General features: G+C 38.1%; 1 protein-coding gene across 1 annotated transcript; it reads left to right on the top strand.

The window, feature by feature from the left end:
- The first annotated feature begins 30,210 nt into the window (after positions 1-30,210).
- Positions 30,211-70,186, top strand: SGPP1 (sphingosine-1-phosphate phosphatase 1). The gene is made up of 3 exons (XM_058567081.1): positions 30,211-31,055; positions 59,698-59,787; positions 67,746-70,186. Exons 1-3 carry the CDS (start codon positions 30,357-30,359, stop codon positions 68,295-68,297), a joined length of 1,341 nt encoding a protein of 446 aa, XP_058423064.1. The 5' UTR covers positions 30,211-30,356; the 3' UTR covers positions 68,298-70,186.
- Positions 70,187-72,089: the final 1,903 nt, after the last annotated feature.

The raw sequence follows: 72,089 nt of genomic DNA, 5'->3' as shown, positions 1-72,089 counted from the left end.
TTTCCTTTGCTGTGCAGAAGCTTTTTAGTTTGATGTAGTCCCATTTGTTTATTTTTTCTATTGTTTCTCTTGCCCGGTCAGATGTGGTGTTTGAAAAGATGTTGCTAAGACCGATGTCGAAGAGTGTACTGCCTATGTTTTCTTCTAGAAGTTTCATAGTTTCAGGTCTTACATTCAAGTCTTTAATCCATTTGGAGTTAATTTTTGTGTATGGTGTAAGGTAAGGGTCTACTTTCATTTTTTTGCATGTGGCTATCCAGTTTTCCCAACACCATTTGTTGAAGAGACTTTCTTTTCCCCATTGTATGTTCTTGGCTCTTTTGTCAAAGATTAGCTGTCCATAGATGTGTGGGTTTATTTCTGGGCTTTCGATTCTATTCCATTGATCTGTGTGTCTGTTTTTGTGCCAGTACCATGCTGTTTTGGTTACTATAGCTTTGTAGTATATTTTGAAATCAGGGAGTGTGATACCTCCAGCTTTGTTCTTTTTTCTCAGGATTCCTTTAGCTATTCGGGTCTTTTGTTGTTCTATATAAATTTTAGGATTCTTTGTTCTATTTCTGTGAAAAATGTTGTTGGAACTTTGATAGGGATTGCATTGAATCTATAGATGGCTTTAGGAAGTATGGACATCTTAACTCTGTTAATTCTTCCAATCCAAGAGCATGGAATATCTTTCCATTTCTTTGTGTCTTCTTCAATTTCTTTCAGAAATGTTTTATAGTTTTCGGTGTATAGCTCTTTCACCTCTTTGGTTAAGTTTATTCCTAGGTATTTTATTCTTTTTGTTGCAACTGTAAATGGGATGGTATTCTTAATTTCTCTTTCTTCTACTTCGTTGTTAGTGTACAGAAATGCAACTGATTTTTGTATGTTGATTTTGTATCCTGCAACTTTACCATATTCGTTTATTACTTCTAAAAGTTTTCTGGTGGATTCTTTAGGGTTTTCTATATATAAAATCATGTCATCTGCAAATAGTGACAGTTTCACTTCTTCCTTTCCAATTTGGATCCCTTTTATTTCTTTCTCTTGCCTGATTGCTCTGGCTAGGACTTCCAATACTATGTTAAATAGGAGTGGTGACAGTGGGCATCCTTGTCTGGTTCCTGTTCTTAGAGGGATAGCTTTCAGTTTTTCACCATTGAGGATGATATTAGCTGTGGGTTTCTCATATATGGTCTTTATTATGTTGAGGTACTTTCCTTCTATACCCATTTTATTCAGAGTTTTTATCATAAATGGATGCGGTATCTTGTCAAATGCTTTCTCTGCATCTACTGAGATGATCATGTGATTTTTGTTCTTCATTTTATTAATGTGGTGTATTACGTTGATTGATTTGCGAATGTTAAACCATCCTTGCATACCTGGAATAAATCCCACTTGATCATGGTGTATAATCTTTTTAACGTATTGTTATACGCGATTTGCTAGTATTTTGTTGAGGATTTTCGCATCGATGTTCATCAGTGATATTGGCCTGTAATTTTCTTTTTTTTCTGTTGTCCTTGTATGGTTTTGGTATCAGGGTAATGTTAGCTTCGTAGAATGAGTTAGGGAGCTTCCCCCCCTCCTCAATTTTTTGGAAGAGTTTGAGAAGGATAGGTATTAAGTCTTCTTTGAATGTTTGGTAGAATTCACCAGGGAAGCCGTCTGGTCCTGGACTTTTATTTTTGGGGAGGTTTTTGATTACTGTTTCGATCTCCTTACTGGTGATTAGTCTATTCAAATTCTCTACTTCTTCTTGATCCAGTTTTGGAAGGTTGTATGATTCTAAGAATTTATCCATTTCTTCCAGATTGTCGAATTGGTTGGCATATAGCTTTTCATAGTATTCTCTTATAATCTTTTGTATTTCTGAGGTGTCTGTTGTAACCTCTCCTCTTTCATTTCTGATTTTACTTATTTGTGCCTTCTCTCTTTTTTTCTTGGTGAGTCTAGCTAAAGGTTTGTCAATTTTGTTGATCTTTTCAAAGAACCAGCTCTTGGTTTTATTAATTTTTTCTATTGTTTTTTTGGTCTCTATTTCATTAATTTCTGCTCTGATTTTTATTATTTCCCTTCTTCTACTGATTTTGGGCTTTGTTTGTTCTTCTTTTTCCAGTTCCTTTAGGTGCATTGTTAGATTGTTTATTTGAGATTTTTCTTGTTTGTTGAGATAGGCCTGTATCGCTATAAACTTCCCTCTTAGAACCGCTTTTGCTGTATCCCATAAATTCTGGCATGTCGTATTTTCATTTTCATTTGTCTCCAGGTATTTTTTGATTTCTTCTTTGATTTCTTCGTTAACCTAGTCGTTGTTCAGTAGCATTTTGTTTAATCTCCATGTATTTGTGGCTTTTCTGATTTTCTTCCTATAGTTGATTTCTAGTTTCATACTGTTGTGGTCAGAAAAGATGCTTGGTATTATTTCAATCTTCTTTAATTTATGGAGACTTGTTCTGTGGCCTAATATGTGATCAATCCTGGAGAATGTTCCATGTGCATTTGAAAAGAACGTGTATTCTTCCGTTTTTGGATGGAATGCTCTGTATATATCTACTAGGTCCATCTGTTCTAGTGTGTCATTTAAGGCCAATATTTCCTTATTGATCTTCTGTTTGGATGATCTATCCGTTGGTGTAAGCGGAGTGTTAAAGTCCCCTACTATTATTGTGTTACTGTCTATTTCTGTTTTTATGTCTGTTAATAATTGCTTTATATATTTAGGTGCACCTACATTGGGTGCGTAGATATTTACAAGTGTTATATCCTCTTGTTGGATTGTTCCCTTGATCATTATGTAATGCCCTTCTTTGTCTCTTTTTACAGTTTTTGTTTTAAAGTCTATTTTGTCTGATATGAGTACTGCTACCCCAGCTTTCTTTTCATTGCCATTTGCGTGGAGTATCTTTTTCCATCCCTTCACTTTCAGTTTGTGAGTGTCTTTAGGTCTGAAGTGTGTCTCTTGTATGCAGCATATATATGTGTCTTGTTTTTTTATCCAGTCAGCCACCCTATGCCTTTTAATTGGAGCATTTAGTCCATTGACGTTTAAAGTAGCTATTGATAGGTATGTACTTACTGCTATTTTTTAACTTTTTTTTTTTTTTCCTCAGTGTTGTAGTAGTCCTTCTCTGTTCCTTACTTCTTCTATACAGAATTGATGGTCACTTTAGTTTGACCTCTGTCTGAAAGCTGTACTCTTTAACTCCCCTCCTCCCTCCTTTTATGTTTTTGATATCATATCTAACCTCTTTTTTGTGCATTTGTATCCATTACGTTCTAATCATGGAAATAGATAATTTTTCCTATTTGTGGTCTTCTCTTTTCCCCTTAAATCAGTCCCTTTAACATTTCTTGTAGCACTGGTTTCTTGGTGACAAACTCCTTTAATTTTTGCTTATCTGGGAAAATTTTGATCTCTCCTTCCATTTTGAATGATAACCTTGCTGGGTAGAGTATTCTTGGCTGTAAGTTTTTTTCTTTTAGCACTTTAAATATATGGTGCCATTCTCTTCTAGCCTGTAAGGTTTCTGCTGAGAAGTCAGCTGATAGCCTTATGGGGCTTCCTTTGTATGTAACTTGACATTCTCTTGCGGCTTTTAGGATTCTCTCTTTATCTTTAATTCTGGACATTTTGATTATGATGTGTCTTGGTGTGGGCCTCTTTGGGTTTATCTTGTTTGGGGCTCTCTGTGCTTCCTGTACCTGGATGTCTGTTTCCTTCCTTAGGTTAGGGAAGTTTTCATCTATTATTTCTTGAAATAGATTCTCTGCCCCCTTGTCTCGCTCTTCTCCTTCCGGGACACCTATAACACGGATGTTAGTGCGCTTGATGTTGTCCCAGAGGTCCCTTAGACTGTCCTCACTCTTTTTAATTCTTATCTCTTTTACCTGTTCAGCTTGGGTAATTTCTTCTAGTCTTTCTTCCAGCTCACAGATCCGTTCTTCTGTATCCTCTACTCTGCTTTTGAGTCCCTCTAATGAATTTTTCATTTCCAGTATTGTATTCTTCATTTCTGATTGGTTCTTTTTTATATCTTCCATTTCTTTGTTGACATTCTCACTGAGTTCATCTATTCTTCTCCCCAGATCAGTGAGCATCCTTAACACTCTTAGTTTGAACTCTCTGTTGGGTAGGTTGCTCATTTCTGTTTCACTTAGTTCCTTTTCTGGGGTTTTGTCCTGTTCCCTTACTTGGAATGTATTCTTTTGCCTCCTCATTTTGCCTCTTTCCCTGTGCTTGTGTCTACGTATTAGGTAGGTCAGCTACGTCTCCTGCTCTTGGATAGGTGACCTTATGTAAGTGATGCCTTAGGAGGTTTCCAGTGTGCTTCCCTCAGTTCTCAATGTTCCAGGGGTGACCCCTATGTGGGCTACGTGTGTCCTTCTATTGTGGCCTGTTAGCTCTCCCTATAGGCGCCCAGGGAGGCTGAGTTATGCTCCTGGCCAGCTGTTGTAATGCTCAGCTGTTTGTAGTTGTTGTGGGCCCTTCAGTCTCTTTATCAGGTGTGGGGAGCCCCAGCACAGTTGGCTGTAAGTTCTAATACCACATTTGTGTTGCAGTATTTCTTTTAACTGAGTAGGCCCCCAGCGTGGCAGGTTGTTAGGCTCAGGGCCTTACAATTGCTGTAAGCCTCTAGCCTATTAGGTCTCTTGTCAGCTCTCTGAGGATTGCAGCTGGGTGGGGCTGGCCTCAGGCACAGGAGCACCCAATTGTTTCAGGCTTTGGAAGGTGGGGCAAACCTCCTATGTGGGTCTTTGAGAAGCACAAGTCTTCTGCAGCTGACAAGCCCTGTTGCCCACAGGTCCACACACACAGTCAACACAGTCCTGCCCCGTGTGAGCACCCCGACCTACCCAAGCGGACCCAGTCTCACCACGGCGGGAGCCCCACACACTCCGCCACCACCCCACACTCTCCCCCAGCTCCTTGTGCACACCCTGCCCCACTCAAGTCGGCTCAGTTGCCAGGCTGCAGAGAATCCAGTCACCAATCTATGTAGGCCCACACGTTGCCTGAGGGCTTGTTGTTGGGTGGGGCCAGTCTCTAGGGTGGGCTACCTGCCCTGGCTGAGCTGGATTAAATCGGTGCTCTATCGGGTGGAGCAGACCCTGGGCTAGCAGGCCTCAGGGAGAACTCCAATGGCGTCTGTGTCAGCACGCTCACACCAGGCCACAACAATGGCCGCCGCCAATGTCCCAGTCCCTGGAGAGGTCTCACCCCTCACCGAGATGCACTCAGGGCCTATTAGGTGAGTCTCTTGTCACCCCAGCACTGTGCACCTTTCTTTCTGGTGATTTTAGGATGCTTTCTGGAACGGGTGAGTTTGTGCGCGGGCCCTTTAAGAGCCAGTTTTAGTTTCTTTGTGAACCGGGTTTTCTGGGGGTGCTCCCCAATGCTTTAGTAGCAGGCACAGTCAGATATTATGCCGCTGGTCTCGATTGTGCTGGGTCCACAAAATGCCCACAGCGGGGGCGCTCCCGGCTCAGGGCCCCGCGCCTCCAGGGAGGCTGCGTACCTGTGAGCTGCTCCCGGCGGCCGTGAAGCTGGCGGCCTGTGAAGGCGGCGTTTTTCCTCTCCAGAAGGGAGTCTCTGCCTCTTCTACCCTAGTTAGGATTGTCCGTTGTTGCAGGAGTTCCTCTTATCCAGTTTTCAGTTCTGTCTCAGGGGTAATTTTTCCACGAGTAGTTGTAAATTGGCTGTGTCCACGGGAGGAGGTGAGTTCAGAGTCTGCCTACGCCGCCATGTTGACGCCACACCTGATATTTTCTAATGAAATGGTACAAGATAATACTAAATTGTTATCCAAAGTCATTATCAAATTTACCAACCCATCAGGAGTGTATGAGGGTTTCTGTGGCTCCATTTCCCAACTAACATCAAAAATTGACCAATTTTTAAGTTTTTGCCAATCTGATAGGTATGAAATGGTATCTCACTGGTTTTAGCTTGTATTTCTCTGATCACTAATGTGGTTAAAAATCTTTCCATATGTTTATTGGCTATACATGCTCCTCCTTCTGTGAAATACTTAATTATAATATTTGCCCACTTTCCAGTTGGTTTGTTTTTCTTTATTGACCTGCCAGGCCACCTCTGTCTTATATCAGGTTTCCATTTATCCATGGGTCTGTTTCTAGCATCTGTTTTCTGGTGAATTTATTTTTCAGCTAAAAAAACTACATATTTTCGATGAACTCTTCTGTGAAGAAATTTATGAGTTTTTTTTTTTTCGAAATTTGCAAGAGATTCTTGAAAATACTCAGTAATTACTGAGGATTAGTGTGCCACCAGGGGGAGCCCATGACTGTACAGCACAGCATTCAAGCATACACAGAGGAGGGGAGTCTAGTTTTACTGAGTACATCATGAGTATTTTTCACTATTACTTACATCAAAATCTTGGGGTTTTAAAGCATTTTTGTGGTATGTCTCATCTTCCTTCTACTATTTTATTACTTTTTTTTTTAATTTTCCCATATCACTATGGCACAGTAAGACACATCATGAGTCAAAGTAACTAGTTCAGTATTACCCCTAGGATTATTAATGGCCCATCTGATTCTCTATTCTTAGAGTGTTCTCCGGCCTCTGCAGTCTTGACCCTTCCCTAGACTCTGGGCCAGTCCTGAAAGTGGGAAGTTTAGTTTATTAGCTCTGGTCATTTCCTACAAGTTATACTTGTCCTGTTCTAATCTTGTCGGCCAAGCCTAGTAATGGGATTCTGCCACCTCTTAAATCCTCATTGCAAGTAACAAGATTTGTGGTTTTTTGTTCTTTATCAACTAGGTTCCAATCTGAAAACCAGTTCCTCTATGACTGTGTTCCCCCAAGAGACCGAAGTCCTGTCCTGAAACCCAGGCCAATGGTATGGACCCTGTACTTGGCTCCTCAAGGCACTAACACTTAGGAATCCAGAGTGACTTTCTTAGCCAGAGTGTTTGTTTGTTTGTTTGCTTTTTCCACACTGCTTTCTGGGACAGACACTAATTCTAGAATGTGGACAGGCCACAAGCCAAGTCCCTTGGCTGCTTCTCTCTTTGTCCTGGTTGCTAGGAATCTGAAAAATAATTTTATGTTTGATTACTGTAGCTCTGCTTTAGCAGCAATTGAGCAAAACAATTCTTGATATGTTTTCATCTATTTATTAAACTAGTGAACCTCTTTGCTACCCACTTTAGAAGATGGCAATATAAAAGATTGGCAGAATCCTTGCCATCAGGAGCTTATAGTCTGGCAGGAGTGCAAGGCATCAAACAAGTGGTAACTGGGTAAGTGCCACAAAACGAAAAGACTCAAAGTCAGTTTACAACATGAGGACTTAACTTTAGTCAGCTATCGTTTATTACTGGATATTTGCCTTTTTTTTTTTTTGTGGGGAAGATCAGCCCTGAGCTAACATCCATGCTAATCCTCCTGTTTTTTTTGCTGAGGAAGACCGGCTCTGAGCTAACATCTATTGCCAATCCTTTTTTTTTTCCCCCAAAGCCCCAGTAGATAGTTGTATGTCATAGTTGCACATCCTTCTAGTTGCTGTATGTGGGACGTGGCCTCAGCATTGCTGGAGAAGTGATGCGTCGGTGCACGCCCGGGATCCGAACCCGGGCCGCCAGCAGCGGAGCGGTGCACTTAGCCGCTAAGCCACAGGGCCGGCCCCTGGATAGTTGCCTTTTATTCTAGTTTTTTATTATTATTTTAGTATTACAGCCTAATTTTATTTCAAGTCAATGCAAGTTCTTTTAGTTGCAGGCAAAGATGTGTTTGTGCACGTCATCGCACAATCACTTTCATCTGTCCCTCCTTTCATAAAGAATTTGAAATGGTGTGTCATAGGAGTATTTACTAGAATTTCTAGGCCAAAGTTTCACTAATTAAACCACTGACTTAACAGGTAGACTCTGTTATAGAAGCTGATCCAATACAAAAGCATAGAATGTGAGGGTGATAGCTAGTGCAAATCCTTAGCCCATCTAGAATGAAGAGAAGGAAGAAGAGAGGATTACTTGTCTACAGAGGCCAGGCAAGTGACATGTATGACTGAACCGGGTACAGCTGGGATGTAGAGAACTGCAAAGGGCCTTCTCCAGCAAATGTTTGCCATGCAGGAATGAGGGCCCAGTGTGGCCAGACCATCCCAATTTATAAAAGAAGATAGAATTTAGATTTTTTATGAAATTCTCCATTTTTAATGTCAAATAACTTAAAATTTTTTTAAAATTGTACAAGCTGAATAAAACGTCTCTGCCAAGGGGCCAGCCCCGTGGCGTAGCAGTTAAGTGCGCGCGCTCCACTGCTGGCAGCCCGGTTTTGATCCCGGGCGCACACTGACGCACCGCTTGTCAGGCCACATGTGGCAGCGTCCCATATAAAGTAGAGGAAGATGGGCACGGATGTTAGCCCAGGGCCTGCCTTCCTCAGCAAAAAGAGGAGGGTTGGCATAGATGTTAGCTCAGGGCTGATCTTCCTCACAAAAAAAAAAAAAGAAAGAAAGAAAAAGAAAACATCTCTGCCTTTTTGTGATCTTTAATCTAGGCTCTGCATTTCATGATGTCTTTCTAAGCATGGACGCATCACCTAGAGCCAACTAGATCTGGTTGTCTCTCCCATTTTCTCATCTCTCCCTCCATTCTACCACCAACATTCAATCGCATCCCCATTCACTTGCTTCTAGTATTATAAAGTGATCTAGCTGAGAAAGAAATAGGTCAAAGGGCATTTTTGTCCCTCTCTCCCCAGAGTTTTCTTTACAGAGCGAAGTGGAAACAGGTAGGATAGGTGAAATGCAGAGTTTTTTGTCTCCTCTTTCCTCCCCTGAAGTGGTCTACAGACTGAAAAGTTTAAAGAACGTTGTCCTAGAATTTCTTCCCTATCTAGAGGATGGTCCACCTAGAAGAGAGTAATTAATGGAGCTTTTCGCCACTGCTAAATCCACGCTTCTGTAATATTGTACAACTCCCTGCCAGTGGATGGCTGAATATAGTGTGCTACTTAACCATACAATAACAAAGAAACTGCTCCCAGTTTACGCTAGCTGTCCCAACAGTTGTTTCAATATCACAGGGTGATGCTCTACCTTCAGGAAACTAAGTATTCAAAATTTAAGATTGTAAATTCTTCTGGAAAACTAATTCCACTCTTCAGAGATTTTTGTTCACATGTTAGTTAATGGCAGATATAATTATAAAAAATATTTGGCTATTTACTGAAGATGCAAAGTGGATTTGATATTTTGTAACAATCCGGTATAAGTCCAGATATAGTTAGAACATATTGTTTTTCAAATCCTGTTTTCTCGGTAGTGTTAAATCAACTGAAAAAATACTATTAGTCGAATTTCATATCTCCTGTTGTTTCTAAAAAGCCCATCACAGGTGACCATGAATTTGAGAAATTTTAGCAAAAGAGCAAAAGGACGTAGGTAGTATGTGTGCCTCTTCTCTAGCTGCTTGCTCTCAGATCCATTCCTTGCCGTTTCCCTACTCTGCTCTTGATTACAGGAAATTACTTTTCCCCAACTGCCTTGCCCCAGGACTTGCCGGAGGCTTGGTCTTTGAGAAGCGCTGGTGAAAGGTTAGAGGAGGGGAGGAAGGGGATAGGCAGGGACTTCCCCCGCCCTCTGGCAGTGGCTGCCTTCTCTTAGCTCCAAGCTCCCGTGGACCCGTCCCTTCCTCCAGGGTCCCGCTCCTGACGGACAGACTGCACGCTGGCTGAGCTCCCACGGACAGCTCCAGCTTCCCGGCTCCGATGACACCACCTCCTCCCACTGTTCTAGCGGCTTTTTGCTGTGCCAACTCCGAGTTGCTTCACTGCCCCTTTGGCTTCTCAGCCTAAGCTGTTCAGTCAACTGTGTAACCAATTCCCTGCATTAAATTCTCTCTTTCAAATAGTGGTTTCTGTTTTTCTGACTAGACCCTCCCTGATACAAACACAGAGGAGCTCTTTGTAAAATACTTGTCTAAGCTTTCAGGTTTGTGTCATTAATCCCATCTGTAGAGTAACATGTCAGTTTTATCTGTGACCAGACATGCCCAGATTTAGTCATATTTTCTGCCTACAACAGCCGTCCCCTCAATTTTTATTATCTTGGTCTGATGCCAGAGAATCCCACTTTGCAAATGCATTTTGAGTTACTGATATTGCCTTTCTTTTAAAATTTTTTGGGAAGACAAAAGTTTATCATTTGGTCATAAATCTGTATTTCAGCCAAATTAGAATATGATTCAGGAGTTAAAATAGGTTTTATTTAGCTTGTAAAAGCCATGAGTATTGCTACTTTACAAAGGCTTCAAGGGGAAAAACTCTTTTGTAGGCTTCAAAAACCTTTTTGTTTACATCATTTTCCTCCAACTTTTGGTTTAAAATCTACAGAGAAAGAGAAATAATAGTATAATAAATCTACATATAATCTTTACCTGGATTCACCAGTTGTTAATGTTTTACCAATTTGCTCTTTTCTCTGTCTCTTTCTGAATCATTTGAAAGTTAAGTTGCAGGCATCATGACTTTCACTACTAAACAGTTCAACATGTATTCTCCTACATAACCACAATACCATATTTATGTCCAAGAATTTAACAATATAGTCCATTCTAGTTTCCTGAATTGTCCAAAAAATGTCGATAGCTTCCCCCCCCAATAAACCTTTAAAAAGAGAAGTATTATAATAATATAGCCAACTAGATGACATAAAAGAATGATGAAAAAATGTGGGTATTAGTCAGGTCTTGCTTATTTCATTATTTGTATATCCAGTGAGCAGAAAGATAAACGTTAAACAGCTAATTTTGCTTCTCTTAAATAATTTTGACCAAAAGTCTAAAAGTGAAGGTGTAGTTTATTATTCATTTGACTTAGATTTGGAGATTATCTACTCATTTGTTCACACTACAAATCTGGACTAAACACTTTCAAAATAAAAACAAAAAGAAAGTGATTGTGTTTTTCTTTCAGTTTATTACCTCCTTGATCCTTTCTATTTGGGGTATTGACCTAACATTGAGTGGTTTATTAAATACAAATTTACTAGTTGATAAACTTTACTCCTTAATATTTTCTTGTAACAGTGAACAAGGTTCCTTTTCTTCAGGGACATTAGATTTTTTTCCCCCCTGTACATGGCTCAATATTAATTTCCCATCCCCTTATTTGTATGCCTGCCAAAAAATGGACACTACAGAGATTGGAAATATCTTCTGAGCTCCCGCTTGAATTCCTTGAACTATGTGCTTATTCATGAGGAAGTGTGTCCTAGAAGGCTAAAAGCAGTAGTCAAAAATTCTTCTAATTCAAACCGGTAGTGCTTTGACAGCTCTCTAGATTATGTGTTACAGTCTTAGACATGGCCTATCCTTGCTCTGCCCACATCTTCTAGTTTGTGGGCTATGCTTGACAGTTTCATTTATACTTCCAGCCTTTCCTATAAAATTCTATGAAACATAATTTTAAGCAGTGAATGTCAGATTTTGAACCTGAGTAGTAAACACAATCCTCAAAAAAAAGAATGCAAAATCCAGCACCAAAGGCATGCAAAATTTAGTTTTCATTTTGTTTCTCCTATTTACTCTCAAATCTTTTTTTAAAAAAAAAGTAATGGAAAGGAACACAGCATATAAATAAATGTAAAACCCTAAGTTATTCGACTTTTTAATTTTCTAAGGCAACGGTCTCCAAAGTCTGGTATGTGTCCTTCAGGGCTACACAAGACAATCCACTGGGATATGGGAAGAAACTATTAAATAAACGTCTATTTATTTTTTATTTCATGCTTAAAAATGTCTATGTACTGCATAATGTACATTATATATTAGCACAGTAATATACAAACATAATGTAGAGATAAATAACTAATATGCAAAAAAGTTTGGAGACCACTCTTAAAGTTGGTACACTTTGATTTAGTACATTTTGTTCATATTTTGAGAAAGCTGTGGGATAAACTTTCTTTTTCAAAAGGAATAAACTAAAATGCACAACTAGATATAAAATGTTAAATTATTGCATTTGGACTGCTAACCTTTACAGCAGTCATTATATACTAAAAATCACCATACAGTTCTATGAATATGCTAAAATAATGTCATTTAATTTTTGCAGGTTGTAAGGATCATTACAGAGAATTTGAAAATGACATGAAAATAAAGTGAAGGAAAAATACCACAAGAGGCAACCATTTTTATCATTTTATGTAGTTTCTTCTAATCTATTCTATCCTCTTTTTTGCGTAGATGAAATTATATGTATAGATAAATCCCCTGCAATTTTTAACTTGTAAAATATATAAAAACATTTGAATATGTAAGATTCATAAATTCTTAGATATAAATTTTAATGATTACATAAGAGCCCATTTTGACATTTGACATGTATTTACAATCATAAACATTGAAATGAAACTGATGGCAGGAAGAATTGTGGTGCTGATGACATTTCTAGTAAATTCATCCCAGATGGTTTTATGAGACAAGCCTTTCTTTAACACGCTATTTAGATAGTCAGAGAGATTCTTTGGGGTCTCTTAGTCCAGAGGCATTTACCAAAGTAAACTCTTTCCAGGAGGTCTGAAGACACAATGAATGTAACCATAGAATCATTGCAACTATATTTCTTCCACCAGTGCCCTCAACCTGTTGGCTAGACTTTTGTACTGAAAAAAAAAAAAAAAAAAATAGCCATCTTATGTGAGCAAATGAAAGAAGGATACATCAAAAGCCAGGTGGGGTGGGGTGCGTCGGGGCTGACCCGGTGGCGCTTGCGCGCGGCTGCAGCAGCCTGGGGTTCACGGGTTTGGATCCCGGGTGCGGACGGACGCACTGCTTGTCAAGCCATACTGTGGCAGCGTCCCATGTATAGTGGAGGAAGATGGGCACGATGTTAGCCCAGGGCCAATCTTCCTCAGCAAAAAAAATAAATAAATAAATAAAGAGAGGGATTGGCATTGGATGTTAGCTCAGGGCTAATCTTTCTCACACACACACACAAAAAAGCCAGGTAGGGGTGCAGGGTGAGGAAAGGCTGAAATTATAAAAGAGATTAAGCCAACAAAGCCAGTGAAAGAAAATAAAAGCAGATAGCCAAAATAAAGAGATGCTATCAGCAGCAGTCACTGAAAAAATATGTCAAACAAAGTAAGCAGCTTAAGTGATAAAGAATAAAAGACGTTGAAAGTACTCTTTGAAACAGGAAACAACTATTTCCACCACTCTAATCCTTCTTTAAGCCATGTATTCCTTTCTTTGGTCATTTGCCCTAAATTACTGAAAACAAGTACTTGACTAGAGACAGGTGAAGTGAATTAATCTATCAGCTTTTAGCTAAACTGAGATGAGGCTAGCAAGTTTATCAGCATTTAATGGATAAATCTTTGAATAGGTGTGAGATTCAGTTAATATCTCAGCCCAATTATTTTTATTATGCACGGTGACATTGTCTTACTCTAATAAACATTAGGTTTTGAACAAGCATGACTTTAAAAAAGTGTTTCTTCGACAAACACTGTACAATTTCACTTGTATGTGGAAGATAAACAAACATATGGACAAGGAGAACAGATTAGTGGGTCACCAGAAGGGAAGTGGGTGGGGGGAGGGCAAAAGGGGTGAAGGGGCACATATGTATGGTGATAGGTAAAAACTAGACTACTGGTGATGAACATGATGCAGTCTATACAGAAACTGATATATAATAATGTTCACCTGAAATTTACACAATGCTATAAGCTAATATGACCTCAACAAAATAATTTAAAAAATAAAAATTGGGGCTTGCCTGCTGGTGTAGTGGTCAAATTCAGTGCGCTCTGCTCAGCCGCCCAGGGTTCACAGGTTCAGATCCTGGGTGCTGACCTATACCACTCATCAAACCATGCTGTGGTGGCGACCCACATACAAAATAGAGGAAGATTGGCACAGATGTTAGCTCAGGGCCACTCTTCCTCAAGCAAAAAGAAAAAGATTGGCAACAGATGTCAGCTGAGGGCCAATCTTCCTCACCAAAAAAAATAAATAAATAAAAATAATTAAAAAATGAACAGATGGTGCAGACCTAGCTAGATACTGCACACCCGTGGCCCCAGGAATTGGACATGAGGAGGGACCATGCAGGGTAATTACAGTCCTCTTTGGGACATTTGCCAACAATGTTGAAGGAAAGGCACTCTTCTGTTGCTGGGATCTTCAGCTGCAGGGAAAATATAAGCCTAGAGCTGCAGATGGCCATCTTTGCCACCATTTGGAGAAAGCCTGTAAGAGAATAAAGCCAAAAACAGCGAGAAGAAAATGCTGCGAGTGGGTGTGTGACAGCATTCCAGTGGCATCGTTTGAGACTCTGAATCCAGCTGCAGTTGAAGCTGGAAGAAATCTTGCATTTCCCAGTTACATAGCCAATAGAAGCCCTTTTGTGCTTAAACTAGTTCAAGCTGGGTTTCTCCCACTTGCAAATAAAAGAGAACTTTGACCACAGGTACACTGTAAATATATGCTGTAAATACAATAAACCCAGGTATTCCTATAATCCCAGGTGCCTGCAGATCAGAAGTCCAAAAGCTCTGGCAAATGTACCAGAGCCTTTGCTTAGGTATAATGAAGCACAACTCCATCATGATGGCCCTAATTTTTAAAATTTTGTTTTAATCTCTTTTATTTTGAAATATATCATGCATATAAAAGACTACAAAATGTATCTGCACAATTTAGAAAGTGCTGATAAAAGGAACATCTATATACCCATCTCCAGATTAAGAAATAGAAAAGCTCTGGTACCTTAGAAGCCTACTTTTTGCCCTTCCCCCATTGCCTGAGAGGTAACCACTTATATTATTTGGGTTTGCAATTTCTTTGATCTCTATACAAATGAAATCATACTGTGTTTTTCTTCTGTGACTTGAATTTTTCTCTCAACATTTTGCTTTTAAGAATCATCTATATCAATATGTAGAATAAAAGCTAATTCATTTTCAATGCTGTATAGAATATTCCATTGTGGGAACATACAACAATTTGTCTATTCTACTGTTGAAGAACATTTGGGTTTCCCATTTTTTGCTATAACAAACAATGCTTCTGTGAACATTCTTTTACGTGCTCCTAGGGCACATGTGCAAGAGATTCCCTAAGGTGTACCTAGGAGTGGAAAGAGTGGGTTGTTGGGTATGCTTGTATTCTTTTTTTCTAGAAAATGACAACTTATTTTCAAAAGTGGTTGTACCAATTTAGGCTCCTACCAGCAATGTATCAAAGTTCTGATTGCTCCACATATCCTCGCCGATACCTGGTATTAACCAACTTTAAATTTTTGCCAGTCTAGTTGTTGTGAAATTGTATCTCTGTTAAATTTTCATTTCCAGGGGCTGGCCCCGTGGCATAGCGGTTAAGTGCTTGCACTCCACTGTTGGCAGCCCGGGTTCGGATCCCGGGCGCGCACCGAGGCACCACTTGTCAGGCCATGCTGTGGCGGCATCCCATATAAAAAGTGGATGGAAGATAGGCACAGATGTTAGCTCAGGGCCAGTCTTTCCTCAGCAAAAAGAGGAGGATTGGCATGGATGTTAGCTCAGGGCTGATCTTCCTCACACACACACAAAAAATTTTCATTTCCAGGATTACTAAAGAGGTTGAGCATATTTTTATATGGTTATGAGCCATTTGGTTTCTTCTTTGGTGAAATGCCTGTTTGTGTCTTGTATCTATTTTTTGTATCAGTTTGTCTTATTCTTATTAATTTACAGTCTGATGCTCATTCTGGATACTAATCTTTTGTGGGTTTTATGCGTCACAAATATCTTCTTGGTTTATTATTCTTTTTGGTATCTTTTGATAAACAGAAGTTCTTAATTTAAGTCTGTTGAATGCATCCATATTTTCTTCTATGGTTTGTGTTTTTGTGCTCAATTTAAGAAATCTTTTTTTACCCCTAATATTATAAAGATATTTTCCTACATATCATTTAAGAAGTTTGATAGTTTTGCCTTTCACATTTAGGTCCCAATCTACCTGGAATTTTCTTTTGTATATGGTACAAGGTAATGATCCATTGCTTTCCCATAGAGATTCATAATGGCCTCAACATTATGTATTGAATGCCCATTCTTTCCTCCATGATCTGCAGTGGCCATTATGCTTGAGGGTTGTTCTGTTTGTTTGTTTGGTCTTTGTTCTGCTCCATCGGTCTTTGTATACAAGTCCAAGTCCATGTCAATTGTACTTGGCCTTACTTAGTATAGTTCTATAATAAGACTTGTTATCTGGTAGGTCAAGTTGTCTCACCCTGTTCTCCTTCTTCAGGAATGTCTTGGCTATTCTTAGTCCTTTTTCTTGCATATAAATTGATAATTAGCTGTCAGTTTCCACCAGAAAAAAAATCTGTCTAGTTTTAAATTCTAATTGAATTGAATCTGTACATAAATTTAGGGAGAACTAAAACTTTCGTATAGAGAGTCTTGTCTAATAACATGACACATTTATTTATTTAGGACTTTAATGTCTTTCATAACATTTCATAATTTTCTTCACAAAGAGATTGTACATATTTTATTAAATTTATTCCTGGGTACTTTTGTATTTTTTCTGTTGTCATTGAAAATAGCATCTTTTATTTTATTTATTTATTTTTAAAGATTTTATTTATTTTTTTCTACCCAAAGCCCCAGTAGATAGTTGTATGTCATAGCTGCACATCCTTTTAGTTGCTGCATGTGGGACTCGGCCTCAGGATGGACGGAGAAGTGGTGCCTCGGTGCGCGCCCGGGATCCGAACCCCGGGCCACCAGCATCGGAGCGCACGCACTTAACCACCAAGCCACAGGGCCGGCCCAAAATAGCATCTTTTAAAAAATTACATATTATGATATTTGCTGTCGATATTTTACTATTGAATAGCAATTGACTTTTGTATACTTATTTTTATACAACCGTGTCAATTTCTATTATTAATTTTAATAATTTATTTCTATATTTTTAAAATGTACACAATTTTATCATCTACAAATAATGACAGTTTTGTTTCTTCCATCCCTGTCTTTTTCTTACTGAAGCAACTAAGATTTCCAATACAATGTTGAAGAGAAGTGTCTGTCTCTTGACTTGATGGTTAAAATATCATCTTTTTCTAGCCTCACATTGAAAAAAATCTAAGGTTGCTTCAGGCCAGCTCTCCGTGTTATTCTGACCCAGCGATACCGGCTCAATACAGAGTTGACACAAGGGAAGCCATATTGTAGAGGGGAAACCATATTGTGACTTGGAATGACCTCTGACTAACTCTAGACTTTATAGCCCCTCCCAGCTGCTATAAGTTGATAACTTTGTTCTTTTGAGTTCCTTAGGAACGTGATGACCCCTGGGCAGAGAGTCTATGCTGATAGCCATCATCAATGACAAGATCAGGGTAGAGGGCGTTTCTTCAGTCTCTGATGCATATCAAGTAAAACAAAAGACTATCAGGAACTAAGACCAGATGGATGCCCCCACCCTGAGACCAGATGCCTCCACCCAGTAATCAGATGGATGCCCCCACCCTGGGACCAGATGCCTCCCTTACTCGGAGACCAGCCCTCTATATAACTGGCCTGTAGTCTTTGCTCTGTAAGATGGTTCTTTGAGACATTAGTCAGCCATCTTCCTGCTTGCTAGCAAACTGTAATAAATTGCCCTTTCTTTTCTGCCGTCTTGTCTCTTGATGATTGGCTTTTGTCTTGTGGCAAGCAGATCGTGCCCTTTGTGTGGTAACACTAGCAACACTAAAACTACAGTGTTCCAACTACGGTTTTGAAGCCTAAGATCTTCCGTTTGCAGTTAACCTTTCAGAAATAATTTTAATATCTAGAAACCACTTCTATTCCTAGTGAGTAGCCTGGGGCATTAAACTGTAATAAGAATGGCTTGGAAAACAATGGAATGGCTATGCTCCAAATAAATTTTAAAATACTGAGTCTTTGTTCTGTCACTGGATGTGGGTGTGTCAGAGTGGATGATTATGCCTAGGTGTTGGAATGAAACTACAGGTTTTGAGCTTGACATCCAAAGAATACTAATACTTTTACTCTTCAGTAGGAATCTGAGTATAAAGTAATGCCTCCTTATTTATTTGACAATGTCGAACTTTATCTGAAGGTTAAGAAATCCCTTCACCCTTTTGTGAAAATAGCTTATTTTTGTAAAAATAACCAGCCTTCCCCATGACAAGAGATTTTCACATATTGAGGTATATGTGGTAACTATTCAGGTTCAAAACTGATTTGGCTTGAACTAAAGAAGGGCCTATCAAACATACATTGTATATCTGCTTTAACCACTGGAGTAAAAAATGTACTCTCTTAGTATAAGAATGCATATTTCCCCTCCTATGCCCTATTGGTATCGCCCTATTGGTAAAGTCCTATTGGCAGCGGTAACATCTGTATTAATCCCTTTCCTGACGTCAGGGTCATGTTGATCTGCTAATTTGCAACTAAATACCTCTTTGAAACTTTGAAAATGTATCCTGGGCATGTTTAATGTATGTTCTTTGTTCTAAAAAGATATAAGACTGTACTGAAAACCATGCTTCTCGCTTGGAACACTTTCTTCCTTTCTGGAAAAGACCTTCCCAGGTTATAATCCTCACTCTGGCTCAAGTAAAACTCACCTTATTTCTCTTATCTATGGAATGGTCATTGGTTACTTTGTGTTGACACCTATATGATTTAGGTGAGATGTTTGCCTTGTTTACCTATGACAGTGCCAGACGTGGACCCTCCCAATTCCCATTTCTTGCCACATAAGTGACTAGCTGAACTGTTTTGTCCCTACTGAGTAACAGGAACAAAATATTAACCAAACTTAGGTTAAGCTTCTTTCCTTCCCCCAGGACCCTGAACTTTGGCCCACCCTGAGCCTGAGCCAGCATACAGCCCTCCCAAAGGCAGCTCCCTGAGAAGAGGCTGGCCTCAGGGTAAAACATTTCTGATTTACTCTCCCATCACACCACCCTTTCATCCCACGTTGCCACACCTGGTTCTTTCTAGCCTTGTTCACTCCTCTCTATAAAAAATCCTTTTGTCCAACTCTTAAGATCCTTGCAGGTCGTATGGTCACAGGGGGCTCCCTATTGCAAAAGTACCCCCCTTCCCTTGAAGAGTTCTTTTGGATTTGCTTATTTAGCATAGCCTATCTTTGAATATGACATTTATTAAACTGATTTCACATCATTTCATCCTAGAGATACTTTCTGAGTATCTTACATCGGCCCCTGTCTTTCTCTCCGTTGCCACTGCTCTTGTTCAGGCCCTTATTAACCTCATCCTTGCCGTCCCTAACTGATCTCTTCAGCCTCCAATTTTATTTAATTTTTCATGTTGCTAGCAAATTAATCTCCCTAAAGATTACTACTCCAATCTCAGCATTCTTTTGCACTCTTTTTGGTCTCTGTTGCCAAAAAGTAAAGTCCAAATTCTTTAGCATTAGCGTTTAAGTCTCTCCACAATGAGGTCTAACCTCATCTCTCTTCCTTCCTTGAACCCTTTCAGCTGTTTCTAACACCTGCCTTGGCTTTTCCAGTCTCATCTTGTTTGCCCATTTTCTTTTTCTGTGCCTTGAATGTCCCCCCCCCCCCAAATTTCCCCCTCTGAACTTCTGTCCAACACATATGCTATTCCTTCCCTGTTTGGGAATTAACCTCTTCCATTATTATTCCCCTGACACTGTGTCTGTACCTCCACTTTTTTTTTTTTAATTTTTTAAAAAAATTTTATTTATTTATTTTTCCCCCAAAGCCCCAATAGATAGTTGTACGTCATAGCTGCACATTCTTCTAGTTGTATGTGGGACGTGGCCTCAGCATGGCTGGAGAAGCGGTGAGTCGGTGTGCGCCCGGGATCGGACCCAGGTCGCCAGCAGCGGAGCTCGCGCACTTAACCGCTAAGCCATGGCGCTGGCCCTATACCTCCATTAAAGCATTTAACACAGTTGTCTTGGGGCCGGCCAGGTGGCGCAGGTGGTTAAGTGCATGGGCTCCGCTGCGGCGGCCTGGGGTTTGTCGGTTTGGATCCCGTCGCGCACCGACACACTGCTTGGCAAGCCATGCTGTGGCGGCATCCCATATAAAGTGGAGGAAGATGGGCATGGATGTTTGCCCAGGGCCAGTCTTCCTCAGAAAAAAAGAGGAGGATTAGCAGATGTTAGCACAGGGCTGATCTTCCTCACACAAAAAAAACCACACACAGTTTTCTTGTATTACAGTTACTTGTATACATTTTTTAATCTCTCCTTCCAGATTATACACTTCTTGAAGGCAAGACTGTGTCTGTTCATCTGTGTATCTTCTCTAGCCCTTAGCCTAATGCCTTGCATTTGGTAAGCACTCAATATTTGTTCTTTTAATTAAAATGAGTGGAAACTATTCTATTTCCTTTGTGGCTCCCTGTAACGTTTTATGGAATGTGTGTTTATTATATCTTAACGACCAACTAAATATAATGTGAGGGTTCAGGACTCAGAAGTCAATTGAATGTTGTTTACCATAAGGCAGAAGGAATTTCCTAAATAATGATGATAATAAGAGAAGAGCAAAGATTGAACTGGTAGTTTCAGGTGTCTGAAACCAGGCTCTGCTGCTTGCTAGCTCCGTGACCTTGAGCATAGTCTTTAATGTTTCTATGCCTCAATTTTTCATATGTAAGATGAGGATAGAAAGAAGATCTACCTTACAGGGGTTTTGTGAGGATTAAATTAGTTACCATCTGTAAAGCACGTCAAATAGTAAACATTGCATATCAAATAGTACACATTGCATATGTCGAGGCAAAATAACCAATAGCCGTTCTATAGATAAGAGAAATAAGGTGAGTTTACTTGAGCCAGAGTGAGGTTTATAACCCGGGAAGGCCTTAGAAAGCGTTCCGGAGAAGCATGGTTTTCAGTACAGTCTTATATCTTTTTAGAACAAAGAACATACATTAAACACACCCAGGGTACATTTTTATCAAAATTTCAAAGAGGTATTCAGTTGCAAATTAGCAGCTCACCACGACCGTGATGTCAGGAAGAAAGGGACTAATCCAGCTGTTACCAATAAGGCATAGGAGGGGAAGGATGCGTTCTTTTTTTTTTTTTTAAGATTTATTTATTTATTTTCTCCCCAAAGCCCCAGTAGATAGTTGTATGTCATAGCTGCACATCCTTCCAGTTGCTGTATGTGGGACGCGGCCATGTGGCCGGAGAAGTGGTGCGTCGGTGCGCGCCCAGGATCCGAACCTGGGCCACCAGCATCAGAGAGCGTGCACTTAACCGCTAAGCCATGGGGCCGGCCCAAGGATGCATTCTTATCTTAAGAGAGTGTATTCTTTACTTTAATGGTTGAGCAGATGTACGATGTATGTTTGATAGGCCAGAAGTCAGGCCTTTTAGTTCAAGCAGAATCAGTTTTGAACCCAAATAGTTATTACCCCCTATATCTCAATATGTGAAAATCTCTTGTTACATGTAAGATCCAACAGATGTTACCTTTATTATCAAAAAAAGGAAAAGATTCATTTTCTTCTTGCCTCTTAGTGATCATTTAAGTCAAATAATTCCAAAGAATTCACTACCAAATGGCTACTGGACACACTGGTTTGACCAGAACTTGTGACATCTCTAAGGATCATCAGATCTCCTCAAAGATTTGTATAAGGACTAGACAAGGGAATGACCTCTTATAACCCACAGCTGTGCTGGGAACAAGCCAAAGCCAAATCATTAAGTTCATATACGTTTTTTGAGGGGGTTTTTTGGTGAGGAAGATTGGCCCTGAGCTAAAATCTGTTGCCAATCTTCCTCTTTTTGCTTGAGAAAGATTGTCCCTGAGCTAACATCCGTGCCCGTCTTCCTCTATTTTGTATGTGGGACGCCACCACATCTTGGCTTGATGAGCAGTGTGTAGGTCCACACCCAGGATCCGAACCCGTGAACCCTGGGCTGCTGAAGCACAGTGTGTGAACTTAACCACTAGGCCATTGGGCCAGGGCCATGTATACATTTTAACAATCTTTAGGCTTCAGTATCTTTCCAGGGGGGTTCTGTAGGAATGGATTTCTCTTTTTTTGCTGAGGAAGATTTGCCCTGAGCTAACATCTGTTGCCAATCTTCCTCTTTTTTTGCTTGAGGAAGATTGTCCCTGAGCAAACGTCAGTGCCGATCTTCCTGTATTTTGTATGTGGAATGCTGCCACAGCATGGCTGATGAGTGGTACAGGTCCACGCCCAGGATCCACACCTTCAAACCCGGGCCGCTGAAGTGGAGTGTGCCAAACTTAACTGCTATACCATGGGGCTGGCCCCTGTAGGAATGGATTTCTAAAGCTCATTCATTCATGTTTATTCGGTTATTCAGTAAATACCCAGGCGCTAGGGATATAGAAATCAAGGATACTGTTCCTTTCTTCAACTAACTCATGGTCTAGTGTAGGAGACAGTCTTGAAGGACTCAGCCAGGTGAGAAATGGAAGCGAGTGAGTTCAAGACAAGAGAAATAATATGAACTGACATGGTACAGAGGTACAAGGGAGCAGAAAATATTCAGGGAACGTCGTTTCAGAATAATTGAACACAGAGTGAGGGTATCAGGGCAGTGGTAAGAGTGAGAGGCAGGGACAGGATGATGAAGACCTTGTATTTGAGGCCTGAATAGCACCTGGCTTCCCTCACTGCCTGTTAAAGTCCCCTCAGCTTGCACGCCTCACTGGGGAGGGAAGAAGAAAACAAAAAGCCACATAGTAGCCAAACAGCCTCTGTGAAACCACAGTTCTGACTAAACTAAACCTCAGCCACCTGTTTTTCTTCATTTATCCTGAGAGACCTAAATTCAGTTCTTCATGAAGGCCAAAGTAAAATTTTATGTGGAAGGCGATGGGGAAACACTGAAGGGCTGTAGGAAGGGTGGAACTGTGATCAAGCTTGCCTTTCAGAAAGCAGTGTGGAGAAGAGATTCGAGGGGTTGGCGAATGAAGGCAGAGGCTTGAAGAAGACAATACATTCTACTGAAGATGTTGAGTTTGAGATGATGGATATTTCAATAGTGACGTTAAGATGGTAGTAAGATATCAGATTCAGTTCTTGAAATAAAATTTCCAGGGTATATTTTGTCCTCAGCATACTCTCAGTCCAATTTCATATAACTACTGCAATTATATGTTTGTGATTGTTAATTTACTTTATAGTTTAAAATTTTCTTACCTATATCATGTGATTTTAGCCTTCCCATAATCCTGTAAGGTAGATAGGACTCTTACTTTGCCCATTTTGCAGTGAGGATTTATACCTCTGAGACTGTAAGTGATTTATTTGCCTAAGATCATAGAGGGATGGGGCTGGCTCCGTGGAGTGGTGGTTAAGATCGCGTGCTCAGCATCGGCGGCCCAGGGTTTGCAGGTTCGAATCCCAGGCGTGGACTGACACACCACTCATCAAGCCACGCTTTGGTGGCGTCCCATATACAAAATAGAGGAAGATGGGTACAGATGTTAGCTCAGGGCCAATCTTCCTCACCAAAAAAAAATCATAGAGGAAGTCAGTGGCAGATCCATGCCCCAAATCTAGCTCTTCTGAATCAAGATAGTGTTCTCTCCAGAACAGTGAACTGCGTACATTTATAGTAACCTATTGACTCTTTATTCAGTGTCTATTTTGCTCCCAGCACTATGTTAGTGGAAATAAAGAATTAGAAGATCAGTACACCTTCTTGCCTCTGAGAGGCAAAGCTGTAGATCAGCAACCAGATCTGGCTTCTGGTTCTAACTCTGCCTCTAACCACCTGGGTGATTATATCTTATTTGACAATAACAGAAACGCACCTCAAACAAACTTAAATAGAAAGAGGAATTTGTTAGCTCATGAAATCCAAGGAAGGACTGAAGTCAAGCACGAATAAAGGCAGGGCTGCAGAGGCGGCCCTTAGGAACAACCAGAACGAGGGGCTCAAACCTTGTTAGCGAGTCTTCAAAATCTTGTGTTTCTGTTGCTGTCTGCACGGCAGTTTCACTTTCTCTCGCTGCTAACTGGCTTTCTCTAAAGGAAGAAATACGTCTACTATATTCCGAGTTTAGAAGTTACAGCTTCAGCCATTGGAGAGAGATCACCCCAATCTCTCCCTGGCCCAGAGTACAAACATCTCAGGGAACCTACTCCCTTCGCCTAGCAGAAGGTGGGTGCTCAACACTTGGTCACCTAATAAATCAATTCCACAACGTGCTAGCAAGATTATCTCAGGTGGTCATTTTCTTGGGTACTTTATGAAAGCCGTGAACCTTGAATACGGGACATGATATGATGAGGTAGAAGGAAAGAGAGCCAGTGTTCAGGTAGAGGAAGGAGGCTTTGAGTTAGCGAAATAGGTGGTCATGAATGAAGAAAAGCCTGATTGGGGTAGGGGCTGCATCCTTGTTCCCATTGGAAATCACGCTGGACTGCTAAGGTAGAAACTGATTATGATGGACCTAAAAGGTAAACATAGAATTTGTCTTAGTTGAAGCAGCCTTTATAGGTTTCTTGTATAGATTCAACTGTGATTCGAAAATCCCACTTTATAACATAAGCAAATACTTAACCACTTCCGACAATGCTCCTTCCTTGTCAACTGAACTTGGCTTAGGGTTGTGGCAGTGGGAAGAAGAATGGGTGAGAGAATTCAGAGAAGGAAAACTCAGAAGACACTATCCAGTCTTCTGATCTCGGAGCCCATAAGAAGGATGATAGCCCTTGATTGCACTCTCAGTGACTATCTGAACATAATCATCTTGAGCAGATGTGTCTTAATAACATTGCATCTGCAGGAATCTAGCACAATTGGTGCTTAATTTACCAGATTAATAAACTGAATGACTCTCATAAAATGAGGAAATGAATAAGATGGCTTCTAAACCCCTTCCAGGTCTACAGTTCTATGAGTCCATTTCTAATCCTGATCTTAAAAGTCTTCCAAGTCCTCAAATACCCACATATAAGAAAAGATGGGTTTTTAAAAAGTTTAAGATGGTAAATTTTATGTTATGTATTTTTGACTGCAATTTTAAAAATGCAAAAAAAAGGGGCCGGCCCCTTGGCTTAGTGGTTAGGTGCAGGTGCTCCGCTACTGGTGACCCGGGTTCGTATCCCGGGCGCGCACCGAGGCACCACTTCCCTGGCCATGCTGAGGCTGCGTCCCATACAGCAACTAGAAGGATGTGCAGCTATGACACACAACTATCTACTGGGGCTTTGGGGGAAAAATAAATAAATAAAATTATTAAAAAAAAAAAAAGAGAGAGAGATAGGTTGTTTATTCTACAGTACTTTTGAAAACATACATTTAAAAATATACCAAACACATTTTATACATATTTTTACCAAGGGCTAAAGTTTATAAAAAGTTAATGTTCTTCAGAAAATCAAATTAAGCATTCTGATTAATGGAGAATTTACATTAGCTTATTACAAACATCAAAATATTGGGGGCAAATCAACACCTACCAAAATGTTTGGAATGGCGGGGGGAATGGGCAGATGTGGTTGGAGATTTCAAGTCCTGAACCTAAAAAAAAAAATCTTCTGAGTTGGACATACACCGGTATTTCCAACCATTTCTGGAGGAAAAAAAAGTCATGAATCAGATTGTAAGAATAAGAAAAGTGGAGCTGGAAAAAGAAACATTGACAAAGGGGAAAACTTTTAGGAAGAAAAATTGGTTAAAAAGAAAAGGACTACAGAGTTGGGGTAAAATAAAACTGCGTGTGAATGGTCTGTGTGGGAAGGAAAGAATTCCCTGGTCATCTCAGCCTGTGTGGGCTAGAAATAAAGTGGGCGAGAGGCCGTGTAGTTTGTTGCCATTTTTCTGTCAGGTTTTTTTCCTTAGACTCTTACTTTGGGAGAAGGTGATTGAAAGGTTGGGGCATAGAAAATGTAGAGGATAGAACACTCATCTGTCAATTATAAAATTTTATCTATAATTATCATACATTTTATTTACATTTGTTCTATGATAGGTATCTTTTTGAGAATTCAGAGTAAATCCTATTTTGGAGAAATACAATAAACGTAATCAAAGATGCAGGATAAAATCATTAGGTGTATATGTAAAGAATTTAATAAACATAGGTTTAAAAATCTTTCAAAAATAACATTCATATTGACCATTTATTGATGCCCATCATGTGCTATGTACTGACACCTACCTGTCAAAAATATTCTAGTTCTAGTAATAATTTATGGTAAATGGTTTGCAATATATAAATTGTGCAGTTTAACAAACAAGAAATTAAGTTGGGTTCCAGGTAGGCAAAAGAAACTAAATTGATGATAATGAATATTCAGTTTAAAATGAATTTTTTATTTTTTATTTTTTATTAAGTAAAATAGTGCCTCCCTCATTTTATTGAGATATAATTGACATAGAACAATGTATTAGTTTAAGGTGTACCACATAAAGATTTGCTATATGTATATATTGCAAAATGATTGCCAAAATTTTAGTTAATATTCATCTCCACATATAGTTACAAGTTTTTTTCTTGTGATGAGAACTTTTAAGATCTACTCTCTTAGCAACATTCAAATATACAATACAGTATAACATAGTTTTGAACATAAATTACTTGGAAGGTGTATTTCTAAAGATAAAGTTCTTTGACCTCATTGTAAAAGTAGCTGAATCAATGATTTACTCAACCCAACATGATAAAGTATACACTTAATTTAAATTACTTGTCAAAGGTAAAATGACCAAGGCTAAGAGTCTGTGTTGTGTTTCTCTACTACTTTTATTAAAGTCCCATTAGAAATGATGGCAGTATTTTGCCTTTGTAGAACATTTATCGCAAAAAGGTTTTAATACTACATAAAGTTAAACTGAAGTACAGAGAAGGATATAACAAAATTTATTTAACATGTTAATTATGGAACATAGATGAAGACATTTGACTTTGCAGGCAAGACACTGAATGACACCCAGATAGTCATATCCTTACCTGGCAGCAATATTTTTTCTTTTAAAAAAATGTTTATGCTTTGTTATAAAAATGCTTGCCACAAAATGTTTGTACGTGAATCTTTTGATATAGTTAAATTTTTATTAAGTTTTAAGATATTCTATTATGAAAAGTTCAGAGTGCATGTAAATAGAATCCACCATAAGTACTATTCTATTCCTCATGGTGCTTTGATTTACAGCTAACACCTTGTCCTTACCATTAACAGATTTATTGCACCAGCAGGACAGTGTCAGCCCCTTCAAGTTTTGTCAACTTGCATTCTTTTTCCCCTTAGTGCAGTCACAGACCAAATTCCCATCTCCCCATCATCTTTGTCTCCATTGCCTTTAAAGAGAATCTTGCATTCTAACAAAATATGCCAGTGACGAAGGAGTCATAATTTGGCTGTGGGACATAAAGATCACTTTCTACTTTTTTTTGTGTTGTGTGAAGAAGATCAGCCCTGAGCTAACATCCACGCTAATCTTCCTCTTTTTGGTGAGAAAGACTGGCTCTGAGCTAACATCTATTGCCAATCCTCCTCCTTTTTGTTTCTCCCCAAAGCCCCAGTAAATAGTTGTACGTCATAGTTGCACATCCTTCTAGTTGCTGTATGTGGGACGCGGCCTCAGCATGGCTGGAGAAGCAGTGCGTCAGTGCGCGCCCGGATCCAAACCCGGGCCGCCAGTAGCGGAGCGCGAGCACTTAACTGCTAAGCCATGGGGCCAGCCCTCTACTTTTATATATTTTCCTCTGTCTCTGCTATCCTTAGGCTAAACAGTCTCCGGAATCTGAAATTCCTTGGATGAATCTGAATAATTGCCTTATAAACAAATTATTTTGACAGAAAAGCATGTGTAATGGCCTCACTGAGGCTGTTCCCACCTTCCTCTCTATAAACCAAGTTGCTCCTTGTTTTCCAATGCCAGCTAATCATCTCTTTCGCAGAACCATTAATAGATAATCCAGTGCCACCTCTCTGCTTACTCCACATGGTGATTGCTCCTGTCTCACTACCTAGAGCTGTTTAGTATGCCTGGCTTTACATCTTTGAATATACTTGCATGTTTTCTCATGATTTGTCTCCCTCACTAGATCATAAATGCCTCAGTATTAGACACAATGTGTTCCAATCAGAGCTGGACTATTATTTGCCTGCAGACCTATGAATTCAAATGAAATGCTTTAACTTTTTCCTAGTTCCAAAATCCTGTTCAAATCTATCCCCTTCCTTCCAGTTCCCAGAAATGCAGTCCTAGTTCAGGCCCTCATTCTGTCTCACCTGGTTACTGCAATCATCGTCTAGTTATTTGTCTGGTCTTTGGTCTCTGACCTCTGGACATTCATCTTTGATTCTGTCAACTTAAAATGCAAATCTGCCTGTTATTTTACTCTCAGAATGAGTTTATTTGGGAATAGCCAAAAGAATTGCAATTCAGGATGTGCATGCTATGGCAAACCATAGGCAAAAGGCAAGAACAAAAGAGGAGAACTTGCTTCTACAGAGATAAAGGGGGAGTAGGGAGGGTCTATTCTAAACAAAAGTCGGCTGGGGGAAAGTAACACTTCAGGGCAGCAACAGCTTCTCATTGGCTGAGCTGTTGCCAGGTGGGGGAGAAATCTTCCTTCAGTAGTAAAGTAGTTGTACTTCCTGTGGGAGATGCAAGGGTTAGTCTCTTCCTATTTGGAGTAATTGATCATGTATGATGGTGTGTGAGAGCCCTCCCTACAGGTCTTCCCCACTCCAATTTAGTTGAGGATTCTCTCATTCATTTCACAAATTCCTTCCTAGCTATCTCTAAAGCATAGTTTTGATGGTGTCACTTTCTAGCTTATAAAAGCCTTCCATGTCTTCCCATTGCCTACAAAATACAGTTGGCAGCTTGGCATTCTAGACCTTTACAATCTGGTCCTATCTTCCCTTTCTAACCTCATTCCAATCACTTACCCTTTCTACTCTGTATTGTATGAGCTATTGTTTACCAAATACATCTTTGCACATTCCCATCTCCTGTCTTTATTAATTTTCTCTCTTCCTAAGAAAAGCTTCTCCACCTATTCAGATCTTGCTCTTTAATTACAATCCAGCTCAACAGGATCACTTAACACCTTTCTTGCTGTCCCTAGTCATCTTGTTTCTTCTCCTTTCCAGAGCAACTTATGTCTCTGTTGTAGCACTTACCATCTGCTCTGTAATCTAGGTGTACCTGGAGGTGGACCCAGATCTGTTTACCAGTTATATTGTGAGCAACTTGAGGGCAAGGATGGTGGTTTATTCATCTTTCTATGCCCACAGCCTAGTAAGTGGAGTGGGAGGAGGAGAATAACTCTCCCTGGGAAACGAAGAAAGTATTTCTAATGACATAAGGGAGGGGAGTTTTCCAGCCTGTTTCTTGGAAGAAGTTCAAATTCTTTAATTATAGACATTCACCTTACTTGAAATAACTTCCTGGAATTGGAGTTTAGAGACTTTCTAATAAAAACTATTCTTTCTAGCAGTCAAGTTTGTAACTTGTGAGACACGAAGTTAAGTCTCTATAATACCAGCCTTATCCAACTCAAAAATCTACATACTGCATTCAGCTACCAATTACATTTCTTCTATGCCTGTTAGCTATTAGCATTTTTAAAAGGAAATTCTAGATGTAAGTCAAGAATAACTGTGATCTCTTAACTCATACCAAAATATTTTGTCAATGACACAATATTGTCCTAGGATCTACATCTGGTCTTGCCACCATTGGTCAATTGGCACCTGCCTCTCAGGGCATCAACCGTCAGAGATAGCTTTATGATTACATGTAATTATTTGAGTCGAACAATTCCGGGCGCATGGTGGTGACTTCGCCTTCATTCACCGTTCACCATTTGATTCTCGGCCAGCAAGACGTCCGGGTGGTTGGCCACGGGCACCGCCGAAGCCGGCACCAGGATCGTGGCCTCTCTGAGTCAACGGTCGGCAGAGGGAAGCCGGCCACGCCAGCCTGCAGGGAAGGAGGGCTGAAGTTGGAGAACCGTGGCGCGCAGCGGCCCGCGCGCGAGGGCTGCGACGCCTGGTGGGTACTAAAGCGAACCTCCAGGCGGCCGCGCCGCGGAGCCCGGGCGCCCAGAGGCCGCCGGATGCGCGGGGGCGGCCCCGGGGCCCCTCCCGGAGCGGCCGTGGGGGCGGGGCGCGGCGCGCGCCGGCGCGTGGAGGCTGCGGGCGGTGGCGGAGCGCGCGCGCCGAGGGAGGGGCGCGCGGGGCGGGGGCTCGCGGCGGCCTGTGGCGCCGTCTCCCCGCAGAGCCGAGCGGGTCGAGCGAGGTTCCGCTGCTGCCGCCGGCGGCCGGGCGCGTGGGGACGGTTCGGGGCCGCGCCGGGGGCCGGCCCGCCCTCCCGCCGCCGTCCTCCCGTCAGCGGGCCGCGCGGGTCCCCTTATCATGTCGCTGAGGCAGCGCCTGGCCCAGCTGGCCGGCCGTCTGCAGGAGCCCCAGAAGGTGGCCCGTTTCCAGCGGCTGTGCGGGGTGGAAGCGCTGCCGAGCTGCTCCGCCGCGGCCGCCGCCGCCCCGGGGGAGGATGAGGAGAAGGCGGAGGCGCCCTTGCCCGGAGACGCCCGGCGTCGAGAGCGGCAGCCGGGGGCGTCCGGAGGCCCTCGGCCGCCCGGGGGCGACCGCAATCAGTGCCCCGCCAAGCCGGGCGGCGGCGGCGCCCCCAACGGCGTGCGGCACGGGCTGGCGGCCGAGCTGGGCCCGGCCCCGCCGCGGCGCGCGGGCGCCCTGCGCCGAAACTCGCTGACGGGCGAGGAGGGCGAGCTGGCCCACGTGAGCAACTGGCCGCTCTACTACCTGTTCTGCTTCGGCACGGAGCTGGGCAACGAACTCTTTTACATCCTCTTCTTCCCCTTCTGGATCTGGAACCTGGACCCCCTGGTGGGCCGGAGGCTCGTGGTCATCTGGGTGCTGGTCATGTACCTGGGCCAGTGCACCAAGGACATCATCCGCTGGCCGCGGCCCGCCTCGCCGCCCGTGGTCAAGTTGGAGGTCTTCTACAACTCCGAGTACAGCATGCCCTCCACCCATGCCATGTCCGGCACCGCCATCCCCATCGCCATGGTCCTCCTCACCTATGGGCGCTGGCAGGTGAGTGCCCTCTCCTCGCCCCGCTCGGCCGGCGGAGTGAGAGAACTCGGACTTCTCTTTGCTCTCCACAGTGGTTGTAGTTTGGCCGTTGCCCTCCCGAGCCCCTCTTTCCACAGGTTTTCACAGTACCCGCAAACGGGCCCGTTCTGGGTTTTAGAAAATTAAATGATGCGGGGGGCTGAGGGGGGAGGGACCCAGAGGCAGCCGTCAAACTGTATTTTGATAGTTATGCCTTTCTTAGAACCCAAAGGAAACACTATTGGTGCAGTAATACTTGATCATTGGGCTTTGGGTGAGTGTTTAAACGGTTTTACTTCTTGCGATGCACAGAATATAATTGCGATTAATTATAATGTGCTTATAATCAATTGTTCGGTAACTAAGACCCATTTTCACCTTAAAATATGGTGCTTTCCCCCACACCGAGTCTGTTTCAGGAGTAGGTGAAGTCATTAGCTTTACTCTGAGACAGTGTTTATAAAACTGTAGTGTGATTGCAGAACAAACATGATCGTTCCGGGCAATGAAGTAATGAATTTTAAAGGAAAGCCACCCTTGGTGGAAGTTAATGGAGCACAGCCTGAGTTCTGTTTTTAAGGGATGTGGTTGCTAATTTGCTGATAGACACAGTTTAATTATTTTATGGATCACTGATCTGTAGTATCAGTTGTGGAGCTACTGCAGTATTATTGTTGCATTAGCTTTAAAAATGTGTGGTTTTAAAATTATTCTTAAAATTAGGGTTCTTGGTCAGACTGGTGGGTTTGTAAAAATGGCAAGTATGACAGCAGGGTGAGCCTGACAATCATGAATGAGTTTTTAATGGTAAACATGTCATATTTTGCCTACTTCTTTGGGCCTCCCATTTTTCAGTGTTTTGTGGTCCATAAATGTTACTAGGTGTAAAAACGAATTCTCTTTCATATAGAAGCAAAAGATGTTCTTAGACTGCTGTCTTGTTTTATCTGTCTTTTAAATTGTAGGGAGATTTGTTCATCCTGCAGACCAGTCCCTTAATTTAAGAATAAACCTAATAATTCTGGAGACTCTAAGAAATCAGATTTCCTCAGGTTTTTTTTCTGGTACAGCACAAAATCATCTTACGTTGAGAAATGCACATTCTGTGTAAAACTCCATTATAATAAGCTTACTGCAGATTTAATTTCAGTATAGATAAAAATCTTGTCCCCATGGACACTTCTGTGCAGTGCGTGTCTTTTATAGTAACATGGAAAATATGTAATGTGCACACTAAGAATGGCAGGATTATGAGGGAAGAGTACCACGGACAGTTTTTTTTTTTTTTTCCCTATTTAACCAAAGGAATATATAGTGATATTCAGGTCGTAAAGTAGTGCTGCCTGTTTTGCATAATAGATAAATATCTCAAATTTTATTTAATCTGAATAGTTCAGAATTTAAGATTGTCATTGAGTTATGTTCGGCATGATGTTTACTGGTTAGCTGATGTTTCTCTCATTTTCATGAGACCTTCAGGATTCTGTAACTATAGGGCCTTTTATAACTCCTCCTCAGTGAGTAGCTATGTTGCATGCTATTAATATTAGCAGTCCAAGTAGGAGAAAATAGTTCTTTTTTGCTCATCATTCATCCAAAACACATGCTAACAGGAAGTCTGAGAAGAGTACTGCTGGATTGTTTTGGGGATGCAGCTATCAATATTATAACATTTCGAGTTATTTGAATTATCAGAATAAGCTTATGTTATAGTTTTTGAACAACCTAGTATATTTAATTCAAAGTTTGTGGAATTTGTATATCATACAATTTTAGAATTTGAGCCAGACAGGTCTTTAGAAATCCCCCAGTCTCAGACTGTCATTATACAGATGTGAAAACTGACCATTTATCTTAGAGTTAATGTTGTAAAATTAGATTAAATTTATTTTACCCTTTTTCACTCTAAATTTGAATAAACTTCTAAATTTGAATAATTATTTATCTTTTGGTTAGCTGTTTTCAAAGAAAGGCTCCCTTATATGAAATTTCTATGTTTGTAAATGTTTGACTGTAATAACCCAGTACAGAAAACAAAATGACTTTTTTACCTTTTTACTTTTTTTTAATCTTTGTTGTGAGTGGAAAACAACAGGACTTTCTTTTGCTCAAGTTGTTTTGGTCCTCTTCTCTGTCAATTACTATTGTAGTACTTTGGAGGCTTATATTTCCAGAGTGGTTAATGAAAAAAAATATATTGGAAACTGGGGTAAGAATTAAACAATGAAAGCCTGGTGTTTTTCGGATTACTAGCAGTTTTGGTTGACAGTCGTGTCCATCTGCTGTGCCCCTACTGCTTAATCAGGACAGGTGTGGTTACTTCTACGTGCCTAAGGTGCTGAAACATCTCTGGAAACTTAGTTATCTCATAGACCATCCCTTTAGTTTGTAATGGCTACTTCACCCCTCTGCTACTTAATGTACCTACTTGAAATCTGCTCAAGATGCATCTCCTACATGGGGAAACAGAAATTAGCCCTTTCTGTTTCATTATTCCTCGTTTGTTCTTAAAATGACAATAGAAAAAAAAATTACTTAGGGGCTTGTTTAAAGTGCAGATTTCTGCACCTTACTCCCAGAGGTTGTGATTTATTAGATAAGTGAGGGGCATTGCATTTTACTGAAGTTCCCCGAAGACTTTTGTGTGTGTGTGTGTGAGGAAGACCAGCCCTGAGCTAACATCCGATGCCAATCTTCCTCTTTTTTGCTGAGGAAGACTGGCCCTGGGCTAACATCCGTGCCCATCTTCCTCTATGTTATAAGGGACGCCACCACAGCATGACTTGAGAAGCGGTGCGTCGGTGCGCGGCTGGGATCCGAACCCATGAACTGCGGGCCCCCTAAGCCGAGCACGCACACTTAACTGCTATGCCACCCGGCCGGGTCCCCGTCCCCCAAAGATTTTTGATGAAAAAAGGTACTTTTTTCAACCTCTTCCAGTAAAATTAACTCTTGATCCTTACACTATATTTTATATTTTTCCGACATTGCTGTTTCAGCTCTGCAATTCCAATCTTTGAATCTTTTTAAGGTAGGTTATAATACAAAAAGGGAGATCAAAACAGTATGGCTCCAAGCAATTATTTGATACTGGGAGAATTTTCTTATTTTATTTTACAGTTATGTAAGAAAGAAAGTGTTATAGCATTTCTCTAGGTATTGAATAACTTGAGAATCCATCGGACAGGATAATGATTATTCCTCTCGTATTATTCGTTGGAATTTTTGTAGCCTGAATTGGGAAGAAATAAAGAGCATCAGGTATTAAGAACATAGTCCTTTGAAGAATAATCTAAAATAAAAAAGAAAGCGTTCCTTTTGTGTTTATGTTTGCATGTTCTTTCCAGAAATAAAAATTCTGTTTTTTTTCTTTTTATGAGGAAGATCAGCCCTTGGCTAACATCTGCCAATCTGCGTCCTTTTTTTTTTTTTTTTGCTGAGGAAGACTGGCCCTGAGCTAACATCCGTGCCCATCTTCCTCCACTTTATATGGGACGCCGCCACAGCATGGCTTGACATGCAGTACGTCTGTGCGCGCCCAGGATCCGAACCCCGGCCGCCAGCAGTGGAGCGCACGCACTTAACCACTACGACACCCGGCCGGCCCCCAGAAATAAAAATTCTTAATTTTTAAATATGTGGTATATAATGAGTTCTAATTATATACTTGATTTAATAACATTAGGAAGGTTTTAGATGAATTTCGTTTTTAAAAAATTAGTGTTGGGGCTGGCTCTCAGTGGCTCAGTGGTTAAGTTTGTGCATTCTGCTTCGGCCGCCCTGAGTTCACAGGTTTGGATCCTGGGTGCAGAGCTACTCACCTCTCATCAAGCCAGGCTGAGGTGGTGTCCCATATAGAAGAGCTACAACTCTACAACTATGATACACAGCTGTTATTGGGGTTTTTGGGAGAAAAAAAAAAAAAAAGGAAGATTGGCAACAGATGTTAGCTCAGAGCCAATCTTCCTCAAAAAAAATTAATTATTTAATTAATTAATTAAAGAAAAAAATTAGTGTCATCACACACTTTATTGCCAAACCCATTCTCAACTAGTCCATATGTTTTCATCACTTTTAATGATAATAATATAGTTGTATAATACTATTAACATTATTAACAGTTATTAAGATCTTATCATGGGTCAGACATTGTTTGAAATGTCTATTACCTCATTTAGTCTACACTTATAATATCTCAATGTTTGGTCCTACTATTAATACAAGTTTACAGATTAGGAAACTGAGATAGAGGGTTAAGTAACTTACTCAAGGTGACACAGCTAGTAAGTGGCAGAGCTGAATTTAAACAGACAGACTCTGGAGCTGACACAGAAAAGTCTTTTCAGATCACACTTTGTGATTTTTAAAGGATCTTTGCAGTAATTTTTTTTTGGCTGTGGAATATTTGCCCTGAGCTAATATCCACTGCAAATCTTCCTGTTTTTGTATGTGGGTCGCTGTCACAGTATGGCCACTGACAGACAAGTGGTGTAGGTCTGCACCTGGGAACTGAACCCAGGCTGCCAAAGTGGAGTACGCCAAACTTAACCACTAGGCCACTGGGGCTGGCCCACAATAATAAATATTTTTGAAATAGATATGATTGTGTTCTTAAAATACAAAAATAGCTTTCATATGCCTTGAGAAGATAATGTGTGTATATGTACATACATATGCAATATCCACAAATATTTGTGTTTTAGATATATATGAAGTTGTTGACTGAAATCAAATGCTAATTTGATCACCCTTCCTTTTCCTCTGTCTTCGTAATATGAATAAAAAACTCAATAAACATAATAAGAGCTTTGGAAAAGAAAAGCACATAAGATATTATATGAAAATATAGTTTATTGTGGATAATATAGGAAGATATCTGTGAGATCATGAAAAGATAAAAGGAAGAAAGGCAAGAAGTAAGAGTTACAAAAGTAGGTCACAGATGACAAAGACTAGAAAAGGCTTCAGGAGTTAAGGGAAACTGATCACTGTGGTAATTCTGGGAAGAAACACAGTTTATTAAAAAGCAAATTGATTTGCTACTTAATCTCTTTTTACCTAGCGTGATACTTGTGTTTGAAATGCACATTTTCTTGATTTTATAAGTGCTTATTATTCTTTGATTTAAAGTTAATTTTATTTATTTATTTGAATAGTTAATACATTGTAGAAAACTCAATATTTTCATAAAACTATGAAGAGGACAGTACATTTCTCTTCTTTTTCTGTTCCACAGCTACCAGGATCTCTTTTCCAGAAGGTTTGATTGTTATAAGTTTCTTCTTTAGCCTTCTAGAGATAGTCTTTACTTTTGCAGACATATATTTATATAGTTTACTTTTCAAACAAATGGTAACATGCTATATTGCTCTGAACCTTGCTTTTTTCACTTAGAAATACATTGTGAAGATTTTCCTTTTCTTTTACCCAACAATTAATGAATACTAATTTTGTGCTTGCAATTGTTTTAAATGTCTTACATGACATAACACTTTTTTGTTTTACTAGATAATACATCCACATGGTTCAAAATTCAAAGGTATAAAAAGGAGTATAGTAAAGTTTCCCTCCCATCCCTGTCCACCTGTTACCCCGGGGACATTAACCATTTTGCATGTGTGTGTCCAGATCTTCATTTCAAAGTGCAGTCTGGATCAGAAGCATCACCATGCCCTGGGAGTTAGAAATGCAGAATAATCGGGCTGGCTTCAAGAACTGTAGTCTAACACATTCTCAGGGGATCGGCATACACATTAAAGTCTAACAAGCTCTGCTTCCAGAGACATTTTATGCAAATACAAACCTCAGCAAGTACCTGACTTCTACATGGTCTCTTTTTATCTTAAAAAAAACAAAAGAAATATCTTTTCCCAATTGTTAGGTTGTCTTTTCGTTTTGTTGCTGGTTTCCTTTTCTTGTGCAGAAGCGTTTTAGTTTGATGTAGCCCCATTTGTTTATTTTTTCCTTTTATTTCCTTGCCTGGGGAAATATGATATTCAGAAAAGATACTGCTAAGACCTATGTGGATAAGCTTACTGCCTATGTTTTCTTCTAGGAGTTTTATGGTTTCAGATGCAAATCATATATCTGATAAGGGTTGTTTTTTTTTTTTTAATTTTTTAATTTATTTATTTTTTCCCCCAAAGCCCCAGTAGATAGTTGTATGTCATAGCTGCACATCCTTCTAGTTGCTGTATGTGGGACGCAGCCTCAGCATGGCCGGAGAAGCGGTGCGTCGGTGCGCGCCTGGGATCCGAACCCGGGCCGCCAGCAGCGGAGCGCGTGCACTTAGCCGCTAAGCCACGGGGCCGGCCCTGATAAGGGGTTAATATCAAAAATATGTTTAAAAAAACTCATACAACTCAACAACAAAAAAACAAACGACCCAATTAAAAAATGGGCAAAGGGTCTGAGCAGACATTTTTCCAAAGAAGATACACAGATGGCTAACAGGCACATGAAAAGATGTTCAATATCACTAATTATTAGGGAAATACAAATCAAGACGATGATGAGATATCACCTCATGCCTGTTGGAATGGCTGTTATTAAAAAGACAAGAAATAACAAGTGTTGGAGAGAATGTAGAGAAAAGGGAACCCCTCATACACTGCTGGTCTGGTGGGAATGCAAACTGGTGCAGCCACTATGGAAAACAGTATGGAGACTCCTCAAAAAGTTAAGAATCGAACTACCATATGTTCCAGCTATTTCACCTCTGGGTGTTTATCCAAAGAACGCAAAAACACGCTAATCTGAAAAGATTTGCTCTCCTGTGTTCATTGCAGCATTATTCTTAATAGCCAAGACTGGGAAGCAACCCAAGTGCCCATCAACGGATGAATAGATACAGAAGAAGAGATATATATGTACAATGGAATACTACTCAGCCATAAAAAATGAAATCTTGCCATTTGTGACATTGATGGATCTTGAGGGCATTATGCTAAGCAAAATAAGTGAGATGGAGAAAGCCAAGCCAAATACCGTATGATTTCACTCATCTGTGGAAGATAAAAAACAACAACAAACAAACATGTGGATACAGAGATTAGATTGGTAGTTACTAGAGAGAAGAGAGGAGGGAGGAGGACGAAAGGGCTGATAGGGCACATATGCATGGTGATAGATGGTGATTAGTCTTTGGGTGGTGAACATGGTGTAGTCTATACAGAACCTGAAATACAATGATATACATCTGAAATTTATATGATGTTATAAATCAATGTTACCTCAATTAAAACAAAACAAAATAGGTGGCAGCATGTTTTGCACACAGTTCTGCACCTTGCTTTTTTCACCTAACAATACATTCTAGAGATCTTTCTATATCTGTGCCTTAAAGAGCCTCCCCATTCTTTTCACCATTGTGTAAATGTACCACAATTTAACCAGTGTCTTTTTTTGTTGTTGAGCTAACATTGGTTTATAACATTATATAAATATCATGTATACAACATTATAATTTGACTATTGTATACACTACAGTGTGCTCACCACCAAGATCTAGTTTCCATCCATCACCATACAATTGACCCCCTTTACCCATTTCACCCTCACAACCTTCCCCTCTGGTAACCACCAATCTGTTCTCTGTATCTATGTGCTTGTTTTTGTTTTGTTTTATTTGTTCATTTTTTTTGTTTTTTTTATATTCCACATATGAGTGAAATCATACAGTATTTGTCTTTCTCCATCTGATTGCACTTAGCATAATACCCTCAAGGTCCATCTGTGTTGTTGCAAATAGCAGGATTTCATCTTTTTTTATGGCTGCGTAGTAGTCCATTGTATATATGTACCACGTCTTCTTCATCCATTCATCCGTCAATGGCACTTGGGTTTCCATATCTTGGCTATTGTGAATAATGCTGCAATAAACATAGGGGTGCACATATCTTTTCAAATTAGTGTTTTCATATTCTTTGGGTAAATAGTCAAAAGTGGAATAGCTGGATCATATGGTCGTTCTATTCTTAATTTTTTGAGGAATCTTCATACTATTTTCCTTATTTTCATTCCCACCAACAGGGTATGAGTATTCCCTTTTCTCTATATGCTCTCCAACACTTGTTATTTCTTGTCTTTTTGATAATAGCCATTCTAACAGGCATGGGGTGCTTTCTCGTGGTTTTGATTTGTATTTCCCTAATAATTAGTGATGTCGAAGATCTTTTCATGTGCCTATTGGCCATCTGTATTTCTTCTTTGGAAAAATGTCTAGTCAGATCCTCTGCTCATTTTTTAATTGGGTTGTTTGGGTTTTTTTCTTGTTGAGTTGTCTGAGTACTTTATGTATTTTGGATATTAACCCCTTATCAGATATACGATTTGCAAATATCTTCTCATTTGGTAGATTGCCCTTCATTTTGTTGATGGTTTCCTTTGCTGTGCAGAAGCTTTTTAGTTTGGTGTAGTCCCATTTGTTTATTTTTGCTTTTGTTTCCCTTGCCTGAGGAGACGTATCCAAAAAGTTGTTGCTAAGACCGATGTCAAAGAGCATACTGCCTATGTTTTCTTCTAAGAGTTTTCTGGTTTAAGATCTTACATTCAAGTCTTTAATCTATTTTGAGTTAATTTTTGTGTAAGATAGTGGTCTAGTTTCATTCCTTTACATGTGGCTGTCCAGTTTTCCCAACACCATTTATTCAAGAGACTTTCCTTTCTCCGTTGTATGTTATTGGCTCCTTTGCATGACTTAACTCTTTTAATCCCCGTAAAATCCTGTAAGTATTAACACTGGTTTGCAGAAGAAGAAACCGAGGCAGAAGGAAGTTAAGTAACTTGCCCAAGATGACTCAGCAAGTACATAACAGAGCCTAGATTCAAACCCAGGCGGTTGGGCTGCAAAATGACACTACTGTATGCGCTGTATTATATTGCCTTTCCATATTAGCACTTCCATATTATATGTAGAGAGAGCTATCCAATTTTTTTATATTTGCATGATGTTCCAATATATTAATATAGCATAATTTATTTAGCAAGTTGATTATTCCAGTACTGCCTATTCAAAGCCTTTCTCTATTTTTTTGTATTAGATTTTTGGTATTTTACGTACTAAGTGTTTTTTAACTATACTTCTTTGTTTTTGTTTTGTTTTGTCTTCTAGTCATTGCTCTACCTTCAAATGTTATACCACTTCAGGTATAACGTAGGAACCTTGGAATAGTATACTTCCATTTTTCCCTCTCCCCTCCTGTGTATTATTGTTGTCATACATTTTAGATGTAGATATGTTATAGAACTAGCAATAGGTTAGTATTTTTGTATAATGTTCCAGCATTATTTCTAGAAATATTTTTTGGTCCCCTCTTCTCCCACATCCTCTCCTTCTGGAACTTCAATCTCACGTATGTTAGACTGTTTAACACTGGTGACTCACAGATGACTGATGCTCTGATTGTGATAATGGTGATGATGATTGCAGTGTTTTTGCCCCCTGTGCTTCAATTTGGATAGTTTCTGTTGCTGTGACTTCAAGTTTACTGATCTTTTCTTCTGCAACGTCAAATTTTTGAGTAAACTCATCAAGTAGGATGGGATATAATTTCAGATAACTGTATATTTTATATCTAGACGTTCCCACTGGGTCTTTTTTAAATCTTCCATTTCTCCACTCATCATGTTTCTGTTTTCCTTTACATCCTTGAGTATGTTTATAAGATTTTTAATAGCTATTTCAGGGTCCTTATTTACTGATCCTATCATCTCTGTCATCTCTGTGTGATTCTAGTATTTCTCCTGGTAATGGATCATGTTCTCCTGCTTCTTTGGTAATTTTTATAGAGTTTTAGATTTTGTTGTATTTCTTCAAGTAGTGTTGGACTTTGTTGTGGTGTACAGTTAAATTACTTGTCCATTTAATCTTTTTAGGCTTGCTAGAGTGGGTGCAGAATAGCTATAGTGTAGAGCTAATTGAGCCTCACTACTAAGGTGGTAACCTTCTAAAGACTCGACCCAGTTCCCTCAGCACTTGGCTTGTGGGAAAGCAATTCAGGCCTGTGTGAGCTCAGAGAGTTGTTTGGCCTACTACTTTTTGGTTGTTTTTTCCCCAGCCTGGTGGACTTTCACCCCATGCATGCACAGATTTGGACTTAGCCAAAAATTTGCAGAGACCCCTCTACAGATCTCAGGGGCTCATTCTCGTTGCAGATTCCTCTCTCCAGTACTCTGTCCTGCAAATGATAGCTCCTTTGGCCTCTGGGAACTTGATTCTCTCTCCCCTTAACTCAGTGAGGCTGCTGGACTTTGTTTTGGTTCCTCCTCCCACGCAACAGCCTGGAAACTGCCTCCAGCAGCAAGCTAGGGCCAATCATAGGGCTTATCTCATTTGTTTCCCTTTTCGTATGAATCACAGTCCTGTGCTGCTTGTTTTCCAGTGTCTGAATACAGTTGTTTCATGTAATTTGTCTAGTTTTCTGGTTGTTTACAGTGAAATGGCTATTCTTACAACAGTTAATCCTTTATGAGCAGAAACGGAAATCCTATCACCTCCACTTATGTTTTTTATTTTTTATTTTATTTTTATTTTATTTTATTTTATTTTTTTCCCTTTTTCTCCCCAAAGCCCCAGTAGATAGTTGTATGTCATAGTTGCACATCCTTCTAGTTGCTGTATGTGGGACGACGCCTCAGCATGGTTGGACAAGCGGTGCGTCGGTGCACGCCTGGGATCCAAACCCAGACCGCCAGCAGCGGAGCACACGCACTTAACCGCTAAGCCATGGGGCCGGCCCCTATGTTTTTTAATATATGACAGCTTATTGAGATGTAATTCATATACCATACAATTCATCCATTTAAAATATACCATTCAGTGGCTTTCAGTATATTCATAGAATTGTGCAACCATCCCCACAGTCAACTCTAGAACATTTTCATTACCCCCATAAGAAACCCCATACCCATAGTTGTCACTCCCCGTTTCCCCCAAATCCCTACGCAACTAATCCAGTTTATATCTCTATAGATTTGCCTACTCTGGACTTTTCATATAAATGGAAGCATACAACATGTAGTCTGTTGTGACTGGCTTGTTTCACTTAACCTAATGTTTTAAGGTTCGTCCATGTTACAGCATGTGTCAGTACTTCATTCTTTTTTATTGCTGACTAATGTTCCATTGGATGGATACACCGCATTTTCTTTATCCTTTCATCTGCTAATGGATATTTGGGTTCACTTTTTCGTTATTTTGAATAACGTTACTATGGATATTTTCATATAAGTTTTTGTATGGACATATGTTTTTGTTTCTCTTGAGTGATTTATTGGTTTTTGAAGCCCTTTATATTGTGATATAATTAGCCTTTTGTCTGTGGTGTGATTTGGAAATATGTTTTCCTAAGTTGTTACTTCTCTTCTGACTTTGTTTTTTTCCCAAGCAGAAGTTTTTCCTTTTTGTGTATCAGTCTCTTATTTCATGGTTTCTGGGTTTTCTGTAATATTTAGAATGACCTGCTACCACGGTTTCTTATAGTACTCTATGGTTTCTTTTTTTATGCTTAAATCTTTGAACCATCTCTTGCTTTGAGGAAGGAATACAACTTGATATTTCCCAATAGCATCTTTATTGAATAATTCTTTTTTCCCTACTGACTTGAACTGTCATTTTTATCATATATTAAGTATAGGTATACACTTGGGTATATATCCATATTTTTTATTCAGAATTGATATATCTGATATTTATGTGCAAGTTTATACTATTATATTTAATGTAGCTTTATAAATATTTTTTCAGAATTATTCTTGCTGTTTTTACTTGTTTATTTTTCTGTATATACTTTAGATTTTGTCTAGTTCTAAAAGAAAAATCCTTTTGCTATTTTTTTTATTGGAAAGATAAAGTTGTACTTTCAGATTTAAGTGTTTAATCCATCTTCACTTGGTTTTCTATATGTCGTGAGGTATGGATCTGAGTAACTTTTTTTATATAGATAATTAATTGACCTAGTACCATTTTTGAATAATTTATCCTTTCTCCACTTATCTGTAATGCCACTTCTGTTACATATCAAGTTCCCATATATTTATGGATCTGATTTTGGGTTCTCTGTTCTGTTTTGCTGGTCTATTTGTCTATCTTTTTATCAATATCATTGTCTTAATTGCTTTAGAGAAAGTCTTTTTTTTTTTTTTTTTGTGAGGAAGATCAGCCCTGAGCTAACATCCATGCCAATCCCCCTCTCTTTGCTGAGGAAGACTGGCCCTGAGCTAACATCTATTGCCAATCCTCCTCCTTTTTTTCCCCAAAGCCCCAGTAGATAGTTGTATGTCATAGTTGCACATCCTGCTAGTTGCTGTATGTGGGACGCCGCCTCAGCATGGCTGGATAAGTAGTGCATCGGTGCGTGCCCGGATCCGAACCCAGGCGGACAGTAGCAGAGCGGGCGCACTTAACCGCTAAGCCATGGGGCCGGCCCCTAGAGTAAGTCTTGATATCTGTTTGTGAAAGTTCTCTACAATGTTCTTCAAGATTATCTTGGCTATTTTTGAATATTTGCTTTCAATATACATTTTAGAATCAGCTCTTTAATTTCCGTGAAAAACCCTGTCTGAACTTTTATTGAAATTGCAGTGAATTTATAAATTAATGTGGAGGGAACTGAGAGCCATAAATATTGAATTATTTTATCTGTGGATATGGTAAATCTCATTTACTTAGGTTTTCTTAAATATATTTTGATGAAGTTTTATAATTTTCTCCATATGGGTCAACCATATCTTTTGTTAGATTGATTTCTTCTAGATTTACTTTATAGTTTTTGTTAGTGTTGTAAATGATATCTTGTTAAAATTCAAATATCCTTTTTGTTGCTAGAATATAGGAATGTACTTGATTGTTATACATTGATTGCGTATACAACAACCTTGTTCAACTCTCATTAATTTAATAATTTGGATGTATATTCTTATCTGTTCTCTATGGAGAAAATCATATCAACTAAGAATAATAAGTGTATTTCTTTTGTTGCAATTATACATTTTTTTCTTCTCTTGTTGGCTAAAAAGCTTTAATCAAGGTAATGACATTCAATTCCACAAATATAATCTTCTCATTTCTAATAAGTACTAGGCAATAACATAAGCCCTACAGATATCAGGGTGAATAAAACAAAATGGTCTGTTTCCTTGAGCAGATTAGATTGGTGTTTTAGGAAGACTCTTGTGTCTGTAGTATGGCAAATGGACTAGAGAGAAGAAAGATTGGAGGCAGGGAGAGAGTCTCCCAGATCAGGAGACTGCAGACAATGACCTGCCGCCTGATTTTATTTGACCTGTGAACTACAAATGGTTGTTACATTTTTAAATAGTTGAAAAATGTCAAAAGAAGAATTATATATATGTATATATATATATACACACACACACACACATATATATTTTTTTTTAGTGAGGAAGATTGGTCCTGAGCTAACATCTGTTGCCAATCTTCCTCTTTTTTTTGCTTGAGGAACATTGTCTCTGAGCTGACATCTTTGCCAGTCTTCCTCTGTTTTGTATACGGGACACCGCAACAGCATGGCTTGATGAGCAATCTGTAGGTCTGTGCCCAGGATCCGAACCCGCGAACTGCAGGACACCAAAGTGGAGCATGCCAACTTAACCACTACACCACCAGGCTGGCCCCAAGAATGATATTTTATGATATGTGTAAATTATATGAAATTCAAAATTTTAGTGGCTGTACGTAAAGTTTTGTTGGAATCCAGCCATGTTCATTCATTTATATATCATCTGTGGTGCTTTTGTGCTACACCAGGAGAGTTGAGTAATTGTGAGTTTGACTGTCTAGTCCACGTAGCCCAAGATGGTTACTCTTTGGCTCTTTACAGAAAAACTTTGCTGGCCCTTGACCTAGATAGTGTCAGTGGCAGGAGAGAGAAATGGATGAATTTGAGAAATATTAAGAGGTAGAATTGACAAGACATGGTGATTAATTAGATATGGCAGTAAGGAGGAAAAACAGGAGAAAAGATTATTCCCAGATTTTGTATTTGGAAAGCTGAGAAATAGTAGTTTAATTTGTAGAGAGAGAAAGTATTGAAAGCAGGTCAGATTTGGGGAAAGCAGCAGGAACATTGAGGAGATGAGTTCCATCGTAGATATGCTGAGTTTGAGGTGTCTGTAAGACAGCCATCTGGAACTATCTGGAAGGCAGTTCTATACATAAAAGAGACCTGGACAGGTTTGGTGACATGAGCATATACGTGCAGAATGCAGTGATGAGAGTGGATGATATTGCCTTGGGAGAGTACATACGGTGAGAAGAGCAGAGCTAGGAAAAAACCTTGAAAGACATCAATATTTAAGGAATGGATAGAGTAAAAAGAACCTGAAACAGAATCTGACAAGTAGCAGTTTGAGAGGTAAGAGGATATCTCAGGGATTGTCTAACTAAGGCTGTGTATGTATGTGTAGGGGGAGGGTTGGGGTGAGGGGAGGGCTCTACTAACCTATTTGAACTAGCTTAAGCCAAAAAAAAAAAAAAAGGAAATTTACTTGAAGACTAGAGCGGGTATCTCATGAAAGTCAAGGACAAGAGAGTGCTGTGAGGGATTGGAGCCGTCTCTGGAATGCTGTTAGAACTAAAGGCACGGTGTCCATCTTTCCTTTGTTTCTTTGAGGTTGTGTGGTCTCTCATTTCTGCTGCTTCTTTCTCTGCTTTGGCATGTGTGTGTCTGCCTTACCCCTAGTTCTATATCATTTCCAGATTCACACATACAGCAGACACTGACTGACTTTCTTTCAAATTACTGTTAGAAAAAAGAATCTAATTGGCTCAGCCCAGCCAATGGATTTGCTTCCCTACGGCCAAGTGTGCATGCCTGATCCAATAGGTGTGGTCAAGAGAGCAGGATCACGCAGTGTGAGCATGTCTCCAGGGCCACACTGCTGGGTCTAAGTAGGGATATTTGCAGAAGAGAGGGGTGTAGATTGGAGAATATAATAAAAAGAATATACTATAAAGAGAAACTAGAAATGAAAGAGTGTTTCTAGAAAAAGAAAATAGTTAATATTGTTAAATGCTGCTAAGAGGACAAGCAAGACTTATGGAAGACTTAGAAATTAAAAAGAATAAGAAAAGCTAGTGTTAACTTTTTTTGTGTGTTTCCTTACAATTTGAAAATAATTGGGACCATATTATGTATGGAGTTTATTCTTTTTTTATTTAATATTATGTGGTATTTTAAATTTATGTTTAATTATGTTAAATTCATATTTAAAATTATGGTTAATTTTATGTGTCAATTTGACTAGGCCACAGTACCCAGGTTTTTGGTCAAACAGTATTCTAGATGTTTCTGTAAAGGTATTTTTTAGATGACATTAATATTTAAATCAGTAGACTTTGAGTAAAGTAGATTACTTTCCATGATCTGGGTGGGGCTTTATCCATCAGTTGAAGGCCTTATGAGAAAAAAGATAGTCCTCTGCCAAGGAAGAGGGCATTCTGCCAGCAGACTGCCTTTGTATTGAGCTACAACATCAACTCTTCCTTTGGTCTCCAGCATTCTGGCCTACGGTGCAGATTTTGGACTTGTCAGCCTCCACAATCCTTAAAATAAATCCAATAATAAAGTCAATTCCTTACAATAAATCTCTCTTTATATATGTATATATACACATACCTGTTGTGTTTCTCTGGAGAACTCGAGTACATTGTCATAAATTTTCCTATCAGTAAAAATTCCTAGAAAACGTTCTTAATGAATGAAATAGTTTCATATTCATGCAAAATAGTTTTTATACTATAGAGTTGTCCTTACTGTAGATATTATTAGCTCCACTTATAGATGAGGAAACTTCGATGCAAAGAGATTATGAAACTAGCCCATGGTCCCACACCCGAGGAAGTAGGCACCTTATGTGAAGTCTGCCTAGCTCACAATCCTCTAAAAGCTCCCTCGCCTGTAGGCAGCCACATTTTCTCTACGTGATCTTGTCCATTAGGAATTGAGAATAGGTACTGAGTTTGGGCAGGTTTCCTCGATGAAGAAGAAGTAAATTCAGAAACCTTCTTCTATAGACCACATGGACTGAAGCGTAGAGAAGCTGGTCTGCAAAAAAGAATGAAGCAGATATGTAAAAAGAAGAGATGTTCCTCTGACTGTTGAGTTTATAGTTCTGGTTTCTTCTTGAAGCTCAGCCTCATTCTGCCTTAGGGTTCTGTGAGATATCTATATCCTTATAATACGTCTCTTTTTTTTCTCAAGATAATTTAAGTTGATTTCTGTTATCTATGTTTTGAGAGTCCCAGTAAATGTATGTAGTGTAAATGGCTAGAGCCAGGTCTATGTAGCTCCAAAAACCCACATATTAAACTACTACATTATAATCAATAAATATTGATTTATTCATTGTTTTGCGGTATATATAATTATGATAAACATTTTTATATATGAATCCTTGCCCACGTTTCTATGTCGTTAGTATAGAATTCTAGGAGAGAGATTATTAGGTCAGTGTATATGACATTTAGAGCTCTTTTATTTATTGAAAAAATGCTTTCCAGAAAGGTTGCATCAATTTTCATTCCACTAGCAGTGTGTGAGAACAAGGCAGATATATCATTAATGTGTTATCCTTGTCATTTGTTGTTTACCCTATCCATTCCTTGAATTCAAAATACAGTTTTTTTTCTGGTGCTTGCTTTTGTCCCATATTTAAGTTACTCTGAAAATTTTAGATTCTATAAAGACAGTTTATGTAGTTGCTTTAATTGCAAGTCATTTTATTGACTTCTTTTACTAACCTCAATGAATGTGAATGGAAAATGCCATAATATAAAAAGTAATTCTGATTATGTGTGATAAAAAGTTAAGGAAAGCATATCAGTAAGAAAAAAAACGTTTGGTAGAATAACTGAAGGAAATGTTTAGATAAGTGTTCCTGTAATAGGATGTGCAATGAAAAGATTAGATAGTGGTATAAAATTAAAAGCATCTGGGAGGTCATGTGATCTGTTTTGAGTTTGGTAAATTTTTATTAATTTGAAAATAATGTGAAGGACTCGTAAATTTTTCTTTCATCTTTTCGAAGATCTAAAGATTTAAGTAAAAACCTTATTAGAGCAAATACATAAATTCAGATAAAGCTCAGCATTCTCTTAAGAAAAAGACGTAGAAACTAGGAACCCCTACCAAACTTAAAATTATTACCTATTTGTGTAGTTATAACAGTGTAAAGTAACAAGCATGGTAAATTGGAAAAGGCATCAGAATAGGCTACTAGAACGTACTAGTAAATGTTATTTAGCATCTGTTTCTTTATTTGTAAACAGAGGGGAGTGGAATTAGCATCTTTAAGATCCCTTTTACCTCTAATTAAGTGAAATTTAAGAAAAACCTAGGGCCGGCCCCGTGGCTTAGTGGTTAAGTGCGCGCGCTCTGCTGCTGGCTGCCGGGGTTTGGATCCCGGGTGCGCACCGATGCACCGCTTCTCCGGCCGTGCTGAGGCCGCGTCCCACATACAGCAGCTAGAAGGATGTGCAGCTATGACATACAACTATCTACTGGGGCTTTGGGGGGGGGGAACCTAAATAAAACCTCCATTTCTAAGAAAAACTTAAACAAATATCTGAGTGATAATCTGCTTGATCCTAGGGATAGGATTAAATTTAACCTTACACTTGATACATGGAGGACAGCTTAGTATAGTAGTAAAGAGCTCAGACTCAGACTTCCAATGTTTGAATCTCAGCCCTGAAACTTAATACCTGTTTGATCTTGGGCCTCTCTGTGCCTCAGTTTCATTTAAATTAGAATACCTACCGCAGCGGGTGGTTCTGATGATTAAATGAGCTAATATTTGTAAAGCTCTTAGAGTAGTACCTGGTACGTAGTAAACTGTATGTTAAATAAAATTATTTAATCTATTAACGGTTCAGTAAAGAACAGATCCGTGTTCATTTCTTCTAACATCTGCCTAGAATTGAATTTTGGCTTTAAAAAATCCAGCCAGTTTGGGGCCTTGCCCCGTCGCTGAGTGGTTAAAGTTCCGTGCACTCTGCTTCAGTGGCGTAGGTTCACAGGTTCGGATCCTGGGTGCGGACCTACTCCGCTCACCAGCCATGCTATGGTGGTGTCCCACATACAAACTAGAGGAAGAGTGGCACAGATGTTAGCTCAGGGTGAATCTTCCTCAGCAAAAAAAAAGAAATAAAAAAAAATCCAGCCACTTTGTCAGAAATAAAGGAGTGGATTAGCTAGGAATAGAGGTAGAGAGTGAAGTGGAGGGCAGTACATACGACAAATATATACGACAAATATATATCAGAAGTAAGAGAAGGGTTGGTTAGCTTGCTAGGGGAGAGGAAAGAGGGAAGAGGTAGTCCTCCCTAGTCCTCCTAGTTCTGACTTTTTTGAAAATAGAAACTAGGGCTCTTATAAAATTGCTAAATTTGCCAATGTGGAAAAGACAGAAATGGAATTTTCTATTATAATGCCTTTTACATTTTGAAAATTTCTGGACTTAATTGACCCTTCTCCACTTATTCTCCCAAGTGCTGAGGCAGCTCCAGAAGAGCTGTTGTCACCCCAGACTGGATTTGCTCCAAACTTTGGAGATTTGAATAGGGATTTTTAAAAAACAAATCTCCACAGAATCCACAATAGACACTGGAGAAGTATTCTGGGGCCTTGTAGCAAATAGGGCTAGATTATCCAAGAGACAATTAGATAAAAAGTTCTTTGATAGGTTGGATTTGGAATGAATTAATGAATTGGAAACTGCCTGGAAGACAGGATTTACTAAGTTTCTTTTGTTTCTACTGTGGTTTCTGCAGAGGGAATCAGGAATTTCTTGTTCATCTTAACTATCTGCAGAGCTGTGGTCTGTCTGCAGCTCTAAAATGATACAAGCCCTTCTCTTTCTTTCCTCACAAATCCCTTCCCTATAATAGGAATTGGAAAGTGGATCCTATTTTAACTTATAGCTATACCAACTAGTATGGTAATCTTTCCTTGTTGTGGTTTGTAATGTAAAATATATTTAAAATTATAATTAATATTTACATGATGAGTTCTGTTGCTAAATTGATACTTTGTGACATCATAAGAGTTCAAAAGAGAATCAGTAACTAAGATGACATCAGGTGTGAATAGGGCAAAGCAATAGACTGAGTTGAAAATGTTTTAGTTCACATTTTTATTGTTAATGTGCACATTAAATGACTGATATGGGTCAGTTTTTTGTTTTTTGGTTTTTTTTGTGAGGAAGATTAGCCCTGAACTAACATCTGTTGCCAATCCTCCTCTTTTTGCTGAGGAAGATTGGCCCTAGGCTAACGTCCGTGTCCATCTTCCTCCACTTTATATGTGGGACGCCTGCCACAGCATGGCTTGATAAGCAGTGTGTAGGTCCGCACCCGGGATCCGAACCTGCGAACCCTGGGCTCCTGAAGCAGTGCGCGTGAACTTAACCACTAAGTCACTGGACCAGCCCCCAGTTTTTGTTTTACCTATTTGAACCCCTGAATTGTTCTATGTTAGGGTACCAGTGTGGACTGTACCATGAAGGAAAACATACTATTGTGATGAAGTTTTTTGGTTTGTTTTTGCTTGTAGCATAGAAAATATAGTTCACAGTGTACTATTTTATGGAGTGGTTTTTTATTTCTATGCAACTTAGGTTACTTTGTTTTAGAAAATGTATATTAGTTTTAAAAAGCTACAGAATCCTTACCTAATAATGTTTACTCTAAAACAAGCATTGGAAATTCTCTTTCCTAAGTTAACTCGAAAGGATATTCAGATTGCATTTTATGGTGGATTCCAGAGATGCTCCTAGAACTAAAGGTTAATACAGCCCAGGTTTGAACCCAGGAACTGAATGCTACTATGGCCTTTGACCTCAAGTTATCATAATGTGATACTGTAAGACTAATATTCTTAGTAGCTGAAGGCTTATGTTTACTTCATTCAACAAGTATTCATTGACTGCCTACTATGTGCAGATACTGTTGTAGTCACTGGTAATACAGCAGTGAACAGAACAGACTCAGGTTTCTGCCCCTATAGAACTTAGATTCTTGAGGAAGAGATAGATAATAATTAAATAATATTATTTTAAGTATATGTAATATATGTGTACATATAGAATATATATAAAATATATCCTCATGCATAAATATATCCTATGTCAAAGGTAGCCATCTCTCTTTCAGTAATGTTTTATAGTTTTCAGTGTACCAGTCTTTCACTTACTTGGCTAAATTTATTCTTAGGTATTTTATTCTTTTGGATGCTATTGTAAATTGAATTGTTTTCTTAATTTTCAGATTGTTCATTGCTGGTGTGTGGAAACACAACTGGTTTTTGTATGTTGATCTTATAGCCTGCAACTTTGCTGAATTCATTTATTAACTCTAGTAGTTTTGTGGATTATTAGAGATAGTCTATTTTAAGATCATGTCATCTGTGAATAGAGAGTGTTTTACTTCTTCTTTTCCAATTTAGATGTCTTTTCTTTTTCTTGCCTAATTGCTCTGGCTAGATCTTACATTACAGTGATAGATAGCAGTGGTGAGAGGTGGACATCCTTGTCTTGTTGCTAATCTTGGGGGGAAACCTTTCAGTCTTTCATGATTGATTATAATGTTATCTGTAGATATTTCATAAATGCCTGTATCATGTTAAGGAAGTTTCCTTCTATTCCTAGTTGTTGTTGTTGTTTTTTTGTGTGTGAGGAAGATTGGCCCTGAGCTAACATCTGCCAACCCTCCTCTTTTTGCTGCGGAAGACCGGCCCTGGGCTAACATCCATGCCCATCTTCCTCCACTTTATATGGGACGCCGCCACAGCATGGCCTGACAAGCGGTGCGTCGGTGCGCGCCCGGGATCTGAACTGGCGAACCCCAGGCTGCAGCAGAGTGTGCGCACTTAACCACTTACACCACTGGGCCAGCCCCCTATTCCTAGTTTTTTGAGTGCTTTTATTATGAAGGAGTGTTGGATTTTGTCAAATGCATTTTCTGCATCAATTGAGATAATTGTGTATTTTTTTTTACGTTATTCTATTAATGTGGTGTATTACCTTGATTGAATTTTTTGTTGTTGACCTACACTTGCTTTTCTGGGATAAATCCCTCTTGGTCATGGTGTGTAATACTTTTAATGTGCTGTGGGGTTTGGTTTGCTAATACTTTGTAGAAGATTTTTGCATCAGTATTCATGAGGGATATTGGTCTATAATTTTCTTGTCTTGTGATGTCTTTGTGTGTTTTAGTATCAGGATAGTCATGGCCTCATAGAATGAGTTAGGGAATGTTCCCTCCAATTCTGTTTTTTGGAAGAGCTTGAGAAGATTGATATTAAATCTCCTTTAAATGTTTGATGGAATTCACCAGTGAAACCGTCTGGTCCTGAGCTTTTCTTTCTTTAGAGGTGTTTGATTACTGATTCAGTTTCTTTGCTTGTTATAGGTCTGTTTTTTTTTTATTTTTATTTTTTTTAGTATAAAGCTGTTTGCATCTCTTTATTCAAAATGAAGTCAGATGCACTTAGTGCAGATGACCTGAGCGAATGTTGATGAAACTGCAGTTACTGGTTGGGTCCCACTAGGGCGTTAGACTTATCTCTTTTTTTTTTTTTTTTAATTGAAGTGACATTGGTTTGTAACATTATATAAATTTGAGGTGTAAATCATTATATTTCGATTTCTGTGTAGACTACATCATGTTCACCACCCAAAGACTAATTACCATCTGTCACCATACACATGTGCCCTGTCACCCCTTTTGCCCTCGGTAAAGTCTGTTTAGACTTTATATTTCTTCTCGAGTTGGTTTTGGTAATTTGTATGTTCTTACAAATTTTCCCATTTCATCTAGGTTATCTAATTTGCTGGCATACAGTTGTTCATAGTTTTCTCTTATAATCTTTTTAATTTCTATAAGATCAATAATAATATACCCCCTTTCATTTCTGATTTTAGTTATTTCTATCTTCTGGGGTTTTTGTTTGTTTGTTTTGTCAGCCAGGCTAAAGATTTGTCAATTTCATTGATCTTTTCAAAGAAACAACTTTTGGTTTTGTTGATTCTCTTTATTGTTTTTCTATTCTCTATTTCATTTTTCTCCACTCTAATTATTTTATTATTTCCCTGCTACTGCTAGCTTTGCATTTAGTTTGCTTCTCTTTTTCTAGTCCTTAAGATGTAGAGTTGTGATTGATTTGAGATATTTAGTCTTTTTAATGTAGGCATCTATTGCTGTACCTTTCCCTCTGAGTGCTGCTGTTACTGTATTACATAATTTTTGGTATGTTGTGTTTTTGTTTTTATTTGTCTGTAAGTATTTTATAATTTCCCTTATGATTTATTCTTTGGCCCGTGGTTATTTAAGAGTAGTTTAGGGCCGGTCCAGTGGTATAGTGGTTAAGTTCATGCACTCCGCTTTGGCAGCCTGGGGTTTGCCGGTTCAGATCCCAGGCGTGGACCTACACATTGCTCATCAAGCCATGCTGTGGTGGCATCCTACATACAAAAAATAGAGGAAGATGGGCACAGGTGTTAGCTCAGGGCAAATCTTCCTAAACAGACAACAAAAAAAGTTACTTCCAGTGTTAAATAAAATATAATTTATTAAAAAAAAAAGAGTAGTTTAATTTCTACATACAGTTGATCCTCATTACTCATGGATGTCATTTTTTTTTTTTTTTTTGTGAGGAGATCAGCCCTGAGCTAACATCCGCCAATCCTCCTCTTTTTTTGCTGAGGAAGATGGCCCTGGGCTAACATCTGTGCCTATCTTCCTCCACTTTACATGGGACGCCGCCACAGCATGGCTTACCAAGCAGTGCGTCTGTGTGCGCCCGGGATCCGAACCAGCGAACCCCGGTCCGCCGCAGCGGAGCGCGCGCACTTAACCGCTTGCGCCACCGGGCCGGCCCCTGGATGTCATATTTTTAAATTTAACTACTCACTAGAATTTATTTGTAACCCCAAAATCATTACATTCACAGACATGTGCAGAGTGGCTAAAAATATGAGTCAGGTGGCATACATATTCCCAGCTAAGGTTAAACAAGACGATGCTCTGCTTTCTTGTCTCAGCTATTCTACTGCAAACAAGAGTCTTTTTCACAGTCTGTTTAGTGCCGTGTTTTTCACATTTTTGTGCTTTCTGTTGGTGGTTTTGCTGTTTAAAATGGTCCTCATGCACAGTGCTGCAGTGATGTCTGGTGTTCCTAAGCATAAGAAGACTGTGATATGCTTTACAAAGAAGATACACATGTGTTAGATAAGATACATTCAGGCATCAGTTATAGTTCTTTTGGCCACGAGTTCAATGTTAATGAATCAACAAAACAGTACATCCAGAAAAAGGAAGAGGAAATTCACCCGTTTGTATGTAAGGCCGCTCTAGAAAGTGCTGAAGTAGCATCTGCAGTGTATGACGAAGCTATGGGAAAGTGGCTAAATTTGGATTCATGAGAGAACAAGCAATTAAAAAAAAAGAAAGCAGAGTGGACAGCATTGTTGTGAGGCTGAAAGCCAAGGAAATTTAAAGTCATGTTCCCCAGAGTAAGGAAAATGTTAAATTCGTCTTGGGGCTGGTTGGTACTTTTCAAAAGGCAATACAGCATGAAAAATGTTAAACTTGGAAAAAACTTGAGGCACAATCAAGAAGCTGCAGGAGAATTTTTTAAATGTCTGCTGAGTGTTACATAGGAAAAGGGCTATTTGGAAGAGCAGGTTTTCAATGCTGATGAGACTGGCGTGTGGAACTGTTTCTCTCTTCAGTTCTGTCAATGTTTGCTTCCTTTGTTTTGAGGCTTTATTGTTTGGTGCATGTATGTTTTTAATTGTTATATCTTCTTAATGAATTGACCCTTTTATCAATGTATACTGTCCTTCTTTGTCTTTTGTAACAGTTTTCAGCTTAAAGTCTATTCTGTCTGATATTTGTATAGCCACCTAGCTCTCTTTTGGTTACTATTTGCATGGAATATGTTTTCTCATTTGTTCACTTTCAACCTATTTGTGTCTGTGGATCTAAAGTGAGTCTCTTTAGGCAGCATATAGTTGAGTCATGTATTCTTATCCATTCTGCAAATCTCTGCCTTTTGATTGGGGAATTTAAACCATTTCCATTTAAAGTAACTGCTAAGAAGAAATTACTTACTTCTGCCATTTTGCTATTTGTTTTCTGTATGTTTTATACCTTGTTTCTCATGTCTTACATTACTACTTTCTTTTGTGTTTAATTGATTTTTTGTAGTATACCATTTTGATTCCCTTCTCATTTCCTTTTGTGCATATTTTTTAGATACTTTCTTTGTGATTATGTAGGGATTACAGTTAACAACTAGATATATTTTGAAAGTATAACTGATACTGTTAATGGATTGGACGATATGAATGAGGAAGTCAAGGATAACAAGAAGTTGTTTGGCCTGAGGAATGGAGCAATGGAGAAGTCGTTTTCTAGGAAGAAGATAACTACAGGAATAGCTGGTCAGATGGAGGGATGGAAGAGAAATCGGGAGTTTAGATCTGGTCATGTTACATTAGACATTGAAGTGGAAATATCAAGCAGGCAGTTAGATATACAAGTCTGGGATGCAGGAGTGAGGTCCCAGCTAGAAACAGAAATTTGAGTCATGAACATATGGATTATATATAAATCCCTGAGACTGGATAAGATCATTAAGGAAGTGAGTATAGATTGGGAAATTCTAAGTGCCCTTAGAACTAAACCCTGGAGCACACTTTACTAAGGAGTTGTGAAGAAAAGGGGAACTAACAAAGCTGACTGAAAGGGAGTAGTCTCTCTGTATTTTATATGTTTGTAATAAATTCTATCATTTCTTGGGAAAGAATAATTTTGCATAAATCTGTTTTCCTTCCAGTCACATCTAAATGAGGACAGTGGTCCTAAATCTGTTTTTAGAGACAGTTTGACAGAAAATTAAAAGTAAATGTAATCTAGATATTCTTAAGTATAAAATAAATGGGCCAGGTGAATTGCTTATTATGCATAATTCTTCCTCCCTCCACACGATCCCACTTTAGAAACATTAGTTTTATCTAGTCTGTCTAGATTGTTTTATTTCCTTTAGCCATTAAGATCTGTGGTATTTTTTATCTGCTTAAAGTTAACTAATGAAATACTTCTTTGCTTTGATACTTTGTGATTCAGAATCCTATTATTCAATGGGGAGTAAATTTGAAAGTCATGTAGTCAGAACTGGATCAGGTGTTCCCAAAAATATTTCCTTCCAGAAAAAAAATCTAGAGAAAATATTCTGAAGGTGGAGACTCATGGCTGAAAAAAAAAAATCAGCCCATCAATAAAAATAAAAGTGACTTATTCTTTTCCAACTATTCATCTTACCCTAGTCGGGGGCTAAAGGTGTTCTGCTATAGGGGAAAAGGAAAAGAAAAGGGCTTCTGGTTTCTTTCTTAGCCTCTGCATCTAGCTTGGTTGTATTCCTCTCTCTCTCTCATTTAAACATCTTGAACATAATAAACCTGAATTAATGTGGATTGAGTTAAGTTAAATTCAGTTTCATTGTCTCTACTCAAAAACTCTCCTTTTCCCCTACCTGCAGTCTTAGCTTTTGAGACTCTACAAGTGAATTTTTCTTCAGTCTGTTATATAAGTACAAAGAATTCCCATCAATAACTTTGTATATTTTTCCTTCCTTATGGAGTCTAAGTGAAAAAAAAAAAGAAAGAGGGAAGTATAGGAGAATTCCTCAGCTGTTGATGCTTACTTCTATTTGACTCTCTTTTGCTATTAACAGTCTTCAAAAAATTAACAGAAAAATTGAAAAGGCCTCCCTGCTGCAGAGACAGAAGCCACTGTTATCTCTCACCTAGATTATGCCAACAGCCTCCTGACAGTCTTGCTCTTTCCACCCTTGAGCCCTTATTGTTAATCTCAACATAGCAGTGATCATGACACTGCTCTGCTCAAAACTGGCAATGGCTCCTCATTTAACTCACAATAAAAGTCAGATTTCGTACAGTGGCTTCTCAGGCTCTGCTTGCTCTGGCCCCCATTACCTCTCTCACCTCTCCTCCTACTTGCTCTCTCTGCTCTGGCCACACTAGCCTCCTTGCCAGTCACATTTCCTCATTGAGACTTTTCTCTACCTGATCCCCTTGCCTGGTATGTGTTATTCCCTCAGATATCTGCTCTGCTATTTCTCTCACCTCCATCCAGTCTTGCCTCAAATCTCAGCTTCTCATTAATGCCTACACTGATTGTCTTTTATTTAATACTTTAACCTTCCCCACTTACACTCCCAAACTCCTGATCCTAATTCTGTTACTATTTTAGTTATGATAGGCTTGGTTATCTGTGGCAGTGACTTAACTCCCAAATCTCAGTTTAACAACAAGAGCTTATTTCTCCTTTGTGCTACATATTCATTATGGGTTAGCAAACAGCTCTGTTCCACTTCGGACCTCAGGAACCCAGGCTGATGGAAGTTTGCCCATCTTGTCATCTCAACATGTGGCTTCCAGTGTCACATCTGTAGGGAAAAGAGTTCATAGAGTGATTCAAAGTGGCATGTCACTTTTTTCCCAACTCATTGGCCAAAACTAATCACATGGTCTCAATCTCACTGCAAGTGAACCTGAAATTGTAGAGGAGCACAAGGACTATTTGATGGACATTACTGTTTCTTCAACCACCTGGTCTCTTTTTATTTCTCCGCTAGTACTTATCACATTTTATTATATAATTTATGTATATTTACATATCATATAATTCACATATTTTTATGCTTACTATTTAGTACCTCCCCCCAGCAAGAATGTGAGCTTATTATCGTAGAAAACCACACTACTTACAATTTCTTGCACACAAGCCTTTGCTCATGATGTTTCTGCTGTTTGTAGTGCCCTCTATCTTTTTTGCCCTCTACTCACTCCTTTTCTCTAAAGACTAAATCCTACTTATCTTTAAGGACAATTTGAATCTTACTTAATCTGGGAGACTTTGTTAATATCCTTAAACTAAGTTAAACGCCTGTTCCTTAGACTCCCTCTGAACTTTTAGTGTACTCTTATCATAGCATTTACCTCATTATATGGTTACATGTCTGTCTGCCCCATTAACCAGGTTCCTCATGCATATGGAAGAATGGCTGGAGATATAGGCAGAGCTTAGAAAAGAAACCATGAGGTTCTGAACAAGGGCAGTGTAAGTAGGGTGGAAAAGAGATGACAGAATCAAGAAATATTTATAAGGTAAAATCAGCAAGACTTGGTTATTGGTTGAATACGAAGGATATAGAAAGAATAAAGGATAATTCACGTTTGTCCTTTAGATAATTATGTGTATTATGATGTTTCCATATGAAAAAGGAAATATTAGTGGAGCCACAAGTTTGGATAGGAGGATGATGAGTTTGGTTTGAGGTACAGTGGATTTAACTCCATGGAGACTTCAAGGTGGAGATATGTGTAGGAGTTGGCTGTATGGTTCTCAAACTCAGGGAAATGGATAGGTCTTCAGCATGCTACAAATAAGAGGTTACAAAATAAGAAAAGGTGAGACTGCCAATAACTACTAAGGGCAGAATCCTTATTTATACCACTGTCTAAGGAACAAGAAGAGGAAGATATGCTCTTGTGTGGGAAACACACATACAAAAAATAGATGGTAAAAGGGGAACCAGGAGAATGTGATGCTCTAGAAATCAGAGGTATTTGGAGTTTCAAGAAGAAAGTGATGGGCCATGTTAAATGCAATAGAGAAATCGAATCAAAACAACTGTGTACTAAATCTTTACCCTTCTTAAAACCCTATTTAATTCCCTTCTTTCAATCCCCATTCTGATTGAATTGCCTTGAATTCTTACTGATTTGAACCACCTTGGCTTCAATTTCTTCAGAAATTTGAAGTCATCACGCAGAAAATGCCTCAAATGTGCCCCTCCCCTTCCTTTACAAACTTACCACCATGCCCATCCATCCTTTCCTCCTTCCCTCTAATCTCAGGACATTCAAAGCTAACTCTTAAACTAGTACCACTGATACCAAGAGTTGTCTACCTTTTGGTTTTTTTCCTTTTTATGGCTTTCTGCTCCCAGTGTCCCACCAAAATTTTTCTCAGTAAAGTTACCATTTGAAATTTTAGTGGAGGGGCAGAAATGGAAAACAAATTACAAGGTGTTGAATATTGAATACAAGATGGGGAAATGCCAATGGAAATTGCAGATAGCAGTCACTGGAAGTGAGAGAGAGAGAATACCCAGTCCTTCTCCCCAGGGATGTGAAGACCCTTACATGGACCAGATTCAGGCGCTGTTCCAGAGGTGCTTTCATTTTGGAGCCATATTAAAAGTATGACTCCTACCTGTTTTCTTCTTCTATAGCATGCCAGTGATTGAAGCTTTACTGTAGAAGCAAAGATGAGCCAGTTCCCACAATGAAGAGTGTAGAAACATCAGATTTTATTCATTTGTTCATCTATGCAAAAGTATTTCTTGAATGTCTGCTCTTTGCCATGCTTAGGGTTAGGTGCTGGGAATAAAATGGGGAGTAAAAACACATAGTTCTTGTTTTTGTGGAGTTTTATAGTATAGTGATTTGTTTTTTACTTGTTTATATTTATCCTAATTTATTTAACTAATTTTACTTTTTTTTCCCCTTTTAGTATCCTCTTATATATGGACTGATTCTTATTCCCTGCTGGTGTTCTCTAGTTTGCCTAAGTAGAATTTACATGGGAATGCACTCCATTCTGGTAAGGAAAATGTTGTGTTTATAGAGCTTTATTTTTTTCTAAAATTGACAGGCAATTTTGTAATTTTTAACCATTTGCCAACTTATATGAAACCTAAATGAGAAAATATAGTTATTGTAAATCTTGTGTGTTTTGCAAAAATATCAACATGATGCTTTGTGAAGTTTTAATGTTGTAATCATGTCTTTCATAGAAACAGTTCCTAGCAATCACAATCACCGAGTATTATACTCGGGATACTACTTCTCCCTCCTTCCAGTCTAAGTTTTATTTTCTTTCTCATTCTCTTCTGTGCTGAGTCAAAACCAACAATGTGAATACAGAAACCAAGGAGAGCTGTACTTATTAATGAAGACCCAGTGACCTGAAACTAAATGAATTAAAACTGTCCTGCTGCCACTTATATTTACATATTAAACTCTAGTTTTTCTCTTTCCAAGTAGTATTTTAGGGCTCACATCAGATATTTTATTTCGAGGACACAATTCAGTTTCAAAAGCAGCAGCACAGGGACCCTGCACTCTTTTCAGCCACGTCTACCGCCTTGCCTCCCGCTGCATCCCTACTGACATTCCCTTAGTTCTGGCCTGCTTCATCTCTTAGGCAGATTGCTCAACAGCTTCTTAATTAGTAGCCCTACTTCCAGTTTGACACCGCTCCATGCAGTGTTCAGTCTCCTGTTACAGTATTCTTCCCAAAACACAAATATGATGCCATACTGAATGACTTACCTCCGTGCCCTAGGAATGCTGTAACCTCCACTTGGAATGCCCTTCTTTCTTCCTTAGCCTAGCTAACTATCCTATCCATTCTTCAAGAATCACAAAAATGTTCTTATCTCCTAAAAGCCTTGTTATATTCCCCATCTTTCCTTTCTCAAGCTCTTCTCCCAGAGCATCTGGAGCATGATTCTGGCATAGCACTTATCCTAAACTGCCATTCCTTTTTTCCTTATCATCACTCCCACTAGATAATAAGGAACATGAGAAAAGTAAGTGTATGTTTTCTCTCTCTATCCGTTGCATATAGTGTCGTGTCTCTTAAGACACTCTATGAATGTATTATGCATTATCTTGTAGATAAAGGATCAGAAAAACGGTGGAGAAATATGAACTAATTCATGGAATCCAGAATTTCTAATGGGTTCTATCAGATTTTTCTTGTCTTTAACAAGAACGTTCACTTTTAAAATTTCATACTCATAAAAATATCTCATTAACTGTGTCTTAGCTCTAGAAATATTGGGTTTCTATTTTTTGCTTAGATTGTTGGCCTCCAGCAGCTACCCCTTCACTAGTAAATTTCCACAAGTCTCAAATACTATTTTAATAAGGAAATTATTTGTTTGACTTTTTATAATTATTTATATTAATATAAGTTGTGAATTTACGTACAAATCTTTCTGACTAATCTCTACTAATTTTATAATGAGACTATCACAGATTTATGTCAAATCTAATATTTGTCACAAGAAAATGTTATCCATCTCTGTGCCTTGTTAGAGTTAATCCTTTCTACTCCCAGAAGTTAGCTCCTAAAAACTACCAGATGGTTATGCATCATTGAGTGATAAAAATGAAGCCTGATATTTCTTAAAGGAAAAGATATTAAATAATATTATCCCTAGATTCATTATCATCAAGGAGGAATAAGAATCTGATTATATTGAATATTTAATCTCAAAGATGCTGTTCTTAAAAAAAAAAAAAAGAAATGTTTAGTGGATTGGTCAAATATTCAAGCTGAGTTCAGTTCATTTTTTATATACTGGAAAATGTCTATTCTTGAATCAGCTAAAGTAAAAACAATATTGATGTATTATTTTTCAAAGCATGAGTCTGATAACCCTAGTCCTTTAACTATTCAAAAACCATCTTGTCCCATAAAATGTTTTATCAGTTTTATTCAGACTAGCTACTGAATTTTATTATGGGTAGCATTACAAGTTTTTGTTTTTCTTTTAAAAGTAAAATCACAGATAACTTGTAAGCATTGTAAATTATGATTCTGTGTTATAACCACAACTATTCCTAATCAATAATATATTATCATTTGATAAGTGACATGAAATTATACCCATAATGAACCCATTTTTTCTGCATTATGGGTCTAATATATTCCCACAGTTTTCACTTTTTCCTATATTTTAACGTTTCAGTAATTACTTGCATTTTGAACTAGTTTCTTAATCATATATGGGTAGCATTACAAGTTTTTGTTTTTCTTTTAAAAGTAAAATCACAGATAACTTGTAAGCATTGTAAATTATGATTCTGTGTTATAACCACAACTATTCCTACTCAATAATATAGTCTTATCATTTGATAATTGACATGAAATTATACCCATAATGAACCCATTTTTTCTACATTATAGGTCTAATATAGTCCCATAGTTTTCACTTTTTCCTATATTTTAACGTTTCAGTAATGACTTGCATTTTGAACTAGTTTCTTAATCATAATTTGTGTCTTCCCTGTTTATTGTGAAATTGATGTGGAACTGTAGGCAGAATGTGCCCTAGAAGTTGCTAATAGGTACTTGGATACCATATTATTTAAGCTGATAGCTTCATTAACATAAGAAGAGAGTTCCAATAATGTGTTCTAAATAATTTATAATGAACTCTTCATTCAGTATTTGCCATATGCTTTGTTGTTATTGTTACAACACAGAGAGCAACAGCTTAGTTTACTTTTAACATCCACCTACTTTCCTGAATTGATTTTCTTAATTCCCAGAAAAGTAGGGAAGAGATACTATATCCATCATTTTTTAATTTATTATCACACCTACCTCTCAAATTTAATTTCTTAAAACACAACCCATTTTTAAGTTACTATGCTGAGTACTTGTCAAGTTACTATTTTGTTTCTACATTAGTAAAATTATGAATATGTTGTAATTATATTTACCCAAAATTGTACTAAAAGTTTATATGTCTGTATGTGGAAAGTCTTTTTAAAAGTAAGGTATTAGGAGATTATAAAGTAGTATGTACCTCTCAAACTCATTTTTATAGCAAGAAATAAAAATCAAACCAACTAAACAAACAAAAAACTCCCAAAAACATATTATAGAGAAAGATCTAGAACAGTAAACACTAAGAGTTTTAGTAGTGGTTATTCCTGGGTAATAACTACTTGTTATTGTTCATCTGTGTTTTCTAGTTTTTCTGTAGTGAGCATGTATTAAATTTGAATTTTAATTAAAGAAGACAAAAATTTCAAAATCCATCCTTAATAATGCCTTTATAATCAAAGCCAGTGGATTCCAGCAATACATTTTCTTGTTGGAAACCCTGTTGGCATGACTGGCATATTGAAATTACAAGCAGGACACCTGAAATATGTTATAATTTAAAAAAAAACAACAACCCAGTGGGAGATGACAGGAGTCCTGAATTCTAGTCCCAGCAAATCACTAGCCTCTCTGAGAGTTGTATTTCTTCATCAGGAGAATGAAAAGGAGAAAATTCCAGATTTAATACATAATAAATATGTATTGAATTTATGGTATTTGATATCTTCTACCGTAAATTTGATGATAACCCTGAATATAGCATTCAAGTATGTAATTATCTATTAACTTTAGGGCATATAATTAATAAATATCTAAAATAATTTGCTAGGTTTCTTTTTGGAAAATTTGATACTTTGAGTTCTTGGTGTTACCTTTAACATTAATTTTTCTTTATTGCATACTTTGTGCTGTAATGCTTAAAACCATTTAGTTATACATTTTAATGTTTTACATTAAATTTATATCACAATAGCCACTGTGTTTATGTTCTGAATTCCATCGTTCCTTCCTGCTGGTTCTGTTGCATGGAAGTTAAATACGCCCTTAACATCCAGGGTGATATCATACATAACTAATAACTTAGTCAGAAAAGGAGGCAGATTTGTATAGAGTCTTGTAGCAATCTAAGTGTAATGTTCATGGAGCTATACATAAAAGATAGAGGGCAACAAATATTGGATGTTTTATGTAATACCAAAATATACTTCCAAAAGTATGATTGATATGAGTTGTCATTTTAAAGAATTCTTTTTTTTTTTTAATAATTTTATTTATTTATTTATTTATTTTTTTCCCCCAAGCCCCAGTAGGTAGTTGTATGTCATAGTTGCACATCCTTCCAGTTGCTGTATGTGGGACGCGGCCTCAGCATGGCCGGAGAAGCGGTACGCGCCCGGGATCCGAACCCGGACCCCCAGCAGCGGAGCGCACGCACTTAACCACTAAGCCACCGGGCCGGCCCTTAAAGAATTCTTAATGTTAAAGTGATTAAACGTAGAAAAGTCCTAAAAGTCATTTAATTGATTAATGTTTTCATTCTTAAGGCACTGTAAAAAGCATTTTACAGGAATGAAGATGTACTTATATCTATAATATGAAAGAACTTTAAGTTTTTTAAAAAAATAGCTAACTTCAGAGCTATTAACTTTGTACTTAACCTTAGAGTAAATATATTATGTATGGTTTTATATAAATACCTCATCAATTGTCATTTATTTAAAACCTAACTTGGTACACATTCCGTGTGAGAATTACAAGGCTCAGAATATTTCTACTTTAGCATATAACTTAAAATTTTGAATCAGTCTTGAAATTTAAATGAAAAATAAAGCAATAGCTTCTGTCCTGGTAGCCAAAATCCTATGGTTATTCCCCGAAACCTGTGCCTTTAATTACAAGGTAGGGAAGAAAGGGTAAGATAGCAAACAAAGGGAACATAATCTCCTAAAGTGAAATTATTTGGCAATAAGCCTCTGAACTATGGAGAATAGAGGTTTGAGAGTCACATAATTTGAGGATCTCTATATCCAAAAGTATGATCAGAGTTGGATCGCTTGTGGAATCTTTGAGTGATTGCAGTAAAATTCGATTAACCAGGCTTCTTAGGTAACCTTTAGTATGTATCATTGAGTTTTCATGGAAGACCTCATGTTCAAAAAAAAAATGTTGAAAATTTAGTTTCTCTTCACTCCCAATATTTAATTCTGAATGCTGAGAGTATTCATTTTTTTCAACAGATGTATTGAGCACCTTCAATCTATGAGATTAAATGTCTAGCTATATGATCTTAGTCCAGCTTTCTTTATTTAAAAACTGGTTAATTGAAGTATCCATAAACTTTCATCAAATGTGGACACTTTTGAAAGAGAAAAAAGAAACTTTTAATGTTTATCCTGGGGACAAAAGAGCAAAATGAGATTGTCCCAAGCCAGCCATATCAGGGTAGTTGTGTGGATTAAATGTAAAGTTATTAGAACAGTGTTTTTAGTACAGAAAATATTATTATTCCCTGAAGGTGTCTTTAGCCTAAGTTCAGGAAATTATGTTTCATCTATTTCTCTTATGGAGTTCTCGTGAGACAAGATTATATAGTCAATGTGATGAATCTAAAGAATTACTTTAAGCCAGCCCTGGTGGCCTAGTGGCCTAGTGGTTAAGTTCAGCGAGCACCACTTCAGCGGCCCGGGTTTGGTTCCTAGGCGTGGACCTGCACCACTCGTCTATCCAGTGGCCATGCTGTGGTGGTGGCTCACATACAAAAAGAAGAAGATTGGCAACAGATGTTAGCTCAGCATGAATCTTCCTTAGCAAAAAAAAAAAAAAAAAAAAGGAATTAACTGTCTTAATTTAACTAACTAAATATTTATTGCCTGCTTACTGTGTGCCAGACACTGGGTATATGTGTATAAATAAGATAAAGTCTCTGCCTTTGAGAAATCACAGTCTAAATATGTAATGTGAATATGTAGTGCAGTAATTTTCAACCAGTGCTGAACAACAGAATCACTGGGGGACTTTAAAAAAAAAAATACTCCCACTCCCACTTTAATTCAGTTAAATCAGAATGTCTGAGGATTGGCCCAGGCATCAGTATTTTTGTAAAGTTCCCTAGGTGATTTTAATGGCAACAAGAGTTGTAACTTTGGTTTTCTGGGAGAAATAGACAAGCAAAGAAATGGAAAACAATGTGGTAATTGTAGCAGGTATGTAGAAGATGCTATGGAAGCAAAAAGGAGGAAGTTCTTATTGTGGAGTAGGAGAAAGTTTATGGAGGAAATAGATGCCCGAGCAGAATCTCAAAGTGTATGTAATAGTTTGCCTAAAATGTACGTGGGAAAGGTAATTCCAAGATAAGAGAAAATAGAGTCTATAAATTCATTATGGAATCCGGCATTGAAGCTTAATGATAGTGGAAATGAGGAAATGGAGGCAGTGAATATGAGCAACTCTTTTGACAAATTTTTCAGTGATAGAGAGCAGATCCCAGGGTTTTGTTTTGTTTGTTTTAAGGTGGAAATTCTGGAACATTTTTGTTCATGTCAGGAATGATTTGGAAAGGAAAGTTCTTTTAATAATAGCTTTATTTCCTCCAGTAAACCATCTTCTATCATCTACCCAACTGTTCATGCCGAAAACTAGGAGTCATCTTTGATCCCTTTCTCTTTTGCTTCTGTCCCACATTCAATCCATCACCAAGTTGAAGTTGTCAACTCTAATTTTAAAATATTTTACTGGGCCGGCCCTGTGGCTTAGCGGTTAAGTGTGTGCGCTCCGCTGCTGGCGGCCCGGGTTCGGATCCTGGGCGCGCACCGACGCACCGCTTCTCCGGCCATGCTGAGGCCGCGTCCCACATACAGCAACTAGAAGGATGTGCAGCTATGACATAGAACTATCTACTGGGGCTTTGGAGGGAAAAAATAAATAAATAAAATCTTTAAAAAAATAAAATAAAATATTTTACTAAATCCATCCATGTTACTTCTCTTCATGTGGATATGGACCATGTCTAGAGTGAACCACTGCAGTAGCCTCCCACTAGTGTTTCCAGTGGTTTCCTGTCTTCCATACTTTCCCCCTATAATCCATTCTCTACACAGCAGATGGAGTGTTCCCTTACAAATATCAGATTATGTTACATTCCTACTTTGGAATCTTTCAGTGGCTCCCTATCACTTTTGAAATAAAATCTTAACTCCTTACCTAGCCTACAACGGCCCTACATGATTTGGCCTCTGCCTCTCTCTTTGACCTCATATCCCATCCCTCTTTCCTTTGCTCACTATTTGAGGCATACTGGATTTCTCTCAGTTTCCCGAACTCACTAGCTTCTTTTCTGCCTCAAGGCCTTGGCACTCAATGATATTCCATCTACCTGGAACACTTTTCCTTAGATCTAAAGATAGGGCTGACTCCTTTTTGGAATCAGGCCTCTGCTCAAGTGTCACCTCCTCAAACAGGTTTCCCTAATCACTCTAATAAGGTCTTTCATCATACTATCCCATTGTCCTGTTTTAGTTTCTTCATAACACTTATAACTATCTGACATTGTAATATTTATCTACTTTTTTACTTACATGGTTATTGTCAGTCATCCCCACTAAAATATAAGCTCTATCACAGCAGGAATCTTGTCATTTTTTAAGCAGTATATCTTCAGCCCCTAAAATAGTGCCAGGCACATACTTAATAAGTATTTGTTCAGTGAATGAATGAATGAATGAATGGGAAAAAGAAACTACCTAGGCTTTGTATCTTCTTTAATCATGGAAATACATATTTAAATGAATGAAAATGAAGATGGTTTCTTTGAAAAATAAGTATATTCTTTTTTCCAGAAATCAAAACTACATAATTTAAGCATAGTTTATTCAGGATTTGAATATAAATTTGTGTATGGTATGTATGCAGTTAATTTATAGAAGGGTAGAACTGTGAAACCACAATTCTTTTATTATTATCAATAAATCCTTTTGTTATCATTAAAACAGTTTTTAGTACCTATTATGTGGTCAGTTAGTAAAGTTTACTGGGAGATTGTGACATATTTAAAAAATTTATATGTATTAACATTTGAAATGTGAAATACATATATGTATTTTTTTTTTAATGGCAAAGATAGTATCATACTAAACAACTCTACTTTTCTCTTTTCTCAGGATATTATTGCTGGATTCCTATATACCATTTTAATCTTAATTATCTTCTATCCATTTGTGGACCTGATTGACAACTTCAACCAAACTCACAAATATGCTCCATTAATCATCATCGGGCTTCATTTAGCTTTGGGGATCTTTTCTTTCACTCTTGACACCTGGAGTACATCCCGAGGAGACACAGCTGAGATTCTAGGAAGTGGTGCTGGAATTGCATGTGGATCTCATGTTACCTATAACGTGGGTCTAATATTAGATCCTTCTCTGGATATATTACCTTTAGCTAGGCCTCCTATTACCGTGACTCTGTTTGGAAAAGCCATATTGCGGATCCTCATAGGGATGATATTTGTACTAATAGTCAGAGATATAATGAAAAGGATCACCATTCCTTTAGCCTGTAAAATCTTCAATATACCCTGCAATGATGTTCGAAAAGCAAGACAGCACATGGAAGTTGAACTTCCTTATCGGTATATTACCTATGGAATGGTTGGTTTCTCTATCACATTTTTGGTTCCTTACATATTTTTCTTTATTGGTATCTCTTGATGGAGAAATATTGTTTATGATAAGAAAGGAGGGTATCAGTTACTGATATCTAAAAATGTGTTCTAATTAAAAGCCAAATCAGAGTTAGGCTTTTGCAGGAATTTAACTTAAATAATTATTTAAGTAAATTCATAAGAGTCAGTGCATTTTATCATTGCACATCCAGATATTGTTTTAGGTGAGCTGAGCTGTTTCAACACTGAGAAAATGGTAAGTATCCATTTAGAATGTTCACATAATATTTGGAGAGTTTTATGCTGTTGTGGATTCAAGTTATATATAATATATATTAAGGTACACAATATGCAATTATGTATCTAATATATGTTATATATAAAATAATGTACCTAAGTTTTTTAAACTGTGGGGGTGTATTATAAAAACAAATATAATATGCAAACAGTTGTGCCTGTGTATTTGAAGTTAATACAGGTATGTTGTTATTAACAGATATATTTAACATTTATTTACTATGGGAGCCATTTCCTAATTGAATTGCGTAATTGCTAGACCAGAATTCATATGCTACCACATATTGATTTACTGCCTCTTTGTACACTGCCATCACCTTTCTTGTTACCCATGATGTTGACCATGGGAGGCATTTTTGATGGACCAAATTTTCAGAAAAGTTAGTTTTTGGAGTCCTTTTTTTTTTCCCCAGTTCTATACACTGTGTTGAATGTACTTCATTTGCAATTGTTATGTACATCAGTTTAATAATTCAGGTACTGAATTTCATTGCTTGCTAATTGTGCCTTTCTGTTGCTGAATTAAGAAATGCCATGTATACTGACTGTGATATAAAAATAAGATGCTAACTTTAAGTTACACATAATCAGGCAAATATTTTTTAAATATATGCCAAACTAACAGGGCTAGACGTAAACCACCCTCAATCTTTAGCCTTTGTCTAGAAAGAATGTGGAATGGGCTAAACTTTCTCACTAATTTATTGGGAAGCTAGATGGATAAATATTTCCATTTTTGTAGATATTTTTCTGTGCATTGTCAGTTATAGGAACAAGATACATTTTTTGTACATTGTCTTGATTGTTTACACTGCAGGTAGATATTTCCAGTCAGTGGTAATGTAATGGAAATTTGTAGATGGGACAATACACATGCTTCATATGCAAACAAACCATTTTTCTAAATTATTTGGAAATGATTGGATTTAGCAGTGTTACCTTTTAATACCCATTTATTAGCTACGTAAGATAAATTATAAGATCTAAAAGTATCGGTATTTTAGATTTTTTTCAACTTTTATTATTTTCACGGTGGAAAATTTGGGTATAAAACTATTCTTGATTCTGTCAGTGCCTTTATATTTTAAAGTGTAATTGTAGTTAGGTTAACATTAAGTTTATTTGTAGTAAGTTTTTCATAAAGAAGAGAATTAACTTTCCATATAAATGAGCATCAGGTGTGGAATTACTGACTTTAGTGCAATATCTGTCTGATTATCCAGAAGTACCACTTAAGATGTTTCTATTTTGGGCAGCATAACTATTTGAACTCATATTTTTATAATTCTGATTTAGAATTTAGGGACATGGTAATTTTTACCAATACTGAATCTGATAATTTTAAGTAAAGCAACTAAATTTAGGACCTTTACCTATTAGTTAAAAGGAAACCGAGGCACTTAGGAACATATCGGTACGTTGGAAAATGTGCAAAGAACTTTTCTTTCAAAATGTGTTTAATGAAGCGAATTTTAGAGACTATTTCCCATAATTTGGGTCTATGCTATCTTATTAATTTTTATATCTAGCTTAAAAGGTATTTGAAAATATTCCATTTCTTTGTGTTTTATTATTTTCTGTCCTATGATAGTTCCATGCTAAATGTATTTTAAAATAAAAGCCAAATTCAAGATTGAAGGGTGTCTTGTTTTGTTTGCTTCCTATGCATTTGTCTGTATTATCTGGTAGAGATTTATACAATATATTTAGGATTTTCATTCTAGCAGAGTTTTCCTCTGAAGCATTTTATTCAAAATCAGTACTGTTTTCAGTAATAGAGGACAATGAAGAAATTCTTTAAGGTTCATACTGACTTTGGGCTCCATTTATGATTATTCTGACATTGTACTTTTAGTGAAAAGTTCATAATATATATTTTAAAAACTTATGCATAAAACATGTTTCAGTAAAATCTGTGGCTAATAATATTGTAGGTAAACTGTTTAATCTGGACATCAGTAAGGACCAGTTCTTAAAATTCAAATTTATAGTTGAATTAGTTTTTCTGAAGGGAGTTTTTGTTGTTTGCTAGGGAGATTTTTTGAGAACGAGAAGAGGCAATAGTTTGAGAAAGAGTAATTGAACATAGTGGATATGCTGGATATTTTGTCGAATTTTGGTCATCTTCCAGTTCCTTCTGCAGTATACGTAAGTTAAAAAGAAAAAACTTGTAAACTTGAATTTTAATTATGGTTACATAAGCTATAAATAGCACAATAAAATAAGTTTTAACATGCTAATTGTAAAGGACATTTTAGAAAACTTCATTTTTAAGCCCAGTAAACCACTACAAATCTTTATAAACAAAGCATTCCTTCCTTGTGAGACACACAGGAGGGAAAATTCAAAGAAAAATAAAAAACATTTTTCTAAAAAATTTATAGAAATAAACTCTAACTTTTTAGCCTCAACTAGCTGGTATTTCCTAATTTGTCCTGCTTTATTTTTTTTTTTTTAAATAATTTTATTTATTTATTTTTTCCCCCAAAGCCCCAGTAGATAGTTGTATGTCATAGCTGCACATCCTTCTAGTTGCTGTGTGTGGGACGTGGCCTCAGCATGGCCGGAGAAGTGGTGTGTCGGTGCGCACCCGGGATCCGAACCCGGACCGCCAGCAGCGGAGCACGCGCACTTAACCGCTAAGCCGTGGGGCCAGCCCTGCTTTATTCTTTTTGTCATTTTTAGTCTTGGTGTATTTTCCATGGATGTCTAAAAAGCCCAGCCCCTGGTACTGCAAGCAACAGGTTTGACAGAATATCTAATATTTGTTTTTTAAGGATTTTTCCCCCATTTTCTGAAAGCCAAATGAATTTTAAAATTGCTTTATGGTTTATACTAACAGATTGTATCATGATGTCTGCAACCTCATTAGGTTTATTTTCAGCCTTAAATGTCATAAAGTCCGTATCTCAGGTTTTAAAAATTCATATACTTAACCATTATGCAGTTTGCAAGACATATGTTTGATTTAATACATATTTTTAAAGTTTCCTTTGTTACATGATGACATTTTCTGATGAGATGTAAAATGGATTCTTTTTTTAAAAAAATTACCACAATAGTATTACCTCTTCAGATTTGAGGTTTATCCCTGTCCTAAATTAGGGGTTCTCATAACTGAAATCCATTGGTAGCATGTGTCATAACCTGTAATTTTATTTGTGTATTATTTACTTTTAAAATTTTCTGTCTTCGTCTCTATGATGTAAGCTCCATGAGGAGAAGTAGCTTGTGCCTCTACTTCTGGATCCTTGGGACACAGCAGGCATTCAATTAATATATGTTGAATGAATACTCAATCCTTAGACAGGCTTCAGTATGTGCATTTTTCTGGGGAAAAATTCTACAACTTTCATCAGATTCTCAAATCAATGATCTAAAAAAACGTTTATGTAATAGTCTACCTTTTACTTCTTGTTTGAGCTGTTTTAAAAGTTTAGGTTATAAATAAATACTTCCAATTTATCTCATAAGAATTTTGTCACTCTTCATGCAAATATTTAAAGGATAATAATTGACTCCTGAAATGTTTTGCATGTAA

Source organism: Diceros bicornis, chromosome 24 (assembly GCF_020826845.1).
Source record: "Diceros bicornis minor isolate mBicDic1 chromosome 24, mDicBic1.mat.cur, whole genome shotgun sequence".
In the NCBI taxonomy this organism is placed as follows: domain Eukaryota; kingdom Metazoa; phylum Chordata; class Mammalia; order Perissodactyla; family Rhinocerotidae; genus Diceros; species Diceros bicornis.
Note: the sequence above shows the minus strand (reverse complement) of the source record. Positions and strands in the feature narration are given on the sequence as shown.

What these genes read in the sequence shown, in the direction of transcription:
- SGPP1 (XM_058567081.1), top strand. Translation starts at nt 30,357, where the DNA reads ATGTCGCTGAGGCAGCGCCTGGCCCAGCTGGCCGGCCGTCTGCAGGAG. An exon ending in TCACCTATGGGCGCTGGCAG is followed by an intron (nt 31,056 to 59,697) that starts GTGAGTGCCCTC and finishes TTCCCCTTTTAG; the next exon opens with TATCCTCTTATATATGGACT. An exon ending in TGGGAATGCACTCCATTCTG is followed by an intron (nt 59,788 to 67,745) that starts GTAAGGAAAATG and finishes CTCTTTTCTCAG; the next exon opens with GATATTATTGCTGGATTCCT.